Here is a 65,431-nt window from a genome sequence, read left to right on the forward strand (position 1 = left end):
GGCGAGTTACTACTCACCTCATACTGTAAGGCTACTATTTGCCTCTGTACATGGTTAGTTGGTATGGATAGTTTCTCTGAGATTTTAATTGATTCAATACACAGCAGCTTAAGATATCCTTTAATATTTATCTGAGTCGCACTAGCTTTGTTAAGATGTTTCTATTTCTTGGCCCAGTATGGGTGTGTTGTGTTGCTTGTTGGGTTGGCTGAAAGCCTGTAGGCAAAATTTGAGTCTTTAAACCGCAAACATAATACATAGATAAACATTTTACTGCAAACAATACAAATATAAATATTTTACCGATAAATTATTTATGATTACTTTGTTTATATTTTGCCAAGGCTGCTCCAATCTGAACAAACACCCCTAGCTAAGCTTAAATGCAAAGCATAGTATGGAAATTACTTCGCATACGACCTCATACTATATACCCTAAGGGTTTTTTTTTTTTTTTACTTCGCCATGGAATCTACATCATCTCTGAGCATAAAAGAATAGTTTGAGATGATTGGCATACTTGCTCAGTGCTCTCTGATGGTGACTGAATGAACATTGAACTAAGGGTGTCTTTGGTTGGGATTTTGAACTTGCTTTTGTTTTTGCAAAAGCCAAAAGCAACCAAAGGGCTCAAAAGCCATAGCTGCTTCTACCCAAAAGCTGCTTTTGCTCTAGTACAAATTGAAAGCACCTCCACCCCCTGCTTTTAGCTGTTTTTGGGTTAAGTTTTTACCCACCTGATATTGGTTATGATGTATACCGGTTCGTTCTTTTCTTCCCCGTCGCTTCTCAATGTGTCGTTCCTCACGCGCTGCTTTGCCCTAGGGTTGGGGCATCGCCGCCCCTCCGCCCGTCGCCAGCGCTCTGGCCGGCGCATCGCAACGACCGAGCAGCTCCAGCAAGCTCGGGCATCCCATGATGGTGAGAGGAAGAAGATCCAATATGTGTGTGACATATGGGGCCCACTTGTAAGCGGGACTAGTTGTTTCAAACGCCACAGCTGTTGAACCAAACGAGCTTTTCCAAAGGCCACAACCCATATTTCACATCTGCTTTTCGAAAAGCTACAACCCACAGCTACTTTTTAAAAGCCACAGCCCAACCAAACACACCCTAAGCTTTGCTAGACCACTTTTGTTATTCAAGAAGTTTGAACTTAATATCAGATTAGGAATCTACATTTGATTTTGCAAGCTTTAGCTTCGCTGAGATCACACAAGTTCTATAAGAATTTTTTTTAAAGATAATGGGAAGCTTTTAGCCTTTTATTAAACTTAATCAATTAAGTACATTAAGGTGATAGAACTGTACTTAGAATGCACATAGCATCAACTGGAAATAATTCAATTCATAAAGGAAATTGAAAACTATCTAACCTTTCCTCGGTCATTGCACGAGTGTATTCTTCACATGCTAATGTACTGAAGTATATGGATCACAAGGAACAAGATGTTGAGAGCATTTGATCCATAATGTATTTGCACTTATCATTATCTAAAAAAAAAGTTTGCACTTATATCCATAGGGGAAAATGAGCCATTTCCCAACCGTAGCAGAATCTTCCGCTAGGACAATTGCACTTAGTACGTTGTAGAGTGGATCGAATGATGATAATATCATCTCCTTTTGAAACCTTCAAGGCCTGTTTAGTTGGTGAAATAAAAATTTTTGGGTGTCACATCGGACGTTTGACTGGATGTCGGAAGGAGTTTTCGGACACGAATGAAAAAACTAATTTCATAACTCGCCTGTAAACCGCGAGACGAATCTGTTGAGCCTAATTAATCCGTCATTAGCATACGTGGGTTACTGTAACACTTATGACTAATCATGGACTAACTAGGCTCAAATAATTCGTCTCGCGATTTACATGCAAATTGTGTAATTAGTCTTTCTTTTTATTTATATTTAATGCTCCGTATATATGTCTAAAGATTCGATGTGATGTTTTTGAGAAAAGTTTTTGGGGAACTAAACAGCCCCCAAACATAATGACAATTTTGAAAAGACCAGGTAGTATGACGTTTACGTACAGCTACTACCGTCTGTTCTGCTCCGGAGACTGAATCTTCAGGCGTGTTGCACCCGGCAGGCCGTGTGCACATGATTGGCACTGATTAACCGAACCAGTTTTCTGTTTCGACGAGGCGATGCATTTGGACGCGAGACGAGAAATCAAATTATGGAAGCAATGACTGAAACGGCAACGGCCGCGACTTCCCCCCATGATCCACCGGGCTAAGCAACACCCAGAATTGTTTCTGCTTCCAAATGAAATGCGCGTTCAATTATCAACACAAGAAAACAGCCAATCCGCGTTGAATGCGATGGATTTGTATATATCGAGTAAACGATTCTTTGTCTGAAAATATTATCGACAAAGCAATTACTAGCTTGTGCCAATTATTAGTGCCGCTTTTAGTTTGCAAGTCAATCGGCATGCGTCATTTCGAAAGAATGTTTTATATGACTATGATTCGTTTATTTCTCTCTTTCTTTCTTTTTCTAAAATTTTGATTCGCACATGGCCATGTGTGCTCGGACCGAAAACTTTCAGTCAAGTTATTTTTCTTTTCAAGTTAAATGTTCGTGGAGGCCATTAGTAGCTGTAAACACATGCTTCTGCTGTGAACTTAGTCCCGTGTGATTGTGTGAAAAGGAGATTAAAACGGCGATGCGTGTTTCTGTCATTAACGTGTCGAGCTTCGTCTACTTTGACCAAAGTTTCTTATCGGACATTCAAGTGGTAAAGGGACTGGGGAGAGAAGAAATTGGAACTCGCAGGAAACGCAGTTGGTGAAGCTCTGAAGTCTGAACTGAATACACAAAGCTGATCTTCTGAACCTGAACTAAGATCTGATATCTCAACGGTGTCTCTTTCTCAATCCCAACCCTCTGAAATCAGATTGTTCAGCTAGTTTTAGAAAATGTGAAGAACCAATGCCTTCGTAAATATGTCACACACCTTTTTCAAAACTTTTCATACAAATTTGGCTGATCTCCAAAGCCTTGCACGTCATATGTTTTCGTGAAAATGGTTCTTCGTGAAGAAACTGATCTCCAAAGCTTTGCATAAGGCTGTGTTTAGTTCACACCAAAATTAAAAGTTTGATTGAAATTGGAACGATGTGATGGAAAAGTTGAAAGTTTATGTGAGTAGGAAAGTTTTGATGTGATGGAAAAATTGGAAGTTTGAATAATTATTTTGGAACTAAACACGGCTTAATACCTTCTCTCACACGAAATAACAGGTATGATGCCCCAGGCTGTCGCATGGTCACACCATAGACATGGTGCTTACTCAATAAAAAAAAATCGTAGCTCATCCCTCATCCTGAAAGGATTGCAGGCATGTAACTTCAGTGCATGTAGAATTATTATGTTTGGTTCTCCTAAAAAAAGAATTGTTAAGTTTGCAGAACTCCAATTCAATGCAGGATCAAAAATTGAAGATCTTTAGAGTTTTACCAGAAGAGAGGTTGAATGTGGTTAGACAAAAATGTTAGGGTGTTCCAGAGTATAACCAAGGTAAAAATAACTAGCGTAAAGTGAAAATTCAAGAGCTTGGACCACTCTAGATTCAGAACCCAGGAATTTTCCTCCAAATTCGAACTGGGCTATTAGATACAGTTCTTTACTGTATTAGAATTGCGGTCTTCCCTACCGGTGCTTATGTCTCTCTCTACTTTCCTACTGCTTGTTTGGATTACCACATGAAGGACTATATATAGGAAGAGTATGCTATGTACTCCCTCTGTCCCAAAAACAGACAACTTCTAAGAATGAATATGGACAAGCGTTTGTATGGGTTTATCTTTAGAATTTTTTTTATGGGACAAAGGGTTTAATTGCTTTTGTTATGTAGTTCTTTTTTTTTCTCTATCACTTTAATTTTCTGCCTTGATATATACTGGGCTTCGTTCCCAGGATTTCAACACTCAAAATAGAGATTTGAAAATGATTATTGCAGTATAATGTACTTCAAAATTTTGAATATGAACCATATTCCAACTAATTTAAAATATACCACCCTGTAAAAATATAATACCTCGTAGTACTCCATTTGTCAAAAACATAAGTTTTCAGATTTGACACAAATATCAAAGAAAATACTCATTCATTCTAAAATATAAACATTTATAGGTTGTTTAGCAGATATTATAGTTTAGAAGAAATGACTTTGGTGTCCCTCAATAGACGTGTAAGGGTAGGTGAGAGTAGGATGAGATGAATTTTGAATGGGAAATAATTAATGAGAAAAGTAACATGATTTGAATCATAGAAATTATTATATTTTGGAAAGAAATGAGCATGTGAAACTAAATATAAAAATATTGTCATTGGTTGAGTAGAGGGGTAGGTGAAGAAATTAAAAAGTGGAAGGTTGTATTTGGCTAAGAAGAAGGAATATAGATGAATAAATTGTTATTTTTAAGATAAAATTTGAATGTTATAGATTGTTATATTTTGGTACCGGGGAGTAAGAATTTGAGGGCTTATTTCAAACAGTGGATTTTTTTTAAGTCTTTTGAGTGTAAAAAACATATTTATTTCGCAACATAAAAAATGGACCGAAATGGAATCCAACTTCACAATTCAGCCCAAGGGCATTTTCGCGAGGAATAAGTCCACTTTGTCTCCCTTAACTAGTGGGCGAATATGATTCGTATCCCTGAAGAACGATAACATATATCTCGATCCCCAACCATTAGAACCGGTATGATTTGACTCCCTCTGTGGTTTTAGAGGATAGTTTCGCTAACGTGCCGCCTACGTAACGGTGTTGACCTAGTTTTCGTCCAACGTGACGTTTATAACATTAGAATTAATATATATATATATATATATATATATATATATATATATATATATATATATATATATATATATATATATATATATATATATATATATATATATATATATATATATATATATATATATATATATATATGGGACCTATTTATCATTAAAAAATATTATGGGATCCACTGACATGTTGGGTCCACGATCATCATCACCTTTCCTTCTTCCTCCTCCCTCTCACTTCCTCTTTCTCTTTCTCTCCCTCACTTCCCTCTTTCTCTTTCTCTCCCTCTTCGCGCATCTGTGGGGAGAGCTAGAGCAGCAGCAACAGTGGAAAGGGGCGGAGTAGCGGTGGTGGCGGGTGAGGGTTGGAGCGATGGTGGCATGTCCTGTGGTTGGTGACGGTGGCTGTGACCAAGGAGATCGGAGACGAGAGTGCCAGTGGTGGTTGGGCGAGGGCCAGTCGCAACGCCGTCAAGCTCTTGCTCGTCGGCCGCCGCCGAGCTCATCGAGCTACTCCTATACCTCCGCTGCTGCCTGTTGAAGCATCGCCTCCATTCGAGGCTATCATCGGGGGTGGAGAAGGGAGGTGGAGAGGCAGCGTCGCCAAGCTCTCGCCCGTGGCCACCACCACCAGCCACGGTCTACAGCTCTTCTCATAGCAACACGGCTTGAATCCACCGCTCTGCTCTGTGGGAGTGACAAGAAGAGCCTTTGCTGCTCGCCGTCACCATTCCACCCTTTGCCGCCGTTGCACAGCTTCAGCTCTATGCCTCTATGGGAAGGAGAGAGAGGAGGAAGAAGGGAAGGAGAGTATGATTATGGACTCTATATGTCAGTGCGTCCCATAATATTTTTTTTGTGTGAATGATAAATGGGACCCATATATATTTTATAATTCTAATGCTATAAAAATATCACATTAACGGCCACGTTGGACGAAGATCAGGTCAATACCACAATATAGACGTCACGTCAGTACAACCGTCCTTAAAACTTTTGAGGGAGTCAAATTATATCGGATTTAAATAGTCATGTGATCGATATATCCTATAATGAATCAGATTCGGCCTAGACTTACTCCCTCCGTCCCATTTTAAGTGCAACCATAAGTTTCCGCGCTCAACATTGATTTTCCGTCTTATTCGCAATTTTTTTTATAATTAGTATTTTTGTTGTTATGAGATGATAAAACATAAATAGTATTTTATTCGTGTTTTATGTTTTTAATTTTTTAAAAATATTTTCAAATATTACGAACAATTAAAATTGGATGAAGAAAACCATGTCTACACTTGGAATGGGAGCGGTGGGAGTATTTCTTTCGCGAACAAAAGGAATGAGAAGTGGGAGGGGACGCTTGTGGTGGGTAGGTAGCGCGCCGCTCCTGAAAACTGGCCGCCGTCTGGTAGTACAACCACTTGCAAGTGGGACCAGCAGATCGGCTAAGCGGCCCCCACCTTCCCGGGAATCTCTCTCCGCCACGTAACGTGCCCGTGTACCCCAGTAGTAATAAGTTACACTCACTGCCGTGTGGGACCCGGCCTGCTGGACCAGGTTGGCCCCATGTGGGCCCTGGTCTTCTGGACCGAGCCGCGACGCGACGGCCGCGCGAGAAGCGTGCGCCCTCGGATCGATTCCTACATAAGCAGCGCCCGTGCACCACACTTTTCTCGGATTCAGCAGCGGGGAAAGCAACCCACGGAAACAAATCCAAAACCCGCTTCGTGCGCCACACCCGCTAAGGCCGCCGCCGCTTCTTCCGAAATGGCCGCCGCCGCCGCGTCCCCCTCCTCTTCCCCGCCGCCGCCGCCGATGTCGCCGGCACCGCAGGCCGCTTCGCCGGCGGAGGATCGGCGGGGCGGGAGGGCACCGGTCCCCCCCTACGTGAAGGCGGCGGCGGGGTCGGTCGGCGGCGTGATGGAGGCGTGCTGCCTGCAGCCGATCGACGTCATCAAGACGCGGCTGCAGCTAGACCGCTCGGGGGCGTACCGGGGCATCGCGCACTGCGGCACCACCGTCGTGCGCTCCGAGGGCGTGCGCGCGCTCTGGAAGGGGCTCACGCCCTTCGCCACCCACCTCACGCTCAAGTACGCGCTCCGCCTCGGCTCCAACGCCGTGCTGCAGTCCGCGTTCAAGGACCCCGGCACGGGCAAGGTCTCCGCGCACGGCCGCCTCGCCTCCGGGTTCGGCGCCGGCGTCCTCGAGGCCCTCCTCATCGTCACCCCCTTCGAGGCAAGATCACCCCTGCATCTGTTCCTTTTTTACTTACCTGGAGTATCTGCGAGATCTTGAATCGTTCTTGAATTCTTGGTTTCTCTGCGACTGCGACATAGTTTATAGAATTTGAATAAAAATGTGTTCACTGCTCCAGCGCGAATAAATTATATTTACAAAGGAACATCTCTAGGTGCTTCTTGCCGGAATAAGAACTCGCGAGAGCTGCCATATAGGACACCGATGTAAAAGTACAAATTCACTACTTTAGATATAGAAAAGGAACGGAGGAACATGGGTGGACCAGTTATTTAATCTTGTCTGTGAATGATGTTTAGATGTGTTATTGCCAACTTTGAGCTGGGATTAAAGAAATGGTGGCTTTGCACTTTGCAGTCAAATCATAATTATCATGCCCAAACCAATTACCAAGGATGTGGTAGCCCATCAGAACTCTGTCAAAGACCTCATGCTTTGAAACATAGTATTTGACCAAGAAGTTACCACAAATCGCCCACTGCTTTAAAAAGACCAAACATGCGAAAGGCCTGCGTGCACTTCGAAGTATGCTTCTTTTTTAAAAGCATAATCTTGTTAAATTTACACTTCTGTTCATCTCTATAGAAAATGACTCGTCTTTCATTTTTATCATCTAAGCACTCATCGCTATCGTGTAACTCATGTTTATTGGAAATCAACATATAGTATTAGTACCTACAAAGCAAAAGACAAGAAGATCTTAAGAAAAGGAAATGACATGTTCTGATGTGGAGGCAATATCAGTACGATATGAATTTTAAGTGTACTGGCCGTCAGTCTATCTTTGTTCTCCTTGGCTCTCTTAACAGAAACGGTTGGTGTACCATGATATTCATCTGATTGTTTTCTTGGGATGGTCAACTACATATTTTAGAAGCTAACAAAGATAGAAATTAAATTGAAGTACAACGAACAAACCAAAAGTTAGCGTGAACACCAGATGGTTATTCTTCTCTGGTTTTGGAAATTCTATATTTTCATACTGTTGAAAACCTAATAGAAGGAATTTCTCCCTATATTAGATTGGTGCGATCTGAAAACTTGAGTCATTCTAAGCACTTTGTTTTTATGCAACTCCATGTTCTATGAAGTTAAATAAGTTAATCATAGCGAATAGTGTGTTTTCAATTTGTCCCAAGTTCGTCATTGATGCATTTTATTATAATGTTTATGGTGGAAGTCAGTTTATACTTTTTTACCAGCATTTCTTTAAAGGTTCAGTTCTCTGGAATGACCGGTGTCATGTTTCTTTGTGGTGGGTATAGGTGGTTAAAATCAGGTTGCAGCAACAAAAAGGTCTAAGCCCTGACCTGCTGAGATATAAGGGGCCAATACATTGTGCTAGGACGATTGTTACTGAGGAGGGTCTTTTTGGCCTGTGGGCTGGAGCATTACCAACCGTCATGCGTAATGGCACAAACCAAGCCGCAATGTTCACTGCCAAGAATACATTTGATATTGTTCTCTGGAAGAAGCATGAAGGAGATGGGAAGGTTCTCCAGCCATGGCAGTCAATGATTTCAGGTTTTCTTGCAGGAACTGCAGGTCCGATCTGCACTGGACCCTTCGATGTCGTGAAGACTAGACTGATGGCCCAGGGGAGAACTGGTGACATCAAGTACAAGGGTATGGTCCACGCGATACGCACAATATACACTGAAGAGGGTCTCAGAGCCCTTTGGAAAGGTTTGCTTCCGAGGCTTATGAGGATTCCACCTGGTCAGGCTATAATGTGGGCGGTGGCTGATCAGGTGATGGGCCTCTATGAGAGATCATATCTGCAGCCGGCTCATATGTAATCCCCGTACTTAAGTGATGAACTCAAATTTGTTCAGTTCATCACTTTGGATCGGTGGTAGAGGGACAAGGCGTCAAAAACTCAAAATCGTTGATCGGAAAAGTATCTGTTCAATTACCTAGACATTAGATTGTTCATAGCCAAGAGTTGAGTACTGGCCGGAGCAATGAACTGATGTATTCTAAGCAATCAATAATGGTGAAACGCCCTATTGGATTTTGATACAAGTGTGCTGATGACCGCAATGTATGTAATGGAGTAGTAAATTGCAATAGCGTAGACCTGCCTGTTTTGCTTCTGTGATCAACTGTTCTTTTAGATGCAGAATGCTCAACTGTTCATGTGTGAAACTGGAAGGCTGATGGTCTTGTTTATTGCTCGGCCCTCGACCAGTAAGAAGATGAATGCTTAGCCCATTAGTAGCAAACTTGGGCTTTTGTATCCATTGTTTCTGAATTCAGGCTTTCAGCCTGATGAGTGAAACTTCTGGGATATGTACCACAGACAACTGCCCTCGAATTTCAAGTACAACTTGAAACCAAAGGACAGCTGCTACAGGTGATTAACAAACATGTCCCCCAGCTTGCGATGGAAAGTACTGACACTAACACATAAATTGCTGGATCCTTTTGCTGAAGATCTCACTTGTTAGCTGGGACAAGGGGGGTCCCTGACTGACAACCAAATCCGGGACAAGATGCTGTCTCTGACGCAACAAGAGCACAAGGCTAAGCATCGCCGGCTGGCTTGCGCACCACCTGAGCTCAACCGCGCCCTCCTCATCATCGTGAAATCGTGATGGCTACTTGCGCCAGGATAGCGCATCCAATTCCGAGCTGTGACGACGCCGTGATAGATCCTCTTTCACTCGCATCCTCCGGTGAAAAAGAACCCTCGAGGGATCCGGTTCTAACTTCTACTACCTCTTCTGCTGGCCACACAAAAAAACGGGGACAAAAACCCCTCTCGCGAAAAAGAAAAAAAAAGAGCTCATGTAATGTCACATGCTTCTGCAACTACCGATCGTCCAAGGTGCTTGCACGCTTTCTGCGCCGGTTGCTGTCGCTCCGTGCAATTCGTTTTCCGCCTCCCGCGACGCCATGCGCCACGTTCTTTCTCTGGCCAGGCAATTACGCTCGCACGACCGCTACGCCTTCCTCAATCTCCGCCTCTCCGGCCCCGTTTGAAACGTCGAGATTTCGTAAGATTTCCCCGTAGGATTTGCAAACTTTTGCGCGAGATCGTCGTGGAGTCCAATGGCCTATGGGCTGGACCGTCCCACCCAGAAGGCGCCAACGCGCGCACCACTTCATCCAGCAGCGACATCTCCCGCCCAACATTAGCCGCGCCTGATGCTGCCGTTCTCGTCTGCAATTCTGCATGCGCCCCTGGCGTTTTGTACAGGTGAGTGAGACGCGCAGATGTGGTTGCATTGCAGCATGGGATGTGGGGCTGCGTCGAAGCCAAATAAAAGATCTTTTTCGGCGGCCACATATCTCTGCAGTACAGCGTCGAATTGGCTCATTGGCTGGCCAATAGGAGTGTAGGACCCTGCCGATTTCTAGATTGTACATACATACGTCGTGGTCCATCAGCGACCACACATCGTGGGGAGGCTATCGGGCCAAAGAATCGACGGTCTGGATCGACAGATGAGTCGTTGTCTATACCGGTGCGAAGGATCGACTCGCCTCATGCGTTCAATGCTTTATCGGAGAGTAAGTATATTCTTTCTTTTAGCCCCTGCCGGTTCCAACCACTTGCTCAACAGCCAATACTGAAAACAATTCACCTGGTCACATGCTCTCTGCTGCAAATGATAATGCATGCATCGATCGTTTTTGCCAGTTGGGGAGAGTGATACACCACACTCCACATCTCGAGCAAACAATTTGATGCACACAAGCAAAGTCTTTTAACCGTTATGAGGTGCATCCACCAGCATGTGAGTGATTCACCCTCCGGGGTACAGAATTATGGTTCTCTGAATCTCTGCGTAAAATCACCCACGACTTGGAGAAAATTTCAATGACCTTTTTGCATATTTATCTTCCCAGCAGGAATCGGATAGGGACTACATTTTCAGAGTTTGTGCAGGGTGATCAGATGTGCATTGGCTGCTGTTTCGAGCACTTCATTTTTCATAGTTGCCTCATCGCTTTTTAAGTAAAGAAAGAAGCTTACAAAGTTGATTGCGTACTTGTCGCTTCCACACTTTACACGGTAAAAATATTAAATTACATTGTCACTACGACGGAGGCGCTAAAGTTCATGGGCCATACAACAAAAGCGACATTGTCACTATCTGTACTGACAGGTTTTTAGGTTCTTCAGGAAATAAACTAGAAATAAACTACACCATAGAATTAGTTCACATGCTGATGAAGATATTCCTGGTGCATATCCTGATGTGTTCAGCCCAACTGCCCAAGTCTGAGGCACAATTTGGTTGCATTGAGACATTGACTTTCGTATTAAACAGATATCCTGACCAAATTTGGTAGTCTTTAAAAAGGAAAAGGTTAAGTCACACATTATTTGATGGAAAAAGTCAGAAATAACTCCCTAAACTATTGAATGAGTATGAATTATCCCCGGAGGCGGAGCCGAAAACCAGATATCTTTCACCCTCAACTATTAATACCTAACGACCCCCCCTCCCCCAACACACACACACTCAATCCGGAGTGGTTTTGGACCTACATGACGCATACGTGGCAGTACAATCATCCTTTTTTTTTTGAAAAAATCGGCGGACCCCACTTATCAGTCTCTTATCTCTTTCCCCAATCCTCTCTCTCTCCTCCCTCCCCTCACATCTCTCTCTATCACCGAGTGGCGGAGGAGAAGTCAAGGATGGCGACGGGCGGGGGCGGGGACGGAGGCAGCTCAGGGGCGGTGGATAGGAAGCCGAGGATGGCGACACGCCAACGCCAATGCCTGATCTATTATGGGGGTAGTAGGCACAGCTGGATGCCGAGGATGGCAACGCAAGGCAGATTCTCTCCCTCTCAACCCCCCCTCCTTTCTCTCTTATTCCTCCCCATCAATCGGTTCGTACGACGAGGCGGAGGAGCTCAAGTGGCAGGGGCGGCGAGCGGTGGAGGCTGCTCCTCCTCCACAGCCGCCTCATGAGCTTGTCGCTATCGTCACCGTCACCACAACCGAGACCCGCCGCACCCTACTGAAAGCACCGCCACCGCCACAACAGAAGAAGATAGCCATGGCCACCGGCCTAGCTCTATTATGCTCCCCTCCTCCATCTCTCCTTTTATTGCTTCCACAGCAGCAGCCTTCTCGTCGCCACCGCCTCTGCCATTCGGACTCGAGTGAAGAGAGCAATTGAGGATGGGGAAGATATGACATGTGGCCCCCATTGTTTTTTTTTCTGATTGGAATGCCACGTACGCGTCACGTAAGACCAAACCACTTCGGATTAAGTCGGGGGAGGGGTAACTCACCAATAGTTCAGAGGTAATTCGGACTTTTTCCTTATTTGTTTTGTAGAGAAGACCTGATGTTCAGCCTCATCGTTTCACTTATTCGTGGAATAAGCCAAACGTCATATTTACATTACAAATGAAAAGTAATTTGTGAATAAGATTTATATATACATGTTCTTGGTGATCTAAAAACAAAGGCTGAAAATAAACTTCGATGAGAAAAACCTAAAATCACCTTCAAATTTAAGGTTGAAAATTCAAATTTTGACTAACAAACATAAGTATAAGTGAAAAGATTGGCAAATTATTTCAAGTATAATAATCGTACGTTCTCGTTGTGCTCAATATAGTTTCTGACCGGAGTTCTTAACAATAAATAGTAAACAGTGCCAGTGTTTGAATTCGCTGCTTTAATTATCCACTGTTCATCTTAACTGAAAACCAGTTTCACTTCCCCATTTGCAGCTGCCCCATAAAATCCTATATATGCACTCAGCTCATGTTAGTTTTTCCGTTTGGCATTTCGGCAAGTGCGTTGGAGAACGACAGCGACCCGTTCTTCATCAACTTTTCCCCTTTTCTTCAGAATTCAGTTCGTCAACTTGGATGAGCAGTTGAATCCTACAAAAACAAAGGTCTCGAAGCTCTGCATCACGATGATCCAATTGGGAAAATGGAACTGCGGAACTGTACTATACAAAATTATCGAATTGATATCTATAACCTGCATGATATAATCTCTGCATCATCACTAACATGATAACCTCCCCGAAAAAAATTAGTACAAAAGAAAAACAAGATAACCATCTCAAATCTCATGGTACATAAATATCTTTGCGTGTGACGGCGACAGTTACAGTGACAGTGACGATTATAAAATAAATGTGCCGACTTACTGCTTTTAATAACCCAAAGGGAAGGAATTCATTCCTCTAGCAATAGCATGTCCTGGTACGTCGGATGCCATACCGAGCGATCCTAATTCCTGATCCATTGCACGGTCGAGCCATAAAAATCGTAGTACCAAGTAGGCTAAATACTCAGGATATGCCCGGGAGGCCGGGACCCAGCCGCCCAGCTCATGCAAGCAGCGCCGCCACTAGCCTAACCTAATTGCGGCAACACCGCGACGTGACCCCGTGAGTTATCAGGCAAAGCGATCGACCACGCAGATGTCACAGGCTACTACCGAAAAAAGAAAAAAGAAAGAAAAAGGAAAGAAACGGTCTCCGGCTCTCGCAAGCCTCTGGAGGACAGCAGCGAGCGTCAGGCTGGCTTTGCGGCTGGCCGGTGCCGTGCACCTCACCTCGCACTCACTCAGCCGCGCGCAACAGCTTCGGTTCGCCACCAAGTTGCCCTGTCCCGTGTCGGGCCCGAGACCGTGCGTACGTTGGAGCGAGACCGTGTCTCGAGATGGATCGATCGATCGGCCGGCGTACGTCTCGCTGGCTCACGGGCCGGTGGCCGCGAACGGGCAACTTGCGCGCGCCGCCGCGGTTAGATTCGATGGACGTGTGCCGCGCCGTTGCCGCGCGCGCCGGCACGATCCGCGCTAACGGTTGGCTTTGCGTAATAGAAAAGGCGGTTTTGCCGGTATAGGAGAGGAGGGGCTGCTGCTCAGCTGGTTTGTTTGCCGGTACAGGACGGTCCCTCTTTACCCCTGTGGAACCTGCCAGATGTACCTGTGGGACTGGCATGCCTACACACGAGCACACCCTTGAATTGAATTGAGCATGCCTGTAGGACCGTTTCTCGTTGTTCATGCTTGCTCATTGCCTCATTGGCGAAATCCTTGTCATATTGGATCACAATGCACCATGCGACAGTAAGGAGGGTGGTACTGCAGTGGCACTGTAAGTCTGTAACAGTGCCACGGCCCCCTTGATCGTATTGACAGACATGTGGACCTTACTGGAGAGTAGCGGCAATAATCAACTAGCAGCACGTACTAGAGTAATACAATTTTTTCAGCACTCGAAGAGTCAGGTGAGGAGTCGACAAGCTAATGTTTTTTTTTTTTTTGCGCGGATTTGACAGTGACAGTGTACGCATCGCTTTCAGAACATGGCTCCAACACAGGGCCAAAATCACAAACAGCGCACGAGAGATCTTGCTTTCACCGCGGAGATGGGCACGTGACGGCAACGTGGGCATACTTTTTGCTGGGCTATATAATACTACCCTATACGTTGCTAATCTCGTAAACGCCAAGGTAACGGCGAACAAATGAACAATATTTCCCTAAACATATTGGCTCGACCAAAAAAAGAAAGAAAAAAAAGAAGACGAAGAGGAGTTTGAGGCCTGCGTGACGGCACGACTCGCCGCAGTCCACACACGCCGAGCCGTTCCGGGCCACACATGACGTATCGGCATCAGCATCAGGACCCCTGGCCTCGCTCCCAGTCCCACCCGCGTCAAAAACTGGCACGAAAACGACCGGTCGGTGAACCGAAAAAACGGCAGTCACGCACGCATCCCGCGCGCGGCGGTTTCTCTCGTCCTCGCCCTCGCGGCGGGCACACCCTTGGCCCCTGGCCCCCGCGCGCGGTCTCCCCGGCCCCCCCACCCCACGACCCACGTTCCCGTGCCCTCCCGTGTCGCGCCATCCCACGCGATAGCCCGCGGCAATCCAGGGCAAAGCTCACGTCGTCGCGGCCTCGCTGCCTCACACGCCGACGCCGCGAAACGAGCTCCCCACCCCGCACCGGCACCGCACGTCAACCTCCGCGGCTCTGCTCCCCCGGTCGCGGGGGGATCACGTACGCACGCACGCGAAAAAAACCCCGTGCTTTTTGGCCAGTCGGCTGATGCTGCTGGAGTCGTGCCGACTTTGTGGGGGGAGGGTTTTGACCTGACTGCTTTCTCCCGTCGTGATAGTTTCCCCTTTTCTTCCGGTATCCCAGTGTACACCGTATCTTCGGATCGGACCAGGGGAGTAGTGCTGAGAATCTGGCTGGGGTGAACACTCGGATTGTTTAATGGGGGAAAACAGCTGTTGTTGCCCTGGGTTTAGCCAATCAATTAAGGTCCAGTTTACCGGCTCCGGTTTGGGTTTGTCCTGGAACGGAGGCAGCTCCCTCCCGAAAGCGACGCAGAAAAGGTTTTTGACCAGGAAAGGTGGTATAGACGTATAGTGAGATGCTGAGAGCTGCAAGTTGTGGGGCAGGCAGCTTTCCCAGTTTCTAGCTAGAATGCTAGATGGATGAGTTGGTTATGAAGTTATCAGGGAGCAGAAGCACCCCCAATTTGGGATGGAACGGTATCTAGCTTGAGCAGGTAGCGTATGCGTACAGCAAAGGCGATCGAGAAGGAGCGAAATACGGGACAGTGTCACAGTGATATTCTCTGCGCATTTTACAGCGGGGACTGAATTATGCTAGCTGGATAATCTGATGGTCCGATCTGGTGCCACTTTTGGTGGATATTTCTCACCATGGAACCAGAATCAAAGAAGATCTTATCCTAGGCATAGGGGTGAGCATGGGCGCATGCATGCGGAGTTGATCGCATCAACTAAGCCTGCAACTTGCGCTAAGGGAAAAACTAAGCCTGCAACATACCGAGAAAAGTCAAGATCAGGCGCGAATGAATTCCTTCTTCCCTAGGCATCTTAGCCCCCAATATTTTTGGGTCCATCCGTTGGATATATACGCCGGCAATAACTAGCAAAAACTGTTATCTCGCGCAGCCCGAATCTTCCAGACCCGTAGATAAGGAGATATACACGAACAACCTCATAATCCACACATTGCCTCGGTATCGTGCCAATGTGTACTCCCCAACGTTGAGATTGGCACAAATGAATTTATAAGCTCGCATTGTTGCCTTACAATCTTTCGATATCCTGTGGGGGCGCATGGATTGTCCCTCGGTTTGGCACACACAGAATGTTCCCCTTCCAATCATTGGAAACCATCGCTCCACGTTACTCGTTGGCTTTTGTGGCATTATACCTGCAAATGATGGCCAAAATGTATGCAAATCTAAACCGCAATTATAAAGAAGCGATCTCTCAATCATGTACCCACTTATGATTCTAGATTTGGAGGCGCGGCCGGTCTCAACTTACGCACGTCAACGATCCCCTTGTGGGAGAAAACAGAGGTTACATGCACGCACAACCCCGGTCGGGCTTTTTCTGTGGCGCGACACCCTCCGCCGTCAAACGCAACAACCTCCTACGCAGACGCGAAACTTTAGTATACGGCCGAAATGCGGAAAGAGGCCACGACGCGGCCGGTGATCCACACATTTCCGGCGAGAAGTACGCGCTACTAGTAGTAGTACTGGTAGAACGGCCAGGTTCCCGTGGCCTTTGCGGCCAGCGGGAGAGAGCGCTTTGCCGGTCCGGGTTGTGTGGCTCGGCGCCGCGCACGTCCGCCGCCGCAGCAGCGGGAGCGCGCGATAAATGCCCGCGAGGCGACGCGATCCCACGGATCCCACGAGCCACCTCCGATCGCACACGCCTCGTTGTCTCAGGCCACAACTTTCGTTCTCCCAATCTACTACTAGTCTCACTCTTTTTTTTTTGTGTGTGTGTTTTGGAGTAGGATTCTTATTGGTTGGCTATGTGCCGCGAGCCGAATCCCCTGGGCCACTAGTGTCCAGCCATGTCACCGTCGCGTGCGTGTGCCATCGGTGAGCTCTCCGCTGCCACATCAGCAGCAGGGATCGAGCTCCAGATGTGCACTACTATTGCGAGGGTTTTGGTAGTGTGGTTTACTCTGCCTTTTGGTGAGCTGGAGGCATCTCAGACAACGAAATATTTTGGTTGATGCTTGTGCAGTTACCCGTGGACGCCTAAATCCGAAATATATGTCTTTTGGATGTTTATAGAGATACCGGTGCTTGAGGACATAACAAAATTTCACGAGATTTGGCTTCTTTCTGCTACTTGCATTGTGATATCAACGTTTAAAAATGATGATCCTCATTTAAGGTGGCGTTTTGGTTACTACTTACATACATGGTTGATGTTAGTAACCAGCAACTGGTCTGTTACAAATCGATGCTTCCTCGGAGTGAATAATTAGAATTAGTATAGATATAAAAGATTGATAGTTTAAGGGTATGTTCTAAACTGCTATTTGAGCTTAGCTACCCCTCGTTTTTCATTAGCATGCTTTTAAAAAGGCTAAATAGTGTATGTTTCGTGCGAAAATTTTTTACATAGGAAGGGTATTAAAAATCAAATAATTTCTTTTTTAATTTTTTTAATAATTAATACTCAACTATTCATGTAGTATGTTTCTTGTTTTGCGTGCAACTAATAACCTAGATTCATCCTCTAAAAAGAATGCGACCTAAAAAGAAATGTTCGCTCCTAAAACTCGTATATAAATTCCCATATCAATTAAAGAAAAGGTGAAAAAAGGATGCACCCTTATGTTATGGTAGATCTAGATTATAACAATGTAGATTGATAGGTAGTTATAATCAAAATACAATTGATATGGAAAATTAGAACAAGCTAAGAGTAATATATCAAATTTAATTGTCCTCTTTTTAAGTGTTGTGCGGTACAAAATACAGTTTTTAGCAAAGTGAGCGTAACTAACCGGTTAGATTTCTTGTAGTAGAAACTACCCACACAGAGGTTCAAATTCTAGACTTGGCACGAGTTCTCGCATTTACGACTAATTATCTTTTTTAGTGATAGGTGACACACCCATTGATAGCGAGACGAAACGTTGTCCTAGTCTTTTGAATAATGTATTCATAGGGATATGGCGTGAGTATGCGAATGTTGTGAGCGTCTGTATTTCTACTGTGTTTTTCTATATAAAAAAGATACAATTCTACCCATGAAAACCCGATATTAAAATTATAACTGAAATCTACTTCAACGTTTAAATAATAGGTCACTTTTCGTTGGAAAGTTTGCTAGTTTGTTTCAAAAGCCTAAGAAAAGAGAGACCAATAAACAATCGAAATTTGCATACTCGAGATACACTATCAAGTGCGGTGGTAAGGGGTGTATTGTTTTAATCCCAAGGTCCCATGTTTAATCCCCAACACGCTTATAATTTCTTTTTTAAAAAATATTTGGAGAAACGTTTTTCCCTCCAAATCTCGTTTTCTTAAAGAAGTTGATAATCGGTTTTGTATGGACCGTGGAGTATTAATAACATGCTAATGAGTCAATTTCCATTGAAAGATTATTTCACCTTGGCTTGGCTTAGCTCTTTTTTTAATGCCTTTTTTTTTTTTGAATGCCGGCTTAGCTCATTTTCAAAAACTACATTAAAAAATACTGGATTACTGGGGAGATGAAAATAAATCAACTTCAAGCCAATGTTGAAACAACATAAGTAGGGTCTATATCCACCCTCTGTCTTGACAAAATAGATTGAGCTAAACACTCTGGATAACAGACCAACAAATCTCACAACACATAATCGAATTTCAGCGAATCGGAGTGAAAGGTGAATGGAAACCAAACCTTGCAAGTAAATGCCATCCAACCATATATCCAAACCATCAACTCACCCAAATCTTTTTGCCCATGTGGCCGCAACGTAGCGGCACCCCGAAGATAACACAGCACAAGTTGCACGGCTAAGCTCTCCCTCCCCACTCCCCCTCTCCAACGCAAACCCCCCAATTTATTCTCATGATATATCCCGTATAATATTCCGTCGAATTCACTATCCCATCGCCCCCTCAACACGCGAATCGCGAGGAAAATCCTCAAATCCCAGCGAGGGAAAAAAGAGAGAGGGAAAAACCGCGCGAAATCCTTACCCACAAAAATAAAACTGATCCCCACACCTATATATACGCGGCGAGCACACTCCCCCGTTTCTTGCATCCCTCACACCTTCTGCTCCTCTCCTTTTTTGGCGGCTCCTCCACACCCACCCCTCTCCCTCTCTCTCTGTTTCGGCCTCTCATACTCACTCCTCGGCTTCTCGTCGTGCTCTGCTCTGTGGCGCGAGGAGGATCGAGCTCGCGCGGCGCGCCTCTCCATGGAGTGGGTGCGCGGGAAATGCGTCGGCAGGGGGGCGTTCGGCGCGGTGCACGTGGCGGTGGACAGGGCCACCGGGCGGGCCTTCGCGGTGAAGTCGGTGGAGGCCAAGGGCGGCGCGCCGGCGGCGGCGATGGCGTGCCTCGAGAGCGAGATAAGGATCTTGAGGCGGCTCAGCTCGCCCTACGTCGTGGAGTATCTCGGGGACGACGGGGACGCGGCGACGACGAGGAATTTGCACATGGAGCTGGTCCCCGGCGGGAGCGCCGCGGCGGCGGCGGCCATGGGAGGGCTTGGTGAGCGCGGGGCTCGTGGCGTCGTGCGGCGGGTGGCGGCCGCGCTGCGGTACCTGCACGACGTGGCTGGCGTGGTGCACGGGGACGTCAAGGGGAGGAACGTGCTCGTCGGCTGCGACGGCGACGGCCGCGGTGCGAAGCTCGCGGATTTCGGCGCGGCGAGGCTGGTCTCCGACGCCGCGGTGTCCCGGGGCCCCCGCGGCACGCCGGCTTGGATGGCGCCGGAGGTGGCGCGCGGCGGCGCGCCGACGCCGGCGTCGGACGTGTGGTCCCTCGGCTGCACGGCGGTGGAGCTGATCACCGGGAAGCGGCCGTGGTCAGAGCTCGGCGGCGCCAGCGAGGTCGGCGAGCTGCTCTTCCTCATCGGGTTCGGCGGGAAGCGCCCCGAGCTCCCCGCGTGCGCCTCCGACTCGTGCCGCGACTTCCTCGACAAGTGCCTCCGCCGCGACGCCGGCGAGCGGTGGACCTGCGATCAGCTGCTGCGCCACCCGTTCCTCTCCGCCGCGGACGTCCACGACGGCGGCGAGCCGTCGCCGTTCCCGTCGCCCCGAGCCGTTCTCGACTGGGCGGCGGCGTCCATGTCCGATTCGGACTCCGACGACTCGGGCGGCGCGGAGGCGCGCAGCGAGCACGAGATGATGGCGCGCGCCAAGGGAAGGCTCGTCGAGTTGGCGTCAAACGCAAGCTGGGGGCGCGAGTGGGGCGCGGGGCCCACCTGGGAGGCGGCCGACACCTGGGCCCCACCGTCCAGTCCGGACACGACAGCGACGAATGCACCCGTCCCGTCCAACCCCGCCGCGGTCGCCGACGCCGGTGGGCCACCCGCCGTGATCGCTGGCGGCCGTGACAGCGTCCTCGCCGTCGCCACCGCCGGCGCCGGCCGTGATCGCTGTGACAGCCAGCATGGGCACTATAAATGCGAGCTAGCTCGCACTAGGCGAGCTCGGTTGGCTGTTGCGTCCGTGGCTGCTGTCATGTACAGTTATCTCATTGATTCAATCATATTTTGGGTTCAATTCAAGCCGCCGTTTTCTCTGCAATATTTTGGTCCAATTCTTTTTTTTTTCCGTTGCATATGACTTTCGGTAATGCGCGCTGCTGCTGCCTCTGCTGGTCGGATGAGATCATGAGAGTGTGAGACAGCCAGCCAACGAGGTTAGTTGTTGCCTAGTTGGAAACCGCGGCGTGCTGGTGTTTTGGCCCATTCACTTGGCGGAAAAATGTCTCGTTAAATGCGTTTACCGTATCGGCGCGAGGCTTGAGAGCGAAGCCTAACCGTAACCCGACCGCGGGGACAGTTTCGTGGTACTAATTATCTAGAAACGGTACTGTACCTGGGAACAATTTACTTACATGGTCGTCTGAATGATCAGATCGAGAAACCACAAGCAGGCTAATGGCAATGGAGTAGTAAACTCTGACACATACACGACCAGTGTCCTGGAAAGCCAGGTTGGAAGCGAGAACTGGTCCTGTTTCTTGTCTCTCAGTTTCAAATTCTGAAACTAAGCCGACCAGGTAACAAACACTTCGCGCCAGATTTCAGTCTTTCAGAACAGGGTATAGTAGGAGAAATGGCCGAAAAGGCTCACGGGGCAGTGCACGGGCTCACGGCGGGAAAGAATTCCATGAACAAATTCATCGTGCACGTTCTTTCGTTTGAGAAACAAAAGAAATGCGAGGGGGAAGCGCGTGTTTCACACACTCACGTCACATGCATTTGCCGCCGAACTTGTCGTACTGAAGCTGTAGTAGTGCGCGTCCATCTGCAATTTCTGCATCGGGAGATCCTTCCGATCGCGCATCCGTAGTACGCTCCCAGGACGTGTCGACTTGTCACTGTGTCAGTACCACGGGCAATCATCATGAGCAAACAAGCAGCAACGAGTACGAGTACATCGCAATTCCGGCGATCGGGAAGATACGCAGGTTATGTGGCTCCCGGGAAATCATCGGTTTTTAATGCAGATCAATGGGGGCGTATCACGATCTGCGCAGTGCATACGCCTCCATGCTGGGGGTGAACCCAGATCCACGGAACATGGGTACAGACAGCATGGTAGTATTGCGGATCGATGGGTGCAGGATGGTAGTGTTTTGCAGGTTACAGACGTAGCAAGTAAAGTCTACTGGCTACAGATCACCTGACTGAAGATGATAAAGCAAAATGATGCACACGAGATGCCGTAGTATATGCCATGGGATGCAACGGTTTACACACCGTGAGAAATGCCTTTTAGACGCCATGGGCGACAGGCATTCACGATAACATGGGGTGTGTACAAGCACAGAAGCTTTTCACGATAACATGGGGGCGGTACAAGCACAGCACTACAGCAACAAGTACTTGGTACCAACATTCATTGCTGCGATTTTACGAGCTTATGAGACGACATATGCTCCGCGTGCTGTGATATGTACTACATGATTCACACTAAATGCGTTTGCCCGGCAATACACATGGATCTACTCCTATATGATAATGATATGCGTCATGCTCTGCAGTGCGTCACCTTTGCAGGTTGCAGCAGTAAAAATGCACACATACAACTCGACAACTCGTCACCGAAGAGGCGAAGAGCTTCACATCGCATATAATTGCAAGACAGAGATAAGAATTGTGAGTGACAGGGCATCACCGTCCAAATTTTGGACAACCCAAACCGTGCCCATTCCAAAAGCAACTTCAAATAATTGTACAAACATGCTGTGCCCCCACTCCGCCACCCCATCTCGGATAAACAACTCAAGGTTTAAGTAACAGTGTAGTAACCAAGAACCCGACTGATACAACTCAAATTTTGCCTAGCACAAACATTCATCCAAAAGAAAACACAATGAAAATTTGTGAAAGGAAGAACTTTGACCACAAAATGAATGAAATGACGCTCATTTAACACTTCACTCGCTTCAGGCATATCAAAGCTGCCTAGAGGTTGCGGGTGCTTTCACTCTTTAGCGTCCTTCTTATCCTCTTCTGCAGGAGTCTCCTCTTTCTCTGCATTTTCCTCCTTTTTTGTCTCGGTCACTGAAAGCTTCTCAACCAACCCTGCAGTAGAGGAGACTTCCTCATTTTCTTTCTCCTCGTTCTTTCCTTGCTGCTCAGCAATCTCTTCTACCATCTCCCTGAACTTCTTGCAGTCTGAAACAAAATTCATGGACAACAGTCAGACAAAAAAGTCCGAAAGAAATGCAGATGAAACAGAGCTTAGGTAGGTCAATACAAATATAGCAGTCTCTCACAAAGAACTACATATTGATGTCTCAAATAGTCACAGCAGCAAATTTCATAGCAAGACAGTTCATTTCAATTTACATGTTGTCAAACCTCAGGAACAGACGAAACAGTACATAACTATTGACACAATCATACAATTGTAGAATAATTTTAAATGCATCATACAATTCGAACATGCATTTAATCACTGGACAAAGTACCTTAATGAGAAAGAATTGCACCAGCAGATCCTAACTGTTAATGAAAACTAATATAGATCATTTTCACAAAATAATCCACGTCACAATGTGGTTATGCCTTTAATTAGCTTAAAGTACATACCAGATGAATCAAAATCTTAAGTAAAATAATATTTGGATTGATAAAACATGGAGCAGTATAAGGATTATAGTACATATCTTGTCCATCTCTTTAGTGTGCTGGCTGCTGTCACCTTGGCACTATTGCTATTTCAAAAGATAAAAAATGGCCTAGAAAGTACTCCCTCCTTCCAAAAATCTGAGGCTTATTTCATTTTTTGGTTTTTCCAAAAATCTAAGTCCTATTTGTAGTCACTATGTGCTAAATTAAATTGTGGATCGGAAACCAAGAAGTCATTCTAGTACTTATTGGTTGCATGTTCATTGGTTTTGCCACATGGTGAGTGAGTTACTTGCTTCTTGGTTTTGATGCAAAAAGAAATAGGACTAATTTCGAACTTAAATCCATCCAGAAAGTTAAAGATCTCTTGCTATTTCAAAATTTTGCTTTAGACAGGACACAAATTCCATGTCCTCCCAAATTATGACGAGAACTTGAAAAGCAGAAAATAGTCTGCAATTCACCAAAAAAAACATGCTAGAATCACAGAACAATTTCTAAGCGCAGACTTCCAAAAGCAAGGTGTGTGATAAAACAAATGTGAAGGCTAGCAACTGCAAATTGATGCAATTAGATGGTTAAATCATGTACATCATTCGCACAAAAACAGTCCCACGCCAATGACTGCTAGTCGTCCAATAACACTGTGCACCAGATTATAGTTAAGGCGTTTAGATCCAAACACCAAAGGTGGATGATAGTAAACTAGATGAAAACAATACAGCAAAGTGAATGTGAATCAAACCCATGGTGCAGATCAAACTTTATTTGTGATCACACAATTCAGGAAACTATGGTCCGTCTAACGAAATAAAACTCACAGTGCAGATCAAACTTTATTTATGATCACACAATTCATAAAACTATGGTCTGTCTACGAACTCATTTGAGTGATGAACCTCGACCAAGCAGAAAACCATCACCAATTCAATTCTCGGACACCCAATAACAATCTGATTGCTCAAAGCCCATCCAAGCACATGCTACTACTAGCAGTATAATATTTTGGTTAAGAAACAAAAGGAGCAACTACATAATTCTTGGGGTGTTTAGTGCTTACTCTCGACGGATCCAAAGCGTATGGCGAACATTTCCTCCTTGAGCTCGCCGTCGGCGAAGTCCAGCGCGTGCCACACGCACGACTTGTCGCTGCCGGCGTGCTCCTGCATCTTCGTGGTCGTCGCCACTGCACACACAAACATCACCCAGTCAAGTCGAACCCCATCCATCTGGAATCCAGATCGAAACCAACAACAAAAGATCCCCGCAAAGATTGGATACCGAGGTGATTGGCGCAGATCTTGAGCGTCTTAGCCTGGCGCATGACGAGACGGACCTTGCCGGTCTCCTTGTGCTTCAGCAGCTTCACCGTGCCGGTGCCTCTCTCCTTCCATTGGTTCCCCTCCTTGTCGAAGCGGTACAGCTTCGACTTCCTGCGGGAAATCCAAAAAAAACGAGTCGTCAGGCTCAGATCAAAGCCGGGGGAGATCGGATCGGGGCTGGATCGAGGGAGGGGGAGGCGGCTTACATGTCGAGGAGGACCTCCTCGTCCTCCTCGCCGGTGGTGACGGCGACCTCCTCGAGCTTGACGATGGGCGCGACCTGGGCGCCGGTGTCCTCGTCCTCGCCCGCCGCCGCCGCCGCGGCCTCCTCCTCCTCCTCACGGTGCTCCGCTGGGTCGGCCATGGCGGTGGCGCGGCGGGAGTAGGGTTTGGGGTTGCGGGTTGCCCTGGCCTCCTCCTCTGCTGCTGCTGCCGGTTGCTGCGCGTAGTGGTGGCGGCCGCCGCGATGGTGAGGGGGGAGAGAGAGAGAGAGAGAGAGGAGAAAGGTTAAAAAAGGTGGGAGGAGTGGGGACGTGGGCAGCCGAAAGGGCTCTCGGCTTTGGGAAAGTGGGGGCGTCTCTCGTAGGGTTGCGTACCTGCGTTACGGCCTGAGATGGGTTTTGAATTTCTGGGATGTTGGGGTGAACTGGCAAGCGACGGGTGGACACAGGCCGTCGTGGTTGGGATGGGCCTTGGCCTGGTTGGCTGGTTCTACCGGTGCTCCTTTGGCCCAGATGCCAATGTTATTTTTTTTTTTATTTTTGGAAAACAAAGGCAGAGAACCCTGCTTTGATAGAAAGCAATAGATGGTTTTTGCCGGTGACCGGCTACAGTTTTAGCCACCAGGTGACCAGGGCACGCAGAAAAAACCCACAAGTGCACACAGCAGCTGCCAAAACCACTCGGGGCAACAACCCTCCCCAGGTCACTGGTACATCCCACACAATCAGCTCACACCCTCCCGCACCTGCAGGGAGCCAGCAGCCTCAAACAACAAGATATCATGAGCTCCAGTCTTAGGGCCTGTTTGGCACAGCTCCAGCTCCAGCTCCACCCCTCCTGGAGATGAAGTTCAGTCAAACAGTTTCAGCTCCACCAAAACTGGGAGTGGAGCTGGGTGGAGCTCTCTCACAAAATGAACTAGAGTTGCGGAGCTGGGTTTAGGCAGCTCCACAACTCCACTCCAGACTCAACTCCTGGAGTTAAATTTAGGAGTTGGAGCTGTACCAAACAGGCCTTTAGTGTGTCCTTCGGCTTCGTCAAAATCCTCCACTGCTACAGAAGAGAGATCAAGCGACAGATCACAGTTTGAGGAGTGCCCACAACCTTAGGTCTAAAAATCATGTCATTTCTAGTGAGCCAAAATTGCTAACTCACTGCGGCTAGTAACAAAACACTCTTCTGTATAAGAATCAGGAAGCAAGGTGGAGAAAAACTGATCAAACGAAGAGGGGGACAAAATTTCATCCAGGGGCATCTAAACTTGCTAAGGGGCAGGTAAAGATTACATGTCGAGCATTCTCAGTACCACCACATAATTCTCAAAATTCAGAACCTCCCCAGTTATTTTTGTTTTGAGTTGTTCATAGGAAATGTTTCTGTTCAAGGGGAATAGGTGCTTTGTCAGAGCATGGCCATCTTTGGGTCAGTTACAGATGCAACAGTGGACGTGCCTAGGATCAGCGTACATGAATCGACCATACCCAACGGGTGCGCGTTCACAACTCAATCAGATTTCTGCTAAATTATTTCGGCAAATCGGTGGGTCAGTTACACGATCAAAAGACGTATACCATGCTCACTGAGAACTTGGACCATACGTCCAGTAGAGATACAGGTTAAAAAAGGGGGGATGAAGCACATGAGCAGAATGTAAATGGTTGTTGCAAACAACAAATGTTTCGTTTTTGAAGTAAAAAAAAGCAAAGGATATCGATTCTATACATTTTCATATGTTCTCTTTTCAAATGGTTTCCTATAACATGTCAATATCTGATCTAGGAGTATTGGGACTTTGGGAGTATATCCTATCAAGAAAACGGCTATCCCTGAATATGCTACCCCATACTTGTTACATTCACTACGAAAGGAATATCCTTGAGACGTCAGATAGTCAGTGTTTTATGTATGCTAAATTTTGGACGTCAGTGTTTTTTTGAAGGTGCCATGGTGTCGTAACTATCGAACAGCACACTTCAATGTCAGTAAAAACGATGTAGTAGCCACATGTGTCCATGCAAATTGTATGGCTTGTGAGTTGTGATGAAGTGTTTGTTCGGAGAAGGGACAACGGCGAAGAGAATCGCCATGGTGCACATATTATCCAATCTCCAGGGCCTGCCACAACTGCGCAATTACTAAAGGATCGATCCTGCTGATAGCTGCATTGAAGACTGCATCACCATGCAGAGCTGCACATTCTTTCAAATTCTCTCTTAGCATGTCGACAAGCGATGCTTTTCTAATGGGATCCAGCTCCCTTATCTGGTCAAGAATGGGAATCAACACAAATGAGAGTCTCAGACTACCTACTAGATTGCACAAATGAACATCTCTCTGAAGCATTACTTACTTGCGCCTTCTTGAATTCCTTACTCGTATTGGAATACTCTGGATCATCACTAAGAGGCAATGAAGAGATTGTATCGTCACTGCCAAAAAAAATAAAGCAAGAACAATGAATTAAAGCACAATGGAATCAGAGGGAAGCATAATCTGACAGTAAAATAACCTAGAATCATCACTGGTAGTCCTCCCATGTCCTCCAATAATAACACTTGTACATAATCTGCACAAAACCATGATAAGTAGTACCAAAATAATAACACAATTCATCCTATCTGTTTGAAATATTTTACCTCAGAATATCACCAAGTTTCTCGATAACTCCAGGTATATTTGCAGTCAAAATTACAGAAAGAGCCATTGCATATACCTTTTTCTCTATAGAGCTTGCGTTATCTACCTACAGAATGTAAATGCCACTATTTTGTTAATCATTAATGCAGAGAATCTTCCATATTAACAGCTTATATTTCCACAGCGAAAGGTCTAAAGTATTGAGAACTGCACAGTTCATAAGGTTTTCAGTGCCTGACCTTAATAACAATACCTGATCACAGAAACTGACAAACCAAGAAATAACTTCATGAACTCCAAGAATATATAATAGATTTTGCTAAAGCACAGGTCCAAGTCACAAGTTGGAAGGGTGCAAGAAACTGAAGTCCCCATTTTGAAGGACCCACTTTACATAGTATTTGGACTAACAATTTGTTAGGTTATGTAATACAGTATTGCTAGTGAATACTGATATTAGATAAAAACCATTCTGCTCAAAGCTGTAAATTAGTTAGGTACAGAATAGTAGATGTTCGGTAGAAACATGTATGGTTGGACTTTGAGACAAACCAGTAAAAGTTACTGGCATTCATATGCAGATTGATGCTCTGTCTGAGACTGAACCGTGATGATGCACATACCTTGTTAATCCACCAATCAACCAAAAGAAGAAGTAGATTCTGGTTTATCCCTGCTTGTTGGAACCTTGCTATAAGTGCTGGCTCTGATAATAGTTGAGCTAAAAAGTCTCTATTCAGCAGAAGAAGCCTAGCAAGAATTGCTGCAGAAGTGACACAAACAGCAGTCCTAGAAGGATAATGCTCATCACCACCACTCAATGATATGAAAACAAGTTTCTAGAAATGGACAAAGACTGGACGAGTTAGGATCATAAAAATGAAGTAGAAATGGATAATTCAAACAACTATTCAAGCATCCACAATCAATGTATTGCATTATAAGTACCTGAAGAGCACTTGATATCAGAGGTGGAACTTCCTGAGGAAACATCTGCATGCAAAAGCTTTGATTAGCTTACCATGATAAGCACCAGCCAACACTGAATGTGCTACCAGGAACCACACTAAAGTGAAAGATGTAAAAGAACTACGAATGTATAATTTCTCATTGTGGAAGGTGCTTTCCCAAATCTAGCTATCAGAGGTCTGCCAACAGTAATTATTGCTAATTCCATCAGACTGCCAACTGGGAAGGGTTCTATCAAAGGGCTCTACAAAAAATAAAAGGAGAACAAGAAAACAGCAGAGCACCACAGAAGTCCAGTGGCAGAGAGTACCCAACAGCAAATAGAAATAGTAAGGTAACATCAGAGAAAGTATGAATTCAGATCATTCATCAGAAAAATAAACACATACCAGAACAAGAAGATCAATGATAGGAAGTGTTGTGAGAAGGCCCTTATCATCAGCATTGCCCACAATAGTATCAACGATGCTTTCTAAACTTGTGGCATGGCTTTGCAAGAGATCTGATCCAGCAAAAACTATGTAGTGCTCTATTATTTTGATCATGATCTACATCATGAAAATGTGTTTCAGAGTCAGCCAGCGGAACTTTCTCATAGTCACATCAATGTATTAAAAGTAAGACTAGATTAGGTTTCATGTTTCAGTTTATTCCTCGCTCATAAGGTGAAACACTGTTTACATGTCATCGTTTATAGTTGATACAAATATACAGTAACAATGTAACATAAAACTTTAACAGTCAAGATATAGTATCAGATGGCCAAAACATCCATGTTGGATGTAGTGGCTGAGCTTTAATCCATTATCTTATAAAAAAAGATATAGTATCAGCAGACATAGCAGAAAATAAAAAGGGTCTTATATTTTGAAACAGAGGGAGCATTAACCACAAGGTGTGAGTTGTGTTCATATATTTTGTTTGTCCTTGTTTAACAAACGGCACACTCCACACTTGAAATTCGGTAGCACTGTTCACAATATTATACAAGAGGGATCCTAACCTCCAAATGATTGAAGCTCCCATTCATGATGCCCACAAGATAAGGGAAGCAGTCCAGCAGTTGAGGCACAATGGAAGGGGCATTAGAAAGAGTTGCTTCCAACAACTACATAATGGGTATCGGCTTAAGATTGCTAAGAATTTGAAAGTAGGCAGAAACAAAAAAAATAAGGAACAATAACTGCTTACCAAAACAGTGTCCTCAAGAAGATTAAGAGCGTTAGGACTATCAACATCCATGCCATATTGGAGTATAGGAAGAACCATGCCATAACAAAGTGGAGAGTTATACCCAAGAGAAGAAATAAAAGTTCGAATTGCATCTAGAAGTTCTATCTGTAGTAAACATTCACCAGATGATTCCTCCCAGGTCTGAAATCATACAGAAGGGTTGACATGAACTTCCATAAGGCACTGAACTCCGCAAAAAAAAAAAGAACTGAATGTTTCTCTTGAATCCACTCTTTTCTAACTCAGTGGGATGACAACTGACTCGAAAAATCAGCTAACCTACAGAGAATCATGGACACTGCATTTTGAAGAAAAAGTAAGCATAGAAGAAATCATCAAATGCAAAACATGTTCTATACCCAAGACTCAAGCTCATAACAGAGAAAGTAAACATTGTGGTGATGCGCCACCCAAAAAACCATGACTTGAAAGCTAAGCTAGATCAGGTAGGAAAATATTGTTCATGTGAAATGATGAACAAAAGAAAGATTGTGGTCATAAAGTTCCTCATTCAGTTCTCTGTGCACAGAATTTACTGTATTGAACCTTGTATGCTGGGGAAGTGTGCTTTCTTACTAAAGCCTGATCATTATGATATGTTATCTAAAAAAATTGTGAAATGTCAAGTGCATCTAACATGAATGGAATGATCTCAATGGGTTAAAATGATAAGACCCGTACCTTTAGAAAAAATTGTGATAGCTCGCTCACAAATGGAATGATCCTGTCGTCCCCAACATAATTAAGGAGAACCAGAATAAAACTCAGGACTTGCACCTACATATGAAAAAGGCCAAATGGCGTAAGTAGTAACCATAGAAAGTACATCCACAACGAAAAAGTTTTTCCTTGGATCAATTAAAAAGAATAAAAAAAATTGTGTTCTTGAGAAAAAGAGAAACAGATAGTTAAAGTTAGTGTTTTGTACGTCAAAAATATCAAGATCATTTCCAATAATATACTACTTCTAGTAACTAAAAAATATTTTGTTACAATAACAAGGAACTTAGCCAGCTGTCCACCAAGATTTGCTGCATGGCAGGGCCAGTACCTGCATTGCATTTCCTGCAATGCCCAGGCAGAACTTTCTAAAGACCAGCACTCCAGCAGGCTAACATCAGCGGCGAATCCATCGTTGGGGCTGGTCGGGGCTCCAGCCCCAGCTCTGGCCGGCCATAGCCCATAGGTGCTAACAGGTATCCGCATCCATCCACATGCTCTAGTGAGCCATCACAGCAAAAAATGAACAAGTTGGCTTGGGAAGCAGTACTGCCTAGTGTCTTTGGTCACATATATCCAACTGGTTCTTTTATTGTAAGGGCAACCAAATACAAAAAAAAATGGGGAAAAAAATTGAACATCGCACCGTTTTTCGTATATATGTTTACAGCCAACTATAATACTTGTTAGTGCTATTTTTTTATTCTTTATTTTGAGTTCTTTCTGGTATAAATTTGAAATTTGATTGACAATTGATTGGCGTGTACATATAGTTTATAGTTTACTATCTAGCTTTACCCTGTTCTTTCAGATTAGAGCAATTTTACGGTCCTTGAGGAGGTACCATGAGGTACCGTAGAATTGCTCTTCAGATTAATAGTTTTTTTTGGTACTTTGTGTGTACATGATTATCAAACCGCTAAACATTGTGATTTTTCAAAAAAAAAAAAAAAACTTCTTATAGAGAGGTTTCATCAAAATTCAAATAAATCAAAATTTAAAGTTTGTAATAGTCAAACTTAACTAGATGACTTAATATGTTAATAGTCAACAGTTAATATGTTAATTACAAAGCTTATCTGATAAACTGGATGACTACACGTCTGAAACTCTCATTTGAACAAGGCACCCCCTCTATTTTCATCCTACATTCGCCACTGGCTAACATCGAACAATATGACTGTCCTATAGTTTAGAGGAAAAAAAAGGTGCCATACAACCTTGCCTTATTTCAGAGCCTCCAGAAAGTATGACATACATAAAATTGGAAGGTGAAGTGCATTAGAATAGACTGACTGGAACAAACCTTTGAATCAAATTCTTGAACAGCTCCTATCAACTTGAAACACATTGCCCAACATGTAGGAATACACTCAAGCAAATCTACTTCCCAAATACCAAAAACTCGGAAAGCGTAACATAGGGAAGAGCATGCTGCCAGCTGAAAGTTGACAGCAGAATTAGTAAACTAAAGAAAAAGGATTTCTCGCTTTTAATGCTAAGGTTTTTAACTATGATACATACCCTAACGGCCATGTCCTGATCCCCAAGAAGTCCAACCAAAGCATCGCAGACCTCTTTCTGAATAACGCCCTTTATCTGTAGAATTATTATTTTTTATGTTAAAGCAGACACACAAGTAGGAAATTTAACATGTTCTCTGCTTCTAATTTCTGTTTAATATCTGAGGGAAAATATTGAAGTTAATAACGGAACCTCAAAAGCACATTGTCCAAGTAACAATGCAATTCTTCGACGAATGATGCACATATTGGGGTTGCCATTTGAAAGATCAATAGATAGATATCCACAGAACCTGCATAATTGAGCAGGAGCAAAGGTAGCGATGCAACTTTCACATAACATGAAAGCCACAGAAACCGATGAATACCCATGGATCCTTAGGTTCATTAACATTTTGTATGTATTTGAATTAGGCTATATTGTTCATCTACTAGTCCAGTGCATATTATCTAGCATGAGTAAATACAGAAGGTATTACACACCAAGAAACTTACCATTCATCGAAACTAAGGTACTTTGAGAGTTCATCAAAAACATGGCCAGCAGCTGTATAAGCAGCCTCCTTTAAAAGCATTCCAGCAGTAATTTCTATTTCAAGTGGAGGCGAAACAGCTTTGACATCATGGATGATGGAGGCAACAAAAGGAGCAAGTTGCTGAGGCAATGTAAAACAACATAAGCATTGTACATCATGCATAATAAAACTTGAAATAACAATGAAATGCACATATACCACTCCGTAGTTGTCAAACAAAATAATGAAAAGTGCTTCAGCACATGGTCGGCGTTTCTCTGTACATTGTAGCAGATTCTGCTCGTGATGAAAGGATTCAGGATTGGAATGCCATTCATTCATATCTGTTGCTGTATAAATGAAGTGCCTGCAGTTGAATTAAAACTTGCGTTAATGGGTCCTAGAAGAGAAGGCCAAAGGGAATGACACCACATTATGGTATTGTATAAAATATTATAGTAAAATATCAAACCCAAACAACATCCAATGTAATTTACTAATTTGACACTCCTCTCACACATGGATAACGGCATCACATTCCCCGTACAGCAATTAAAATGTGTATAATTTCCTCATGCCATTCGATAGGTCCGTCTATACTTTATAAGTTGCTGAACGTTGCTCCTGTAAACCACTCTAAGACATTTATGGAATTATTTACCAATAATCATTAGTTTTAAAAAGAAGGTGTAATTACTAATTACCTAGTGTAACTATAATAAAATATTTTTCAGCGAATGGTACTTCAAAACATTTATTGTTGTTTATATAATGGATGGTGCTTTACTTGATTAGCCCAATGATTTGCTTGTCTAGTAAAGTGATAGCAGAACAATTTGTGTAATCTAATTAAAAGAGAACCAAAAGTTCTATCTTACAGACTTCAATAGATGGTCTGCAGCATGATGCTAACTACGAATGAAATTATACGAATGCAAACAGAAACAGTTGGCTGTGGAGCAGTTGTATATGGCATATGGGTTGCTAGCAATTCAGAATAATACCTCCTTATTAATATATCGCATAGCAGCATAATACGGTCAGCAGGAAGAACAGACATCACCATGCTGCTGGCAGTAGCTGAAAGGTTGTTCTTCCTTTGATCAAAAATTGCATGTTCTGAACTTCCAACTGCTTCAAAGCCTATTTGACCTGGTTTGTATTCCTGACACTCCAATACTAATTTCACCAAAACCATGCACTGGACAAGAAATTCCTCAAAAGATGTATCTGCCTGTTCAGGATTTGTGATCATAGTCAAACAGAAGTCAACTGCTGCTGGAAGCACAGTTTCATGAGCAAATGAATAAGGATACTTGTCTTGTAATATAATAAGAACTTTCATCAGCTTAATGCATGCTCTTTTTGCATGGCTCCACGGCTTAGCTTGCCTTTCTTTGAAGAAGGGATCTGTAATGTCAAATGTAGATATTTTACTAGTGGAAACTATGTAATTAGATGATAAAGACCTGAATCTTAAAAATCAACACAAAGAGGGAAGTGAAACGCAAAGCTTTTAACCAAATCATACTAACAAAAAGGGTATTTATTTCTTCAAAAAATATGACTGTATTGAAAAATAAGACTGTATTGAACAATGCAAAAGCAATAAGCATGTATTGAACATTGGAACATCCACACAGAAATGGACATGACAATCATAGGTGAAATTCATGGGCCTCTCATGCTTTTATTTTACATATCAAGTAAAAGAATTGCATAGTTGCTCCAGTGTAATGAAAAAATACTGAATGAACATGGTCTTAGATAGAAATATTGTGACTACCTCCGTCCCAACATATAACAACTTTTGGCTATGAATCTGGACAACCGTGTCCAGATTCATAGCCAAAAGTTGTTATATGTTGGGACGGAGGGTGTCCAGATTCATAGCCAAAAGTTGTTATATGTTGGGACGGAGGGAGTAAGAGGAAAAAACAGTACACTTTGTGGTAATATATCTAGATTGTTCAAGTAATCAAGATGGTTTAGTTTTCTGAAAAATCAGAAGAAGAATCATATATAATATTGAGATAGGAAGAAAATTATGAAAAATAAGAAATATCATGTGATTAATAGAAATATAGCATACAATATGGAAGAATAGATTGAATAGCACCCAGAAGTACCGGACAGACTTCCTTGATTTGACAGACTTCCTACATATTGAAACATTTAGGTTAGACTTCTAGCCTCAGGTTGTGAGCTCAAGATAAAAGCGCATATGTGAACATAAATATTTTATTAGTACCTGCATGGTTGTTGAATCACTTGCATAACCTGAGCAAATCAATTCGCGAATGATCTTCAAACAGACTAACCATCTTTCATATATTAACAGTAGATCATTTGATTGGTCCAAACTGGAATTATGCTGAGAAAGCACTGAAAAATTTTGTAATACAATCTGTGCATTGCTCTTCCAGAGGTTCCAGATATAATCAAACAAGTAGACAGTGATCTGCATAACATAATAGTTTTCACAAAGGCAGAATGAGATACATAATTGCTAATTAAAGTACTCTGTGTGCTTATAATGAGACAAAGGCTCAAATAGAGCAGATGTATCTGCAATTTGTTTAAAAAAAATATATAAGCCTTAAAATTAAGTGTGAAAGGTCATGTGTTTATCAAACAAACTGGCCGAGGCCAACATTAATCTGTGAGTGTCCTGTATTGGGCATGTCGTCATCACAAAGTAATGTCAGCTATATACAGGGAAGAACCTAATGCTCATGTGTGCCTTTTCAACAGGATAACTACAACCAGTAGGCATCAAATAGAAGATCAATGTGATCAAAGAGTAGTTCATATCTTAGCGGTGATGAGCGGTTGAACATGAAGATGTCCTGTGAAAAGTGAACATACCTCAGAGTAGTTCCTCTGATCGAAAGCAAGACGTTTTTTTGATAGTTTCTTCAAAGATCGGAATAGGACTGTAGACACTTGATATGAAGTGAATACATCAGATGTCTGAAGTTGCTGTGCCAACACAGAGAAGACATCTGACCTGAATAACCAAAATTATGAGAAACATTTCGAGTCACGAGTCCAGTAGTTGGAGTAACATAAGACAATTGATAAGAAATGGGATAAAAATATCATACCATTCCTTTGGATAATCAAAGTATACAATCCTGGCTATCAGTGCAGCCAATTGAAGTGCAATCTACACCACATCATTTGTCAAAGTTAATACTACCATTATTATCTCCCTGTGTTTATTCAACAGTGTTAAATATGTACTGCCTACAAATGTGCACCTTCCCATTTTCTTCTCGCATATTTAGCAGAAGACTTTTTCGAATGTAGACCTTTTCTTCATTATCTATGGCACTGCAAAATACAATTTAAACTCATTCATCGAGAAATCAAACATTAATTATCAAAGGCAGAGAGAACACAAGGCTTATAACAGTATGAAAAGTATCATAGAAAATCAAAGTAGACAATATATGTATGCCCCAGAAGTGAGAAATATGCAGGGTGCCGTCTATAGACAAAAACACAGAAGTAGGCCAATCCAGCCCTTGCTGTTTCAGAACAAAAAAAATGGAGGCCAAAGTCAGTAACAGCCTATTGGACATAACAACGTAGTTGATATTAGATTTCCACCAGGGACATTTAAGCACCAGGAATTAATCAAGAGATTTCTGCCGATGGCTCCAGCAGAAGTTAATGCCACTCTACTAATATAAAAATCTCACACATAAGACCCACTAAACTAATCTAGTGTACAATTCACTGGAGACAAGAAAAATCTATCGTACCAAGTTACAAAGTGTTTTGCTGATTTGCTACCATCGTGAATCTTATTGCACAAAATAACAAAGAAAACATAAACAGGAACACTTATTTTTAGCTCATAAAGTGTTGGACCAAAACCAGCAATAGCAAGTAATGCCCAAACATAGAAGAATCCTATGTAGCACAAAAATCATCCAAAACCACTAGACACGCCGTACAGGTGATGGTACAGCTGAGACTTCCTTCCGCATATAGCAACTTAGGCATTTGCTGTGCTTGCATTATTGAATAAACGCCACAAATGAGATCATCCAAGTAAGAAACGTCGCTGCACTTTCAAGTTACCATTGATCGCTACTAAAACCGCACTTAGTTCAAATTAAACACATCAACACAGAATTAAATGTTGGACAGGATGAGAACTCACGGGGAATCGACGCTGTTCCGCCAGCAGCGGGTGACGCAGTTCTTAAGGTGTACGGCGGCGAGCAGCCGCACATCGTCGTCGGATTCCTCCCCTCTCGACGTGATGATCGCCTGCAAAGCCAAAACCGCCCCTAAATTAGCCCGAAATCAGCGGGCCTGCGGCTCGTGGGGTGGAGTAGCGAAGCGGAGGGGAAAAGGGGAGGAGGGCTCACGAGGAGGCAGGAGCAGAACCCCTGGCGCGCTTCGCACTGCGCGAGCAAGGCCTCCGCCGGCTGCCGCGTGGCCGCGTCGGCGCTGAGCGAGTTGGCGAGGACGGAGTAGATGAACTGCACGTCCCCGGCGGAGAGAGCCATGGGCCTGCGCCTGCGCCTCCCCGCGCCGCGCTCGCGTCGGCAGCAGCGAGGAGAGAAGCGGAGGTGGATGCGGGGAGACGCTTCAGAAGAAGGCGGCGGCGGGGTCGGCGTCTCGGCGTGGTGGTGGATGAGAATTTGGGGGAAATTTGAGAGGGCGGGAGGGAGAAGAGCTGAAGCGCAACGGCGAATGCTGGAATAACGGAATGGGGTTTTGTAACTTTTCTTCTCTTGGATTCTGTCTTGGCGATGCTTGCGGCCTTGCGGCGAGGAAGACAGGGTTTTAGGCTGACGTGGCACTTGGAGGGCCCACCTGTCATCGTGGGGACTGCTAATGCCCCCGCGCGATCAGTAGTACTACTACCAGTACGGCAGTACTACTAGTAGGCCGTGAAGTTATTACCTGTTCCCAACTTTGCATCACATCATATCACGTTAAAAAATTTTCTATACACATACTACGTAAACTTCTAATTTTTTTTTCAAACTCTCAGCTTTTTTTAAACTTCCAACTTTTTTTTAAAAAACTAAACACACTCGTAGTAGTGGTAAAGTACTACCTCTACCACTACTACTATCTATTACACTGTTGCTACTACTATACTATTACTATAAAAAATATATCTTTTATACTATATATATATATATGAAAAGTTTATATACGACATATACAAAGTTTATATATATATATACGTATTAAAAAAATAAGAAAAAAGAAAAAACATGGCGTATACCATGTTTGTATACTACGTAAATACATACATATTTAGAAAACCGAAAACCAAGAAAAACACCACGTATACAAAAAAATTTGTATTCATACACATACAAACTTTATATATGTACGAATACAAAATTTATATACATATATGTTAAAAACAGAAAGAAATCAAGGGAAAAAACCAGAAAAACCGAAAAGAAAAATTGAAAGAAAAAAACGAAGAAAAAAAACGAGAAATGCGCCGCACAGGAGGGCCACCGCAGCCCTCTTCTCCGCACGTGCCACGTGGCCACGAGGGGAGGCACGCGACTGATTATTTTTTAGTGATTCGGTCATCGTGGCCCTCTCAAGCTTTACGGTTATTGGTTTCTTTTGCGGATACCATATCCTTAGACCCTCTTTGTTTAGTCTTATAAGCTAACTTATAAGTCGAAAAGTCTAAGCCTAAACAAACAAGCAGTTTATTCGTTTGGTCTTTTTAAGCCATAAGCCACTCTAACACTATTAAGCCAAAAGTTATGTTGGAGAAGTTTTTTTTCCTTTTTTGAGGTAGATGTATAATTCCACCACTAAACTTAGGACATTAAATCCACCGACTTATAAATCACATAAGCCAATAAGGCCAAGCCTAAACAAAGACCGATGAAAATCATGAAGGCCATTTTATCATTGCACCCTCGATTCGTTTTCTCCCATCTACTTCCTCCATTTCACAATGTAAAGCTTTCTGGCATTGTTCACATTCATATAGATGCTAATAAATTTATATATATAATAATGTCTAATTCATTAGCATCTATATGAATGTGGGCAACGCTAAAAAGTCTTACACTGTGAAACAGAGGGAGTACCTAGTAAACCCTTCGTGTAAAAAGAATCAACTTTTGATGGATATGAGATGAACATGAATAAAAGCTTGATACATACCCCCAAAAGCTGTTTTTTATACGGAGGAAGGATGTTCTTACTGTTAATCAATGGTAGGTTAATCTCTAGGTAAAATTTGATACATGATATAAAAAAAATATAATTAACTGAGAGACATCACAAAACACGTATATGGAGTAGTAACTAACTGTTGGACACTTGCTGTACTCTCTTAATGGAGATTAGGTTTTTTAAAGGATAAGACAATCTCCACCATTAATCAATATATAAATCAACGGCTCATATTTGTTAAACTTATGGGCTGCAATAGGCTAAGAGCAAAGGCTCCATGTAAAGAGAAACTTGACCCAACATCTTCTTGATGTATCAGATAACTTATAATATGAAAAATGGAGGGAGTATAAGAAACAACCACCCAACTACATAAAATCATCAACAAGCCATTCAACTATATAATCCGTCAACCGATAAAAATGATTACGTTGAAATAGAACAGACATAACTTGGCTGATAAACTGATGCTGATGCACATGATCATCGGATGACGAACGCATACGCTTACAGGGATCTACTGTTCGAGGGCACACGAAGTCAAACGCTAAACCATCCGGCCTGACGGCCCGAGATCGGACGGTCCTGATTATATCCCCTTTCCACCTCCACGGCACACGGAAGAGGAGGATCGTGGACGAACGCCATCCTACGTGGCACACGGTTCAAAATCAGACACCGCGACGGCCACGCAACGGGCTCGAAAGCTCGCATCCCATTGGTCGAATTCGCTGGAAGCGCGCCCAAGCGACACGTGTACCGGGTTCCCGAACCATCTCGAACCCCGAAGCCACGCCCCACTTCTAAAAACGGCGGCCTCCGGCTCCGTCCATGGCTAAAATCCTCCTTCCTCCTCTTCCCCTCCCCCCGCCGCTTCCCTCCAAACCCGACCAAATTTCACCCGAAGATTCCTTCCGGAGAAGCGAACCCGACCAGAAATTGACCCCCCCTCCCCCCCCCCCCCCTGAGAAAGCTCGATCCGAGGACGAATCAGACCCCAATCTGCTGAAGCCTAGCGATGGGAATCCCTGTCCGATCTCTCCTCGTCGCGTCGATCGTCCTCAGCTCGATCGCCCTGCATGTCGCGGCGGCAAAAAACTTGGATCCCTACAAGGTGAGAGACGATAAGCCCCTTCCTCCACTGCCCCCCCGGGGGGGGGGGGGGGGCGCTCCCCGCCACCGCCGGTGACGGCAATGTGCAGTTTTCTCTAGCTAAATGTTGTACGAACTAGGAACCAATTGTGAGGCAGGACTCAGGAACAGTAGCCACGCAGCCTCGCCAATGTGCAATAGAAGTGATCATGAAAGCATAGTCATTTGAGCCTTCCAATCAATTAGAGTTCACAGCATTAACGCATTTTCCCTTCGACGATAGCATCATTGTCGGTTGTCAAATTGTCAGTGATATATTCTGTTCTGTTGTTTTATTTCAGGTTCTTGGGGTTGACAAGAGTGCCAGCCAACGGGATATTCAGAAAGCGTTTCACAAGTATGTGTTCACTTCTTTGAAGAGGATCTGATTTAGTTTCAGATCATATTTTACTGCTTACAAGATTTTTCTAATATCTCATCTCCACAGGCTTTCTCTAAAATATCATCCAGACAAGAATAAAAGCAAGGGGGCGCAGGAAAAATTTGCGGAAATAAACAATGGTAAGACGCTCGACTTAAGTACATTACAGTGCCTGTATTTCAGCTATATTCATTTTGCATTTTTAGTTATGTGATGGTGAGAATGAGATAATAATGCATTTAGTATTGCCACCCTGTACTAATAGATGTTAGGCAATGGTGTTATCAAATCTCAAAGCAAGATCATAACGAACCTACCCACGTGTTGGCAAAAGCTTTCTGCATTGTTATGGGTTCGTTTACATGTGCTAATTCTTGCTTTGAACAAGCTAGCTGGCTTGTTACAGTTAATCCTGAGTCTTTTATAAATGTTGCATATTACCTTTTGAATATCTTTAGGTCCAGAAAAGTTATGTAAGCCAACATGTTTGTGGTCAGTGTTTAATTTGCATCTGCTTCATTACAATTTACTTACCACTATTATCAACAAGTTTTCTTTTCTCTTCTTGGTAATAAGTTGCATCCCATTGGTAGGTACAATTGTATAAATTGTTATTATTGTTCTTTCTGTGATATTGAATTATTTTGTCAACAAAGAATATTCCTAGCTGAATTATTCTTCAATAAACAATTATTCTTAGTATTTAGGTGTTTCCTCTCAAAGTAATAAGGGGTACTGGTGTCCCTCTTCAAACTCAAATTGTTCATATCAGTTGGAGTTCTCATTTTAAAAGTGTATTGGTGTTCCTTTGCAGCATATGACATTCTGTCTGATGAAGAGAAGAGGAAAAATTATGATCTCTATGGAGATGAAAAGGGTAACCCAGGATTTGGTGGTGGAAATTTTGGAAATCGTGAGGGCTACACATACTTCACTGGTGGTGGCGCCAAGACTAGCCATTTCTCATCTGGTGATGGATGGCAAACGATGGGCGGCCAGGGAAATACAAAAACATTTTCCTTTTCATTTGGTGGTGGTAACCCTGGTGCCGGTGGAGGAAACCCATTTAACTTTGATTTTGGTGATGTTTTTTCCAACATATTTTCTGGTGGATCAATGGGAGGTAGTCAGCATACTGGATCTGCTGGCAAAGCCAGACGTGGTACAAAATCTTCTGGTCATGATTCTAGTTCTGTCAACATTCAGGAGGTCACGATGCAAATTTTCAATAAAGAAACAGCTGATCAAGGAATCACTTGGCTTTTGTTATTCTATACACCAAACACAAAAGGTCAATTTGTGCTAGAAAGTGTCGTGGAGGATGTAGCTCGTTCACTGGATGGTGCACTGAGGGTAAGCTGGTCAAATTTGTGAATGCTGCTCCTTAATGATAGATAAACATATGGAAAGAGCAAACTATATAATAACTCTCTATTCTATGCAGGCTGGTAAGGTAAACTGCGACCATGAAAAGGCACTTTGCAAGAAGGCTGGTGTCTCAATAGGAAAATCAGCTCGTCTCTTCATTTATTCATACACAACTACAGAAAAAGGGTCTTTGCATGAGTACTCAGGAGATTATGATTCTAAGAGCCTGAAGACATTTTGTCAAGAACACCTGCCAAGATTTTCCAAAAGGGTAGACATCAACCAATTCAGCTTCCCCTCAAATATCATACCAAACCTTCCTCAAGTGCTCCTACTGTCAGCTAAGAAGGACACACCAGCAATGTGGCGTGCTGTTAGTGGGATGTTCCGCAGTCGATTAATTTTCTATGATGCAGAGGTATTATATTTTTAACTTATCATCATCTTGTCTCCAGTTGCTTATCAGGTAGAAAAAAAATGTCATTGCTGAACATCCTGGTTTTCATGGGAAAGCTGAAGCACAAGTGCCATGCTGTGTTTTATAGGGCCTAACTAACTCGCAATTCCTATGTGGTGTTGACTGTGCTTTGAAAAAAAAATGATAAGGCGCTGATAAATGCTAGTAGTATATAGTTAATCCTATGCTAATATATAATTATAGATTGGTCCATGCAGTGAACGTCATGGCTATGCTAGTACTACGACTATACAGACAATTTAATGTAGTAATATATCATGTTTCTTTGATCAGGTCCAGGATGTTTCTCATCCACTCCTCAAAAGCCTTGGTGTGAAGAATATTCCAGCTCTAATTGGTAGGTCCGTTAATGGTGAGGAACAACTTCTGAAGGATGGCATTTCAGTGAAAGATCTCAGATCTGGTATCAAAGAATTGAAGAATCTGCTCGAAAATTTTGAGAAGAAGAATAAGAAGCTTGCATCAAACCAAGCTAAGAAACCTGCTCACACAGATCAACCAAAAGAAAACAAAATTCCTCTCCTCACTGCTTCCAACTTTGAGGAGATTTGTGGTGAGAAGACATCAGTATGTATCCTTGGCATTTTCAAATCAAGCAAAGCTAAGGAAAATCTTGAAGCCGTCCTGTCTGAGGTTTGTCTCTTCTGTCTTGCTGGTATTTATTTTTCTCTTCTCCTTGCCTGGCCAATTGTTTAATCTTTAATGCGATGTTCCTGCTTGTCAATCCGCATCCAGATATCTCAGAAGACTCTGATAAGGGGGCAGAACTACAACTCTGGGAACGCAGTTGCTTATGCTTTGTTGGACGGGAACAAACAGTCCGCCTTCCTGTCCACGTTTGACAAATCAGCATTCAAGTCGTCTGATAAACTTCTCCTTGCCTACAAGCCCCGACGGGGTAGATATGCTGTGTATGACAATGAGGTGACTATGGAAGAGGCTGAAAGGTTCGTGGTTTCTGTTTTGAATGGAGATGTTCAATTGTCTGCAGCCGGACGAAAACCAGTTCTTAGGTAGAGCCGTAGAGGCTATCTCTGCAATTGCAAACCTTGTTTTCTTGGGAACGATTGCAAGTAAAGTGTATATATATAGTTCTTATAGTGTAGTACCTCCTTAAGGAGGTAACTTGGGAACGTTTTCTGCTTGTACATAGCTGAATCTGATTGGAATGAAGAGAGTAAAATATTCTGCAGTCGGCACTTTTGTTGTGTCATGAACTGGAATACCCTGACATGGGGCAGTCGGCACTTTTGTTGTGTCATGAACTGGAATACCCTGACATGGGAGAGATCACTCCCCCTGTAACATGAGCTGTTTTGATGTCAAAGAACTCAAATCTGGATAACATGATCGAAGTGCGTTTTTTTTCCTTTCTTGTTCCCCCAGTAGGCTACTAGTACTATGATACTATCATGTGCTGATGTGCGACTGTCGTCTCTATCTCTCACTCTGAATTCTGAAAATGATCAGTTCCTTGTGTGTAAACAAGTGAGATGGTTGATTGGATTGGTGGAGCAAAACAGGTTGTGTATGGATATTCGTAAGTTCTTTTTCATTCTGCCATAGAATTCATAAAAGAATTCTGTGGACATGAGAGTTTCAGACTTTGAGCCGAACACGCTACTAATTGTCAGCTTGCCTGTTACGGAGTACATGTTACTTGTGCGTAATCGTACTTTAGTTGAAAGCTTGCTCCTCCAGCAGGCTGGCTTATGCAGGCTGCTGGCACACACATTTGGCCCGGCCCAAAGAGTTGTCGGGTCTAAGCATTCATCCCCAGGACCCGATTTGCGGATGGCCTCACGAAGTCTATCTCCATTGTCATCGGCATCAAAACTCTGCAGTCGCTGTGGCCAAGCAGATGAGCCGAAGATGGCTGCCACCACCTTCAGCTCCTCTCCCTCCAAGGTTACTACTGCCAAAGTAAGCTCCTACCTCCTGCTCCATTCTTTCTCTGTCTTAGCTTCATGGTTTCTTCCCTCTCCCCTTCTTTCTTGATGCTTCTTGCGCAACCATGCTGTTGCCACTTTGCTAGATAGGAATCATGTGGTTCTAATTACAGAAGTGGGACTGCAAAAACTGATGTATCTGTAGTTCGTTACAGGGTTACGTGCATAATTCAGTGAAACTGTTTCGAGTTTCGACCATCTTTAGAGTTGTGATTGGTTAGCTGTTTAAGCATGCTAATTAATCTTGGCTTGCCGATGCAACTGGATGTGCAGCTAGGAGGAGGCGTCACCAGATCTTCCTCGCCATACACGCAGCTCACCTTCTGCTCGAGGCATCACTTCCAGAAGGCGGCGACGACAGCGGCGGCCTTCCACCACAAGCCTCCCCCGGCCGAGCTGTCCCTTCTGCTCTCGCCGGCGAGGAGCAAGCATGCAAGAACGTGCCCGGCCGCCGACAACGACCGCGCGGCGCCCGCGGCACAGGAAGCAACAAACACGCCTCCGCCGCCGGCCGCGCCCAGCGCCAACGGCAGCCCGCCCCAGGAGCCGCCGAAGCGGGCGCCACTGACGGCGCGGGAGCGGCTGCGCGCGGCGCGCGTGCTGGGCAAGTACGCGGAGCCTGGGGGCTCGTCTCCGAAGGGCAAGGCCTCGGCGGCGTCGGCGGCGGCTGGGGCGGCAGGGAAGAAGCCGGAGTTCGGGAGCCGGGTGCTGGACGCGCTCCGGGAGACGGACGGGAAGGCCGGGAAGAAGCGGTCGTCGCGGCTGCCCGAGGCGCCGAGCAACATGTTCGACGACAGCAAGCGCGGCCTGCCCAAGGAAGGGTGGACGTTCGAGGCGCTGCCGTTCGGCACCGACGTGATCGTCATCGCCGCCTCCTTCACGCTCATCACCGTCGTCATGTTCGGCACCACGTACCTCGTCTGGAAGCTCGGCGCCATTCACTTCAACGAGTTCTAGGCTACGTACTATCACTCACACAATGAGCTCGCTAGATTTGTGGGTCTTTGGGTGATGAAATCGCGTTGGATTTGTAGCTGCCTTTTGCGGTGCTTTGATCAGATACTCGTGTGATATTGTACTGAACTGCCGGCTTTGGTTTTAAGGGTGGATTTTGGAACATCGTTGTACGAATCGATAGTTTACTTAATATAGTTATTATTCTACTAATATGATTAGTAAAAAAATCATATTTACAAATAGGGTTTTACATCCTCTCTTTTCACCAAAGTGGCTGTAGTTTAGTGGTGAGAATTCCACGTTGTGGCCGTGGAGACCTGGGCTCGAATCCCAGCAGCCACACTATAAAAAAATGTTTTTGCAGCTGATTCATAATTCTATTCTTCCACACTATAATTTTTTTTTCTATTCTGCCACACTATAAAAAAAATTTTTTTGCAGCTGATTTATAATTCTATTCTGAAATTGAAATTTGCAACTGGTTCATATTTTTTTTTTACAATTGATTCATACAAGTTCATACTCTTTTTTTGGGCAATTGGCTGATTTATAATTCTTTTCTGAAATTGAAATTTGCAACTGGTTCATACTTATCTTTTTTTTTTACAATTGATTCATACAAGTTCATAATTTTTTTTTGGCAATTGATTCATACTTTGCTCGCTTGTCAATTCATACTATACATTCATAATTATCTTTTTTTTCTTTTTTGCAATTGAATTTTGTAACTGGTTCATACTTATCTTTTTTACAATTTTTTTTCTCGAACGCGTAAAAGGATTGCACGTCAATATATCAGCTAATTTATAATTCTATTCTGAAATTGAAATTTGCAACTGGTTCATACTTTTTTTTTACAATTGATTCATACAAGTTCATACTCTTTTTTTGGCAATTGACTGATTTATAATTCTTTTCTGAAATTGAAATTTGCAACTGGTTCATACTTATCTTTTTTTTTTACAATTGATTCATACAAGTTCATATTTTTTTTGGCAATTGATTCATACTTTGCTCGCTTGTCGATTCATACTATACATTCATAATTATCTTTTTTTCTTTTTTTCAATTGAATTTTGTAACTGGTTCATACTTATCTTTTTTACAATTTTTTTTCTCGAAGGCGCAAAATGATTGCACGTCAATATATTAGAAGATAAGAATATTCGTTACACAACGCATTAAGCCAGACCGACTTATGCCAAGAGAGGAGGGAATCAAAAGACCAAAGGAAAAAGACTCGGAAAATATGACTCCAACCAGCGGAAAGGGGGCAGAGCCCACTACTCTCCCAATAAAACCCCAAAATTAGCAATGCTAGCTAACAACCAAAGATGGCCCTCTGAGCGGATGGACTAAAGGACCTCCGAGACCAGAGATAACGCAAAGTCGAAAACATTGGAGTTCCGTTCCTTCCATAGTTGCCAGAAGACCAAGAGGATTAGAAAATCGAAGCCGTGTCGGAGATGCTCAGGCAAGCATGTCTTGGACGAAGGCCACCAAACCTGGAGATAGCTACCTCGGGAGGGAGAGAGGGCAGCCCAACCAAGAGGCAACAATACACGGAGCCAGATCTGTCGAGCAAACACACAATCGAGGAGGATGTGGTTCGCCGTCTCAAGCTCTTGAGCGCAAAAGGGGCAAACCGAGTGACTATCAATGCCGCGCTTCTGGAGGAGATCTGCCATCCAGCAGCGTCGCTAAAAAGCAAACCAGAGGAAGATCTTGCATTTTGCAGGACCCTTAGGGTGCCAGAGAATATCAGCACAAGCAAAGGAGTGCTGTCCATAGACCATAGAAGCACATCTGGTACGCTGAACACGCAGAGTAGCGCTTGTCACTCGTCCAACGCCAAACAAAATGATCATCTTTTTTACAATTGATTCATACTATAAGTTCATACTTTTTTATTTTTTGCAAATTGTTTCATACTATAACATTTATTTTGCAACTAATTCATACTAATCTTTTTTCAATTTATTCATACTATAAATTTATATTTTGCAACTGATGCATACTGATTTATTTATTATTTTTTTTTTTTTTTGCAGTTGATTCATATTCTGCTCGTAGACTGATTCATACTCTACGAGTAGAGTAAGCAAAGGCTTTTCTTTTTATTTCCTTTTTGCAATTCTTTGATGTTTTCCCCCTAAAATTTCGATAATACGAGATGCTAAGCAACCGAAGGCTTAGATTAAACCGTGGTCTGCACGGATGGCCAGGATGCACCGGTTTCCGCATCTCTCCCACGAGGCCCACCCCCACCCCACGACCCTCTGCCCTCTGGCCTCCGCGCCGTCGAGCGTCGATCTCCCCCCTTCGTCTCTCAACCCCCGACGAAGCCGCCAACTTCTCGCCTCCGCGAGAGATGGATCCCGACGCCGGCGGCTCCACCGCCGCTCCGCTGCCACCGGCATCAACCGCAGGTGCGCCAGTAAACCGCGGGTTTTTACTCCTTCCATTTTTGCGCATTTTGTTCTCCGCCCGTCGCCGCTAAAACCCTAGGACGTGCTGTCTCGATGCAGGCGCGTCGGCGGCGTCGGCGACGGTGGCGGAGGAAGGCGGGGGCAAGCAGGTGATGGTGGTCCTTGTGGGTCCCCCCGGCAGCGGCAAGTCCACCTTCGCCGAGGCCGTCCTAGGCGGCTCCGCCGCCGGCCGCACCTGGGCTCGCGTCTGCCAGGTGTTCACTCGCACGCTCAATCATGTGTTCCATTAGATCGTCACCTGTGCTATGAACATGATTTTTTTTTCTCCCTTCCTGATCATGAATTTGATGTTTGAAGCAAAGTGGCGACTTCGAAACTGCAGCTATAGTAGTAGTAGTAGTTTAGTTCCTAATTGCATTAGTTCCATGTATCTGAATATAGTACAGAATGTAGTAGTAATACCCAAAGATGGTGGCACATAGGGAAGAAGGAAGCATTGGTAGTAATGGAATTATACATGTATATAATTTTGTGCCCACTGATTTGCATTTTGCTGTTTTACGAGTACTGTCCGTCAATGGAATTGCAGCACTGCTTGATGGAATTCTGCGTGGGTGCTTTTTTGTTGTCCAGGATACAATTGGAAATGGCAAAGCTGGGACGAAAATCCAGTGCTTGAAGGCTGCAGCAGATGCTCTGAAGGAGGGCAAGAGTGTTCTCCTTGACCGTTGCAACTTGGAACGTGAACAGCGCGCTGACTTTATGAAGCTTGGCAGCCATGTACATGTGGATGTGCATGCCGTTGTCTTGGATCTCCCTGCAAAGGTTTGTATATCGCGCTCAGTAAGCCGGACGGGCCATGAAGGAAACCTGCAAGGTGGGAGGGCTGCCATGGTTGTGAACCGCATGCTGAAGAACAAGGAAACACCATTGCTGACTGAAGGTTTCAGTCGAATCATGTTCTGTAAGGATAACAACGAAATTAAAAAGGCTGTTGACATGTATAGTGCATTAGGGCCTTCAGATAGTCTTGATTCTGGAGTTTTCGGTCAGAATAGCAAAGGGCCTGTACAAGTTGGCATAATGAAATTTCTAAAGAAACCAGGAAGCTCTGCTGAAAAATCCGGTGGACATAAGGTTACACCGAATGAAAGCATACCGCAAATGCAAAATCATATTTCAGAACAGCAGAACCTTGAAGTTGGTGGTACCTGCACAGTGGAATCTGTAAAGGAGTTGAGCAATAGCAAGAAAATTGAAGACCAAAGTAGAGAGAGTGTTCTGTCTGATATCAGTTCGCGCACTCTGGCATTTCCATCAATTTCTACTGCTGACTTTCAGTTTGATCTTGATAGAGCATCAGACATTATAGTAGATGCAGTGGCTGACATCTTGCAGAAATATGATAATATAAGACTAGTTCTTGTAGACCTAAGCCATAAATCAAGAATACTGTCATTGGTCAAGGAAAAGGCTGCTAAGAAGAACATTAACTCCAGCAGGTTTTTCACTTTTGTGGGAGATATAACTCAGCTGCAATCAAAAGGAGGCCTTCGATGCAATGTGATTGCCAATGCTGCCAACTGGTAATTAGGACACTTCAATACTTTTAGGATCTACTACTTGTTCCAACTGAATGAAGATCTGCTTCTAGATTATATTCTTCATGTTGCAGCCTGTATCATTCTGGTTTGTTGGAGTCCACTATAATAAAAACATCTACTTGTGTATTATGGACCATAAGATAATATTTGTATGTTTCATGCAGGAGGTTAAAACCTGGAGGTGGAGGGGTTAATGCAGCAATATACAATGCCGCTGGGGAAGATTTACAACGTGCAACCAAAGAATGCGCGGACACATTGAGACCTGGGAGCTCTGTTGCTGTCCCACTTCCATCAACTTCTCCTCTGCATCAAAGGGAAGGTGTGACCCATATCATACATGTGCTTGGGCCAAACATGAACCCAATGCGACCGGATTGTCTGAAGAATGACTATACAAAAGGTTCTAAGATTCTCCATGAGGCATATACATCACTTTTTGAGAACTTTGTAGCCATTGTCCAGAGCTGCATGGGGAAGCAGAACACCGAGCCTGCTTTAGAAAAGCCAGCAACTGCAGTGACATCACCTAATGATTCAAAAACGAAGCGAGAGTGCAACCATGATTCTGAGAGGACCAAAAAACACAAGTTGGTTCAACCCAATACATCCTCAAATCAGGCTAGAGAGGGAGATAGCAAGAGGAGTGGTGTTACCACTACTAAGACTTGGGGATCCTGGGCCCAAGCTCTTTATGAGCTTGCGATGCACCCAGAAAATTACAAGAACTCTGATTCTCTCCTAGAGATATCTGATGACTTCGTTGTTCTGAACGACCTCTATCCCAAGGTCTGTCAGCTTAAATGTACTTTCATGATTGTCATTTATGATATTTAGTGCTCCAATTGGCATCTTAGCAGCACTTCATATTTGCAGGCCAAAAGGCATGTTTTGGTTGTATCTAGGAAGGATGGTCTTGATTCTCTAGCAGATGTCAAGAAAGAACACTTACCTTTGCTGAGGAGAATGCATTCTGCTGGAGTGAAATGGGCACAGAAGTTCCTAGAGGAAGATTCATCTTTGGTATTCAGACTCGGATACCATTCGGTACTGCCTTATCTCAAAGTTTGATTCATTCGAACCATCATCCAAAAATAATGATGGTCTGATCATGCTCATATGCTTTCTGGTTTCTTCAGGTTCCATCCATGAGGCAATTGCACCTGCACATCATAAGCCAGGACTTCAACTCTGCCAGTTTGAAGAACAAGAAACACTGGAACTCCTTCACCACAACATTTTTCCTTGATTCTGTTGATGTCATTGAAGAAATCGATCAGCGTGGATCAGCAACTATCAGCAGTGACGACAGGGTGCTCGCAATGGAGCTTCGTTGCCACAGATGCAGGAGTGCCCATCCAAATATCCCAAAGCTCAAATCCCACATTGCAAGCTGTAAATCGTCCTTCCCCTCCCATCTTCTGCAGAAAGATAGGCTGTTGTCATCATCGACAATGCATATGGATTGCACTTAGAACTCTGCGACCAATGGTCCTTCCAAGCACATTTTGTGTTTCGTGCTTCCAGAAGGATAGGAAATTAGGAAGGAATCTAGTTTTTCCTTGTTATGCCTGTCTTGCAGAATCCTGCCTTGTGAACAAACTGCAGTGCATCTGATCGTTAAAAAGAAAAACAGAGATCTGAAGTGTTGCAAGCCCTTTCTTACAAACATCTACTATCTCCGTTTCGAAATGTTTGACGCCATTGACTTTTTTAAACATGTTTGACCGTTCATCTTATTTAAAAAATTTAAGTAATTATTAATTCTTTTCCTATCATTTGATTCATTATTCATTGTTAAATATAATTTTATATAGGCATATAATTTTACATATTTCACAAAAGTTTTTGAATAAGACGAACGGTCAAACATGTGCTAAAAAGTCAACGGTGTCAAATATTTCGAAACGGAGGAAGTATCCCCTATTGCACAACATCTTTGGTAATTGGGACTTGTAGTAGGGAGAGAGTTGGCTGAAGAGAGACGCACAACAACAATCGACAAGCGATTTGCCGCGAGACATTAATTATGTGACGATGCAAAACTACAACTTGCCTTGTTGGATCCTCCGAGTTATTAAATAGCCCTCCAGAATTATTTAGGAGTATTAAATGTAGATTATCGATAAAACCGATTCCATAACCTCTAGGCTATTCTGTGAGACGAATTTAATGATGTATATTAATCTATGATTAATATACCTTATTAGATTTGTCTCGCAAAATAGCCTAGAGATTATAGAATGAGTTTTGTCAGTAATCTACGTTTAATACTCCTAAATAGTAAGATTCCGAAGGGCTATTTAATAGCCCTCCGGATCCAAACAGGGCCTTTAATACCAGTTGCAATCTCCCCATCCAGCAAAACAACAAGCGCCGCAGCGGTTGAGTGCTTCAACTAGAGTACCACGTAGTGGGTCGTGGCAGACGATATCAGTCATCACTTGTCCTCTTCGCATGTGATACACTTGCCTTTTTCGGTGGAAAGTTCAAAGCACAAGGATCAGTTTCGTTTCGGTATTAATAATACTACAAAGCAACCTTTGCTTTGTAATACTACCTCCGTCCTAAAATAAATACATATATAGATATCCGTGCTTAATGTTTGACCGTCCGTCTTATTTGAAAAAATTTAAAAATATTTAGTCACACATAAAGTACTATTAATGTTTTATCATCTAATAGCAATAAAAATACTAATCATAAAAAAATTTCAAATAAGACGAACGGTCAAACGTTGAATTTTAGGACGGAGGAAGTAGCTCCCACGATCCACTTAATCCAATCGCAATCTTAATTAAATCAGGACTGGTTAAAGTTAAGCAGAACGAATATACTTTAGGTAGTGGCCCTCTAAAATGGTGACCTCATTAGCGGCAAAATCAACATAACAATGTCAATCATCATCAATACAGACAAGCAGATTGCTCCAGTAAACGCCAGGAAGCGATGCATAATCACCATGCGGACTGCAGGTGCACGCACGCGGAGCTGCGTCCGGGCAAGGTGCCAAGCCAACCTGCGTAGCCTCTGGTCCAAAAGTTCAAGCCACTTGCTACTACTAGCCATTTCTCACGTCAGAGATGATAACACTACACATATTCTGATCCAGGATGGGATAAAGCGACAGCACCGATGCGCAGCGCTAGACGACGCCTTCCATAAAAAAAATGAATCTCGAGGTGATGACCAGAAGATTACTGGTTTACTACTACTACCTCCATCCTAAAATAATTACAGCCGTAAATATCCGTGTCTAACATTGTGAATATCCGTGCCTAACATTTGACCATTCGTCTTATTTAAAAAATTTATGAAAAATTAAAAAATATTTAGTCACACATAAAGTACTATTCATATTTTATCATCCAATAGTAATAAAAATACTAATCATAAAAAAAATTTTAAATAAGACGAACGGTCAAATGTAAACATAAATAGTGTAAAACTACATTTATTTTGAAACGGAGGGAGTACCAGATTATTGCCCAGTTGACACCGATCTAGCACTTCTGAATTTCATCGCCATTCTGTCTTGCAGACAGAGACAAGTAACGGCCTCACGGGAGGACCATGCAATAGTAGCCTGCCTCCTCGTGACGGATCTCGCACAGATCACAGGATTCACTGGCCGGCCATGCTCTCATCAAATCGTTACCAAGTGCCGGATAGCACATGGCAACACAAAATCAAACAGTTGGATGCAAGCTGAAAACCTCTCATAACCCTCGTAGCATTTGATTGGAGAAACAGATGTTCACAAGTAGATACAGAGCTACCGAAACTGGAAGAACAGAAACCCGAGGGAATGGACACAAGGAACATAACTGAAGGGCAAAGTGTTTACATTATTATGATTGAGCCCAGCTTGCAACAAGTACTAAAAGTTTCTACTGAGGATTTGGTGGCCTGGAGTTGGCAGCAGAAACCCTCGATCCCCATTCCAGCAGCTCTTTGCTGGTGTCGTCCTTGTGCGCGATCACCTCAATGAAGCACAGGCAGTCCTTCTCCCCCAGCGCCATCCCGATCGCCTCCGTCAGCTCCTCCTCGCACTTCACCTGCGCAATGTACATCATGGCAACCATCAGCAACAGTTCCTCAGATATAGGAGCATCTGCGGTCTAAGCCTCGTGTGGTGAATGTCAGGTGATCGAAGAGTTAGCATACCTTAGAAGTCCAGCATTTGCCCTCTCCATTGTGGATGGCATCCACAAGGCCAGTGTAGTTCCAGTTCTTGATGACGTTGTATGGACCGTCATGGATCTCCACCTCAATGGTGTACCCGCCGTTGTTGATCAGGAAGATTATGCTGTTCTGTGCACAGCGAATCATTGTTGACACATCCTGTGCCGTCACCTGCAGGAAATTACCACGATCACACATCAGTAACATGCCATCATATTAGCAACATATCTGATCAAAAGATCAAGTGATCACGGTGCTTCACCTGGAAACTCCCATCACCAATACAGGCAATCACACGCTTGTCCTTAGCGCCCTGAGCATATCCGAGCAATGCACCCACTGACCATCCAATGGAACCATACTGCATTTGGAATTCATACCTGCAGCATGCAATAAACCACTCAGTATATTCACCAAGAACATTGTAAAACCATTCACAACAGGGTTGTAGCAAGTTTCAGAATGCTCACCCGCAGCCCTCAGGGAGCTTCAGCTTCTGGCAATTGAACCAGGAGTCACCAGTCTCGGCAATCACAGCACTGTCACTGTTCAGCATCTTCTGGACGTGCTTGAAGAGCACATTAACGCGCAGCGGCTCATTCGGCTCGCTCTCCAGCGGCTGGCCCTCAGGCACGAAGATCCTCTTGTAGTTCTCATAAGCAGTGGTGTTCTTGTTGACGCGCTTAGCCAGCTCAGATAAGAACTCCTTCATCATGACGCACCCAAACGCCGGGCCATTCCCGACGATGACACGCTCCGGTTGCACAATTATGGCCTTGTCCTTCTTGAGGAGGAAGGAGTAGCCGACAGAGCTGTAGTCATTGAAGATTGGCCCTGCGAAGAGGTAGGCGTCGGCCGACTCGACGATCTCGGCACAGAAGGCCGTGCTGACGGCACCCCAGTAGGTGCCGATGAAGTGGGGGTGCGTCTCTGGCACGAGCCCCTTGGCCGACGGCATCACCGCGTAGGCGTAGCCACTGGCATCAACAAGGTCGACGAAGGCCTTCCCTGCCTTTGCCACACGCAGCTTGGGGCCGCCAACGAGCACCGGCTTCACCGCCTTGTTCAGGAACTCGACAGTGGCCTCCACCGCAGCCTCCAGACCCATCTTGTTACTCAACCTGCAATGCCACAATTTCATCAGACGAACTGAAAATCTGAAATGCAATGGTACAACCAAACTCATAGCCACAATTTCATCAGACAAACTGAAAATCTGAAATGCAATGGTACAACCAATTTCATAGCATCGAATCAAAAATCTGAAATGCATTGGTACAACCAATCTTATAGCATCGAACTGAAGTGAAATATTACAACATATTGAAATCATCAGACAACTTCCGGTACTGTATCAAATATGCACGATCTCAATACTTATAATTCAACCAGGCGTCCTTTTTGGGGTAAATAAAATCCTACGCTCTTGAATCGAGACATGGCATGACAAAATTGGTAGATTATAGGGATAAGCTTCATGATAAAACGGAGAGGGGTACCTGGGGGCGAGGAAGAAGGGGACGGGGTCGCGGCTAAACGTGGGGTGAGGCAGCCCTGGGAGATTGCAGCTGATGCTGAGGTACACAGGCTTGCTCTCCCGCAGCGCCGTCGCGATGGCGGTGTCGATCTGCTCGTGCGCATCCTCCAGATTGGTCACCACCGCCTGAATCCACAAACATTAGCAAACCATCGATCGATCCAACCAAATCTGCAACCCAAGAAATTAGGGGGAAATCCGAGGAGGAGCAGAGGGGGGGGACACGTACCTGGTGGCAAGTGACGGTCTGGAAGCAGCGGAGCTCCTGGGAGAAGTCCGGGAGGCCGATGGTGTGGTGGAGGATGCGGTTGGTGCCGTAGTCGTTGGAGTTCGGCCCTCCGGCGATGCAGATGACCGGCAGGTTCTCGCTGTACGCGCCGGCGATGGCGTTGAGCACGCTGAGTCCGCCGACGGTGAACGTGACGGCGCAGGCGCCGACGCCGCGCGCGCGGGCGTAGCCGTCGGCCGCGTACCCGGCGTTGAGCTCGTTACAGCAGCCGACGAGGCGCAGCCCGGGCTCGGCGATCAGGTGGTCGAGCAGCGTGAGGTTGAAGTCCCCGGGCACGGCGAACACGTCGCTGACGCCCACCTGCACCAGCCGCCTCGCCAGGTGCCGTCCCAGCGACGCCTCGCCGGCCGACACGGGCGCGGGGCGCGCCGAGGTCATCGGGCACCCCACCGCCGACGCCGGGCACCCCACCGCGCCGTTGTCCGCCGCCGCCGCCGCCCCGTCCACGGATCCGATATGGGTCTCCATCAAGATCCGATAAACCTCCCCGGGGAAGAAGCAGCAACCGCTACACTAGTGATGACTGGAATGCGTGTAAAAGTCTCGGAATATATTACAGATTCCTGGACTTGTATGAGGTTTTTGGCTTTGACGCGATTTGACGCTTGTTGGGTATGGTTCGGTGGATGGAGGGATTCAGCGGTGGGGAGGAATGTGTCTCGTTTTATACCATGGAGGCGGGGGCAGATCGAGAATTGGTGTGGAAACCCGGGGGCTTCCGTGCAAAAACCTGTATTCCTTTCGACGAAAACCACGGGCGAGATTGGGGTGGGGGAGGCCGGCGCGCCGGTGATCTCGCGGGCGATGCGATCTGCTCGGTGGGGCAGCGTGGCTTGGGGCCCGCGCGTCGGTGACTCACGGTCTCTCCAGAATCCAGATTCGCGACGGAAATGGTTTCGTCGCAATCAGGGGAAGGCGGGGGCGTGTGCGGTGCGGCGGCGGTGGTGGTGTTTTCTGGTTTTGCGACGCAAGTCGCGCGGCGGTTTTGGTTTTGTTTGCTGCGCAAGGTGGACTCGTTTTGGGCTGCGTGGCAAAGGTGTAGGCGGCGGCGGAAAGCCACGCTAGCTAGTAGCTCCAGCCCGCCACATCAGACGTGGTCACGTGGCTCGCCTGAGGCATCCTGATCCCGCACAGGGAGGCGTAGCGGCGCGTAGAGCCGCTTTCTGCATTCTATCCACTACCATGGATGACGCATGAGAGCAGATATAATAGCAGACTGTTAGAGCACCCGCAATGGTAAAGTAATGTGTTTTCTATAAAATATATACATCTCAGCAATAGACTAGATTAATAGTAAACCACCTCAATAGTATATCTACATGGGTATCTATAGCTCTCTTATGCCTTGTCTCGTTTTTCTCTATAGACTATCTCTAAGTTAGTAGATAGCTTTGCTCTCTCTTTTCATTTAATATCTTTCAAGTAGAAAAATATGCTGACATGGATCTCTTGTAGAGAGCCTATAGCTAACCATTGTGGGTGCCCTTAGCCAGCTATAGATATATTTTAATGAGATAAAAGATAAGAGAGAAGAGAAGCGGGCTGTAGATCTGTAGCCAGCTGCAGCGCGGACTCCAAGACATGATGTGTGTATGACAAGTGGGACCATATATTAATAGTATAGTAAGCAACTATTGTATGAATTGGTTATTCGATTGGCTATAGATGAATTGGAGCTTGTAGTGGGCTATACTATTAAACTTGCTCTGACGGATGTAGTGCACAAATTTAATCAAATCAAATCTTTTTTTTTGGGTAGAAAGATGAAGGGCGAAAAATTGCAGGATTGAGATAATTAAAAAAGTAAGATAAACATATTTTTTTACAGGATTGTAAATGGTCGATTTGCCTAGTGTTGTTGTAAAAATCATGGAGTTGAAAGATATTATTATGTGTCATTGGTATGTAGGTCCTGGTAACACATATCATTCTCATGAACAATGGTTTTGAAACCTGCGTACGTTTGTAGTGGAATTTCTCAAACCTTTTCAATTGTAAAACACATGAAAATATAAAAATGGTGTTTAGGTATACTCAAAGGGAACTTCCATGGAGGACCTCGTGTTAAATTTTCTATAAAATTTAGGCATTCCATAGAAATTTCATATGATCGAATGATATCCACCACTTTATTTCAAATGGTTAGTTAGGAAAAAAAATGTTATTATTGGAACAAAAATCTTCAAATTCATAATACTAACATTAGCAGGGGAGGCGACGAGTCTACCACCACCACCACCACTAACTTATGAAGTAGGCTATAAGTTACTGTATTTTGAGATGAATGGAGTAATTGACTTACACTTCCTTGTCTCTCTTTGCCGATTACTATTGTTTACTTTTTAGATAATACGAACTTTTTACTTATTTCTAATACCAACTTTTTAGATGTTTGAGAACAATTTTATTTTACAAATTAAATAATTTGATAATAAAATGATAGTAAATATGCCTAGGTGTCACTGCCTTATTAGGTTGCCAATTACTATATCGTAAGACCATGAACCTTTCGTGCGCTCTCACCTTTTTCTCTCCTTTAACATTTTCATTTTATTGGTGCCTCCGTGCCGTGTCATTTTTCTTGTTTCTAGTGGTTCTGCCATCTGACAATTAACCTCGTCCTGTCGTTGACGACTCACCTTCTTCACGGCTCACTGTCACCACGTTTTTTTTTTAATTTGAAACCATACCATTATAGATATGCCATTTGTATCTCAATGACATGTAGAACCTATATGAGTCAATGACATGTGGGTCAGAATATCATATTTTAAATTTTACAAAATTATAATAATATGCTTCCAATTTTCCTTTTTTTTCTAAGAGAAACCACTGTTTTATGCATGCGAGCTATTATGGTATGGTTGTAACTCGGTGGAACGGCTAGTAAAAATGATCCACAGACATGGCAAATTCCGAGCGCCGTTCGATGGTAAGACAAACGACTGAAATACCTGCCGTAACACTTAAATATTAACTAAAATAATATTCTCACAAGAAAAAGTCAAGCTAGCCTAAATGCCTAATAGAGGAACCAGCACAATCTCAAGTTGCAAAACGAAACCCAGCACACACTCTTCTGTATTCTGTAAACACACCGCAGACTTAAAACTGTCTGCATGCGCGGCTCTCCCGACTCCCGAGTGGCCAAAGCGGCGACGAGGCCACGAGGGTGTGCATCGGAAGACGATTAGCATTGCAAGCAAGCAGCAAGAGCAAACCCACCGTCGCGAAAAAGCAGCAGCGCCAAACAACGTCGCCGCCCATACGGGCGGCTGCTCCCGCTGGTTTTCTGGTTCCCCAGTGGCACTTGATGACTTGAACGAACTACACCAGGAAGCATCGGGCGCTCCGTTCCGAGAGAGAGAGAGAGAGAGAGAGAGAGATATCGCGGTATAGCAGCGCGCTGCGAGTTGTGGTTAGGTGCTCAGCCGTCACGATCCGACGAGCCGGCATAGTTGCATGAAAGGCATCATTTTTTCAACCTGATCGTCCCCATCTGACATTGAAAGCTTTGACGGAAAAGATTTGATTATTCAAGATCCAACCACTAGGGACAACACAAACCGCTCCATGGCTCACCTGATGACCTGAAACGCTGGAATCATAGGATGGGCGGAGGACTCCTGATACTGGAGGCGCCAGCCGCCACCGATCGAGATTCGAGGAGGAGGAGGAGCGGCTGCCCCCAACTTGTTTTCGTCTCTCTCCGTTGCGTCGTCGTGCGACTCGAAGAGTCAAACCCCGTGGGCTCTTGTACGACTTCCGTAGTTCCGTTGGCCAGCTTGGGTATCAGGGTACACGTGCTACACTTTTAGAGCGTTCACAATGCACCGACTTGACGTTCAGCCCCAACATGTCAGCTCGGAGATTTCTCTCCACCTGAATATTAAGCTCCACGTTCTTCGTCATAGTTGTAGGTCTGAGCCCACAACATTGTGTCCCGCACCATCAAGAAACGGAGAGAGAGGACAGGAGGGGAGGGCTGAGCTCGTTGGGTACTTGGCCGTGCCGACGACGTAGCAACCGTGGATGAAGGTTGCCGCCGTTCTTGTCCGCCGCCGCTGCCCGACGCCAAATCTGGTGAGCTCGGTGGATGCGGACGAAGAGGAGGGGCGCAAGCTAAACAGGGTGGCGGCGGTGACACGTCCCAACGGTAGCCACCTCGATCTGTGCCGCCGTTGTTAGGGGCAGGGGCGGACCCAGACCTAGGGTAAGCTGGGCCACGGCCCGGGGCCTGGGATGAAAGGCCCATTGAGAAGTATGCATTTTCATCAGGACTAAGTCTATTTGGCCTCCTTTTTCACCATGTAAACTTGTGTTGGGCTGAGATTTCCATGGGGCGGCCGCGGTTAGGGGAGGAGGAGAGGGAGGCGACGGAGAGGGAGAGGACCCTACCGAGATCAGCTGCTCGGCGCCGCCACCGCTCCGCTGCGCCGCTCTACTCCGTTGTGCTGCTGTCGTCCACAGTTTCCGCCCCGACGAGGAGAAGTGGAAGCGTGGACTTTGTCTTGACCTCGTCGACGTCCATCTTCGTCTCGCTCACCAGAGGAGTGGTGCTGGCCGGGTCACCCGGCCGCCGGCGCCGTCGTCGCTCGGGCCACCCCGCCCGCCGCCTTCGTCACCGCTCGGGCCGCCCGGTGTCGTCGCCGTTGGGACCAGGTTGCCCGGCCACCCGGCGCCGTCGCCGGGCCACCCCGCCTGCCGCCTTCGCCACTGTCGGACCGCCCGATGTCGTCGCTGCTAGGACCGCTTCACCGGCCGCCGCTACTCAACTCGGTTTCTCCGATCTCACTTGGGGAAAGAATGAGTGGAGAGAGAGAGAGAGATTGGGAATTGGGAGATGAAAAATGAGAGATGTACTGGCGGGACCCACTACAAGTAACTTGCACTATGGAGTATGTAGCTTACCACGTTCTTAGTCTATGTTTTTTTTTAAACCTAAGGCGGAACTTTGTTCCACAGTTATATTTAGAAGAAAAGAATTGACCTAGTTTATAAGAAAAACCGGGGCCGAAAACCATATAGCTGCACGGTTAATTAAAGGAAAACCGGTTAAAACCCACATGTCGGTGATATGGGCCTGGGGGTACGCGCAGTAGAAGGAAGTCGCCTTCCCGTCTAGCCACGTGGCTGCACGGCCTGGCCTTCCCCCGCCCCCTCGGGGGGCGATTAGGTAGCGCTAAGGTGGCCAGGGGGCCTCGGGGTGTCGCGTCACGGCCCTCGGGCCCTCGGGGTGCAGCAAGCGAGTTCAAGCGCGATATTCTACGGACCAGTCTATCTCTCCGCGGCGCGGACCGTAGATAAGAAGCGTGGTTGGTTCACCGTCGGTTAGCCCTCGAGGCGTCCCTCAACTACCAGCAGAGGCGGCTCAGGCGGTAGATCTACCTCCTCAGAGAGCTTTGGAAGCTGGCTCACTTGGTGTAGCCCTACTATGACACTCTACGTAAGTCATACTATTCTGTTTTTTTTGGAACAATTGTTATTTCTTGCTCCCTCCGTCTCATAATATAATAGATTTTGACTTTTTACTTGTATTGTTTGACTATTTGTCTTATTAAAATTTTTTTGAAATTATTATTTATTTTATTTGTGACTTACTTTATTATCCAAAGTACTTTAAACATAAATTTTTATTTTTTATATTCGCACAATTTTTTTAAATAAGATGAGTGGTCAAACAGTACAAGTAAAAAATCAAAATACCTTATACCATGTTACGGAGGGAGTACTATGATACTATATGATACTAGTGCATTCATCTCACAATACTTCTCTGTTGTCGTTTTGAGTGCTGGTTGCCCCAGCAGGTTACTGAGACAGTCGACGTTCAGTATCGAACTCACCGTTCTGAAGGTACATTCACTAACCGCTAGAATCTATTATATTACTAAATCAATAGAAAAAGGAGCCTCCACGTTCGCTCTCATTGTCTAGAAATTCTCACATTAATCGGAGAAAAAGAAAAAGTAAAGTCCATATAGAAATACAATTTAGAAATAGCTGAAATTCGGAATTAAAAAATAATGAATATTAGAAGAGCAGACTAGAGTCCATATAAAAATACAATTAGGAAGCAACTAAAATTCGAAATTAAAAATAATGAATATTACAAGTAGAGCATAGAGTATATATAGAAATACAATTAAGAAAAAAATAGAAATTCGGAATTAGAAAATAAGAAATATTAGAAGTAAAGTATAGAGTCCATATAGAAATACAATTAAGAAAAAAAAATAGAAATTCGGAATTAAAAAATAAGGAATATTAGAAGTATAGTATAGAGTATATATAGGAATTTAAAACTAACTAAAATTTGGGATAAACATAATAAAATTAAAAGTAGAGTTTAGAGTCCGTATAAAAATATAATTTACAAATAAATAAAATTCAAAATTAATAAAAACATGGAAAGAAGAGTTTAAAGTTAATATAGAAATACAATTTAGAAGTAACTGAAATTCGAAATTAAAAATTAAAGAATATTGAAAGATGGGTTTAGAGTACATATAGAAATACAATTAGAAATAATAAAAAACCATAAATAAAAAATAAATAATATTATAAGAAGAGCCTAGAGTCTATATAAAAATACAATTTATAGACAATTCGGAATTAAAAAAATAATATTAAAAGACGAGTCTAGAGTCCATATTGGAATATATATAATTTACAAATAACTAAAATTTGATATTAAAATAATTAATAACTAACACGTATATAAAATACAATATGAATATTACACATTAGTAGTTTTGTAAAGTTATTGCAAAATTTAAAACTATATTATCATTTTAATATATTTGAATAATATAATGAGAAAACATATATGCTATTATATGAGAGAAAATGTAATGATGCTAGTCGCGTAATCTGCGCGAGTCACCATGCTAGTTACGTTGAAACATTCTTGTTCCAATTGCAATTAAATTGTAGAGCATTTGATTTATCCATGGTTTGTGTTTACACGTGTACCAATGCAATAACTTGTTGGGTCATTAAACAATTCAAGTTGAAAGTACTTTTTCTTGGATTGCAGTCAAACTTGTAGGCCATTTGAAAAGTAAATGCAAATGCAAAAAGTAAATATTATCTTAATCAACCCCTCCAGTAATCAGTAGTACTCTCTCCGTACTCGTAAAGAAATTCGTTTTGGACAGCGACACGGTCTCTAAAACATAACTTTGACTTCTTGTTTTTATAAAACTATTTATTGAAAAGTTGTATATGTATATTTTTATAAAAGTATTTTTTAAGACAAATCTATTCATATACTTTTTACATTTTTAAACTCAATAACTTAAGAGTTATTCATGATTTATATTACTAAGATTTGACTTAAACATTGTGCTAAATAACTTCTTTTATGAATACGGAGTGAATACGGAGGGAGTAGTATGTCATAACTCAGGACTTAGTACTTGAATACTGTTCAAAAGGAGTACAGTAGGAGTACTTTTCATCTCAATCTGCATATCTCACTTTTATACTTACTATTATAATCCGGGTTCGTATAGTCTAACATTGCATAGTAATGGCAGGGGGTGACATTCTCCCCATCCTGGCCATCTGTTGACATATCAACGGCTCCTAGATTAAATTGCATCATCCTACGACACGTGTCTATCCTTTCTTCCACACCCTTCTTCTTCCACTGCTCACTGCTGCTCCATTGCCAAGTCCTCCGCTGCTACTCCTCTGGATAGCTGTGGCCATGCTCCGTGGAGAGCTTGCGCAGCACAGCTCGCAGCCTCGCACCGTGGCGCCGCCCATAGCTGCGATCTAAAGCTCGTTATTTGTATGGAAGTCATTAATGCTTTTATATGTTCACTTAGCCGTGGGTGTTTCTTCATTTTAGGGTGACTTGGATAGTCATGGCATGAATTTTGGAAATACATTTTGGACTGATCAAGAAATCTGAAGATGCAATGGATTTAACTTGGTGTTGTCCTCCTGCTTACTTTACAGAAGTACTGTAAATCTTATGTTTTGAAGTCTTTAGACATATAATTATAGAACTTGTATTAATTTGAGTTCTAAGATTCTCAGAGTGGACAATGAAATGTTTTAGTTCACTCTAACTTCCAAATCAACATCTAGAATGTCAAAAGGGGATTTTTTTTTCTTTTATGTACGTTCTTGCCAGCGATCCGGAGCTTGCAGCATCACAGGCATCCTTGGGGGCCTCGTGCACGATCGCATCCACACAACAAAATGACCATCCTAGAACCGGCTTACTTGGTGATGGTGTCCCATCAACGCGAGCTCCATGGATCCCTGCAAAGGGGAAAAACACAAGCTCCAGGCCGCAGCTATTGATGGCGGCACGAAAACACGAACTTCAGGTCGCAGCTATGGGCGGCGCCACGGTGCGAGGCTGCGAGCTGTGCTGCGCAAGCTCTCCACGGAGCATGGCCACAGCTATCCAGAGGAGTAGCAGCAGAGGACTTGGCAATGGAGCAGCAGTGAGCAGTGGAAGAAGAAGGGTGTGGAAGAAAGGATAGACACGTGTCGTAGGATGATGCAATTTAATCTAGGAGCCGTTGATATATACAGATGGCCAGGATGGGGAGAATGTCACCCCCTGCCATTACTATGCAATGTTAGACGATACGAACCCTTATAATCCCTCCTTTCCAAATTAATCATCATATAACAAAATCTAGAATTTTTCAAATTGATCATCATATAACCGCATGGACACGAATTTCATCAAAATACAATTAATACAGCATGGGAGAATGTATACATGTTAGAGTGTAATTGACATGGTGTTTTAATTGATACATGTAGTGTGGGAGAATGTATGCATGATGTCTTAATTGATGTAATTTAAATTATTCTTGGTCTCAATGCATAAATATATATGATGATTATTTTGGGATTGAGGGAGTAGTATAAGAGCAGGTACAATAGCAGGCTATAAGTCAGCTGCAAACATATTTTAAGGAGATAAATAAGGAGAGAGAAAAGCAGCAGACTACAGATTTGTAGCCAGCTGTAGCACGGATTCCAAGACGTATTGTGTGTATGGCAGGTGGGACCAGGCATTAATAGTGCGGTATGTAACTATTGTATGAATGAGCTACTAGATTAGCTAGAGATGAATTAGAGTTAATAGTTGGCTATACTATTAAACCTGCTCTAAGACAGTGAGAGAATAATATATGGTCCAAAAAATTTTTGACTACTGTTTTCGATTGTGTGCTTAACAAAACTAACCGCGAATATAATCCTGTTTTGCAGCTCGCGAATATAATCAGCTTTTTACAAAGACTCAAGAATTCGGAAGCCTGGCCACGGATGATCAACAATCAGGCCGTGCAGAATCTAACTGGCACAGTCAGATCTTGGCATGAATTGGCGTAGTGAAAATATTTCTTGTTTTGTCGAAAAAAATATTTTCTTGCAAAAAGCTTTTAAAAAACACACTCCCACATTGACAAGCTTCTCTTCGCAGCAGCAACAACCATAACAATTAGGGATGGCGCGAAAGTAAGCTTTTGGGACTCGGCCTGGCTAGAGGGAGGAGACTACGCGATGTTGCGCCGCTTGTCTACAAGGCCTCCAAGAAAAAGAACAGAACACTTCAACACGCTTTGCACACTGACCAATGGCTGCTTGACCTTGATCTCCAGTCGATCTTGAACTGGACGACGCACATGATTGATCAACTCGTCGAGGTCTGGACCGCTGCCCGGGCAGTTCAGCTAATAGAGCACCAGGAGTACAACATAACATGGAAGCTCACCAGCCACAGAGAATATACGGCTGCATCCGCATACAAAGTACAACTCCTCGGCTCGACAGCTACAAACTTCAACGCCTTAATTTGGAAGGCCTGGGCACCATGAAAATGTAAAATCTTCACTTAGCTAATCATCCAAAATAGAGTCTGGACCTCCGACCGGCTACAAACGAGAGGCTGGCCAAATGGCTCCATTTGCCCCTTATGTCGTCAAACCCAGGAGACGGCAATTCACCTACTTGCGGAGTGTCAGTACACAAGAAGGATTTAGAAGACCCTTGCGGGCTGGGTTGCGTGCGACCAACTGCACCCTAATCATGGCAGCAAGCGCGGACGGTGCATGAATGGTGGGAAAATACCACGGCCTTAAGAGGCGTTCCCTTGAAGGCTCTCCGCACCCTTACATTGCTTGTGGCATGGGAGATCTGGAATGAAAGAAATCGTAGAACCTTCCAGTAAAAGGAGCTCTCGGCGATCAGCTTGATGGCCAAAATCAAAGAGGAGGCCAAAACTTGGGCTTTGGCGGGCGCGAAAAACCTGAGAAGTTGGCTTATTCTATAGTCAGCTAGGGCCAAAGGCCTTTGCTTTTTCTTTCTCTTTTGGCTTAGGCCTCTGTACAGTTTACTCCTCCTTTATTTAATGAAATTGGCGACTTGCTGATTCGTTAAAAAAACACACTCCCTCTATTAAAAACAAATCACTGTAGCATTGCCGAATAGACTGAACAACTTAAACAGTAAATAACTTGTTTCCTCAATGAGATTTACCACTTCTCATCCACATGCATATTGCAACTTGACCCTTCTTTTCCTTTCAAAAGAAAAAAAAAACTTAACCCATAAGCACACGTGTAACGGCAAAAAAAAAAAATCCACGTATGCCT

At 44.1% G+C, this 65,431-nt stretch overlaps 9 protein-coding genes, 1 long non-coding RNA gene and 1 other non-coding gene across 12 annotated transcripts in view; 7 read left to right on the forward strand and 4 right to left on the reverse strand.

Annotated features, from left to right (window-relative positions):
- LOC4332509 (probable protein phosphatase 2C 32) overlaps nucleotides 1–126 on the forward strand; it is a 2,037-nt gene extending 1,911 nt beyond the window's left edge. Inside the window, exon 3 of the mRNA NM_001417582.1 lies at nucleotides 1–126. This exon is cut by the window's left edge and continues 671 nt beyond it. The gene's annotated coding sequence lies outside the window, so the exon portion shown is untranslated.
- A 6,355-nt stretch (nucleotides 127–6,481) lies between these two features.
- LOC4332510 (mitochondrial succinate-fumarate transporter 1) lies at nucleotides 6,482–9,139 on the forward strand. The gene is made up of 2 exons (XM_015772486.3): nucleotides 6,482–7,041; nucleotides 8,328–9,139. Exons 1-2 carry the CDS (start codon nucleotides 6,574–6,576, stop codon nucleotides 8,859–8,861), a joined length of 1,002 nt encoding a protein of 333 aa, XP_015627972.1. The 5' UTR covers nucleotides 6,482–6,573; the 3' UTR covers nucleotides 8,862–9,139.
- A 3,308-nt stretch (nucleotides 9,140–12,447) lies between these two features.
- Nucleotides 12,448–13,460, reverse strand: LOC107280408 (uncharacterized). The gene is made up of 2 exons (XR_001544442.3): nucleotides 13,200–13,460; nucleotides 12,448–12,924 (listed from the first exon to the last, which is right to left on the reverse strand). It is a non-coding gene; the product is annotated as an uncharacterized lncRNA (long non-coding RNA).
- A 5,659-nt stretch (nucleotides 13,461–19,119) lies between these two features.
- On the forward strand, nucleotides 19,120–20,770 carry LOC9266070 (mitogen-activated protein kinase kinase kinase 18). The gene has a single exon (XM_015774006.3). It carries the CDS (start codon nucleotides 19,275–19,277, stop codon nucleotides 20,646–20,648), a length of 1,374 nt encoding a protein of 457 aa, XP_015629492.3. The 5' UTR covers nucleotides 19,120–19,274; the 3' UTR covers nucleotides 20,649–20,770.
- Nucleotides 20,771–22,187: 1,417 nt separating this feature from the next.
- On the reverse strand, nucleotides 22,188–24,960 carry LOC4332513 (ran-binding protein 1 homolog a). Its single transcript, XM_015772344.3, has 4 exons — nucleotides 24,696–24,960; nucleotides 24,449–24,600; nucleotides 24,228–24,353; nucleotides 22,188–22,711 (listed from the first exon to the last, which is right to left on the reverse strand). Exons 1-4 carry the CDS (start codon nucleotides 24,851–24,853, stop codon nucleotides 22,518–22,520), a joined length of 630 nt encoding a protein of 209 aa, XP_015627830.1. The 5' UTR covers nucleotides 24,854–24,960; the 3' UTR covers nucleotides 22,188–22,517.
- Nucleotides 24,961–26,342: 1,382 nt separating this feature from the next.
- Nucleotides 26,343–37,019, reverse strand: LOC9271256 (uncharacterized). Its single transcript, XM_015773197.3, has 23 exons — nucleotides 36,694–37,019; nucleotides 36,483–36,592; nucleotides 35,572–35,644; nucleotides 35,416–35,477; nucleotides 35,177–35,318; nucleotides 34,560–34,769; nucleotides 34,401–34,467; nucleotides 33,313–33,718; nucleotides 32,528–32,675; nucleotides 32,289–32,449; nucleotides 31,987–32,086; nucleotides 31,795–31,869; nucleotides 31,577–31,711; nucleotides 30,232–30,327; nucleotides 29,509–29,691; nucleotides 29,321–29,425; nucleotides 28,707–28,865; nucleotides 28,297–28,341; nucleotides 27,972–28,187; nucleotides 27,348–27,454; nucleotides 27,221–27,277; nucleotides 27,062–27,140; nucleotides 26,343–26,973 (listed from the first exon to the last, which is right to left on the reverse strand). Exons 1-23 carry the CDS (start codon nucleotides 36,832–36,834, stop codon nucleotides 26,809–26,811), a joined length of 3,042 nt encoding a protein of 1,013 aa, XP_015628683.1. The 5' UTR covers nucleotides 36,835–37,019; the 3' UTR covers nucleotides 26,343–26,808.
- Nucleotides 37,020–39,345: 2,326 nt separating this feature from the next.
- On the forward strand, nucleotides 39,346–43,193 carry LOC4332515 (dnaJ protein ERDJ3A-like). Its single transcript, NM_001417588.1, has 7 exons — nucleotides 39,346–39,605; nucleotides 39,925–39,980; nucleotides 40,071–40,144; nucleotides 40,819–41,357; nucleotides 41,449–41,790; nucleotides 42,124–42,483; nucleotides 42,586–43,193. The coding sequence occupies exons 1-7, from the start codon at nucleotides 39,510–39,512 to the stop codon at nucleotides 42,865–42,867; spliced, it is 1,749 nt and encodes a 582-aa protein (NP_001404517.1). The 5' UTR covers nucleotides 39,346–39,509; the 3' UTR covers nucleotides 42,868–43,193.
- Nucleotides 43,194–43,552: 359 nt separating this feature from the next.
- LOC4332516 (uncharacterized) lies at nucleotides 43,553–44,966 on the forward strand. 2 transcript variants are annotated; one of them, XM_015777242.2, is made up of 2 exons: nucleotides 43,553–43,773; nucleotides 44,073–44,966. In XM_015777242.2, exons 1-2 carry the CDS (start codon nucleotides 43,645–43,647, stop codon nucleotides 44,754–44,756), a joined length of 813 nt encoding a protein of 270 aa, XP_015632728.1. In that variant the 5' UTR covers nucleotides 43,553–43,644; the 3' UTR covers nucleotides 44,757–44,966. The 2 variants fall into 2 exon arrangements, with proteins under 2 accessions (XP_015632728.1, XP_066164653.1); XM_066308556.1 differs by having other exon boundaries at nucleotides 43,678–43,773; nucleotides 43,945–44,966.
- Nucleotides 44,967–45,026: 60 nt separating this feature from the next.
- On the forward strand, nucleotides 45,027–45,098 carry TRNAH-GUG (transfer RNA histidin (anticodon GUG)). Its single transcript has one exon. It is a non-coding gene; the product is annotated as a tRNA-His (tRNA).
- A 1,931-nt stretch (nucleotides 45,099–47,029) lies between these two features.
- LOC4332518 (transcription factor bHLH140) lies at nucleotides 47,030–50,443 on the forward strand. Its single transcript, XM_015772734.3, has 6 exons — nucleotides 47,030–47,185; nucleotides 47,285–47,439; nucleotides 47,819–48,771; nucleotides 48,954–49,578; nucleotides 49,666–49,836; nucleotides 49,929–50,443. Exons 1-6 carry the CDS (start codon nucleotides 47,128–47,130, stop codon nucleotides 50,262–50,264), a joined length of 2,298 nt encoding a protein of 765 aa, XP_015628220.1. The 5' UTR covers nucleotides 47,030–47,127; the 3' UTR covers nucleotides 50,265–50,443.
- A 2,043-nt stretch (nucleotides 50,444–52,486) lies between these two features.
- LOC4332519 (pyruvate decarboxylase 2-like) lies at nucleotides 52,487–55,438 on the reverse strand. Its single transcript, NM_001402139.1, has 6 exons — nucleotides 54,741–55,438; nucleotides 54,474–54,637; nucleotides 53,445–54,095; nucleotides 53,237–53,354; nucleotides 52,957–53,145; nucleotides 52,487–52,847 (listed from the first exon to the last, which is right to left on the reverse strand). Exons 1-6 carry the CDS (start codon nucleotides 55,266–55,268, stop codon nucleotides 52,680–52,682), a joined length of 1,818 nt encoding a protein of 605 aa, NP_001389068.1. The 5' UTR covers nucleotides 55,269–55,438; the 3' UTR covers nucleotides 52,487–52,679.
- Between the last annotated feature and the right edge of the window lie 9,993 nt (nucleotides 55,439–65,431).

This window comes from Oryza sativa, chromosome 3, assembly GCF_034140825.1.
Source record: "Oryza sativa Japonica Group chromosome 3, ASM3414082v1".
Lineage (NCBI taxonomy): Eukaryota > Viridiplantae > Streptophyta > Magnoliopsida > Poales > Poaceae > Oryza > Oryza sativa.

Coding starts and splice junctions, on each gene's coding strand:
- LOC4332510 (XM_015772486.3), top strand. CDS start 6,574: ATGGCCGCCGCCGCCGCGTCCCCCTCCTCTTCCCCGCCGCCGCCGCCG. Junction 7,042..8,327: donor TCATCGTCACCCCCTTCGAG/GCAAGATCACCC, acceptor TGGTGGGTATAG/GTGGTTAAAATCAGGTTGCA.
- LOC9266070 (XM_015774006.3), top strand. CDS start 19,275: ATGGAGTGGGTGCGCGGGAAATGCGTCGGCAGGGGGGCGTTCGGCGCG.
- LOC4332513 (XM_015772344.3), bottom strand. CDS start 24,853: ATGGCCGACCCAGCGGAGCACCGTGAGGAGGAGGAGGAGGCCGCGGCG. Junction 24,601..24,695: donor GAGGAGGTCCTCCTCGACAT/GTAAGCCGCCTC, acceptor GATTTCCCGCAG/GAAGTCGAAGCTGTACCGCT. Junction 22,712..24,227: donor ACGCTTTGGATCCGTCGAGA/GTAAGCACTAAA, acceptor ATTTTGTTTCAG/ACTGCAAGAAGTTCAGGGAG.
- LOC9271256 (XM_015773197.3), bottom strand. CDS start 36,834: ATGGCTCTCTCCGCCGGGGACGTGCAGTTCATCTACTCCGTCCTCGCC. Junction 31,870..31,986: donor TTGGACAATGTGCTTTTGAG/GTTCCGTTATTA, acceptor ATAATTCTACAG/ATAAAGGGCGTTATTCAGAA. Junction 31,712..31,794: donor ATCAGGACATGGCCGTTAGG/GTATGTATCATA, acceptor GTCAACTTTCAG/CTGGCAGCATGCTCTTCCCT.
- LOC4332515 (NM_001417588.1), top strand. CDS start 39,510: ATGGGAATCCCTGTCCGATCTCTCCTCGTCGCGTCGATCGTCCTCAGC. Junction 40,145..40,818: donor ATTTGCGGAAATAAACAATG/GTAAGACGCTCG, acceptor GTTCCTTTGCAG/CATATGACATTCTGTCTGAT. Junction 42,484..42,585: donor TTGAAGCCGTCCTGTCTGAG/GTTTGTCTCTTC, acceptor ATCCGCATCCAG/ATATCTCAGAAGACTCTGAT.
- LOC4332516 (XM_015777242.2), top strand. CDS start 43,645: ATGGCCTCACGAAGTCTATCTCCATTGTCATCGGCATCAAAACTCTGC. Junction 43,774..44,072: donor CCAAGGTTACTACTGCCAAA/GTAAGCTCCTAC, acceptor CTGGATGTGCAG/CTAGGAGGAGGCGTCACCAG.
- LOC4332518 (XM_015772734.3), top strand. CDS start 47,128: ATGGATCCCGACGCCGGCGGCTCCACCGCCGCTCCGCTGCCACCGGCA. Junction 48,772..48,953: donor ATTGCCAATGCTGCCAACTG/GTAATTAGGACA, acceptor TGTTTCATGCAG/GAGGTTAAAACCTGGAGGTG. Junction 49,837..49,928: donor TCAGACTCGGATACCATTCG/GTACTGCCTTAT, acceptor TGGTTTCTTCAG/GTTCCATCCATGAGGCAATT.
- LOC4332519 (NM_001402139.1), bottom strand. CDS start 55,268: ATGGAGACCCATATCGGATCCGTGGACGGGGCGGCGGCGGCGGCGGAC. Junction 53,355..53,444: donor AAGCTCCCTGAGGGCTGCGG/GTGAGCATTCTG, acceptor TGCATGCTGCAG/GTATGAATTCCAAATGCAGT. Junction 53,146..53,236: donor TTGGTGATGGGAGTTTCCAG/GTGAAGCACCGT, acceptor AATTTCCTGCAG/GTGACGGCACAGGATGTGTC.